Source organism: Pezoporus flaviventris, unplaced genomic scaffold (genome assembly GCF_033815535.1).
Source record: "Pezoporus flaviventris isolate CSIRO_AGI_PZ_B2104156 unplaced genomic scaffold, CSIRO_AGI_Pfla_v1 ptg000045l, whole genome shotgun sequence".
In the NCBI taxonomy this organism is placed as follows: Eukaryota; Metazoa; Chordata; class Aves; order Psittaciformes; family Psittacidae; genus Pezoporus; species Pezoporus flaviventris.
In genome coordinates this window covers 19,168,983-19,224,536 of record NW_026892593.1, presented here as the reverse complement: position 1 = coordinate 19,224,536, position 55,554 = coordinate 19,168,983, and the positions used below count along the sequence as shown (strand labels likewise).

General features: G+C 38.7%; 1 protein-coding gene and 1 long non-coding RNA gene across 2 annotated transcripts; one reads left to right on the top strand and one right to left on the bottom strand.

Moving 5' to 3' along the window:
* Window positions 1–15,822: 15,822 nt before the first annotated feature.
* SLC13A1 (solute carrier family 13 member 1) lies at window positions 15,823–42,713 on the bottom strand. The gene is made up of 15 exons (XM_061467594.1): window positions 42,558–42,713; window positions 40,472–40,600; window positions 39,638–39,774; window positions 35,570–35,757; window positions 34,939–34,996; window positions 34,784–34,850; window positions 34,140–34,303; window positions 29,559–29,678; window positions 28,296–28,394; window positions 28,105–28,206; window positions 20,400–20,503; window positions 19,315–19,424; window positions 18,506–18,667; window positions 17,222–17,359; window positions 15,823–17,124 (listed from the first exon to the last, which is right to left on the bottom strand). Exons 1-15 carry the CDS (start codon window positions 42,654–42,656, stop codon window positions 16,981–16,983), a joined length of 1,821 nt encoding a protein of 606 aa, XP_061323578.1. The 5' UTR covers window positions 42,657–42,713; the 3' UTR covers window positions 15,823–16,980.
* On the top strand, window positions 33,211–35,563 carry LOC133276613 (uncharacterized). The gene is made up of 3 exons (XR_009745930.1): window positions 33,211–33,405; window positions 34,828–34,865; window positions 34,969–35,563. It is a non-coding gene; the product is annotated as an uncharacterized LOC133276613 (long non-coding RNA).
* Window positions 42,714–55,554: the final 12,841 nt, after the last annotated feature.

Below are 55,554 nucleotides of genomic sequence, written 5' to 3'. Positions count from 1 at the left end.
TATCTGCCTTGTTTTATATCTGCACACATCAATCTGAAACGTCTGGGACTAAAAATAATTTGTGAAGTAAAAGCAAATTAATGTGATATGACAAAATTATAGCTACAGGTTCTGTGGAGAAAAGAAATGGTCAGCTAATCTCAGGCTTTCTGTCTTTCTGTCACTTTCACTTATTAAGAGGTCTTCGGCTAGCAGGTATATAATTTTCTTCTGGTTAAATAACTTGCTGGGTGAATGTTGGGAAAGAGCAATGAAGTCAGATGACAGAATCAAAAACTCTTTAAAAATTTTTTTTTTTGTTAAGCTTTTTTTTTTTTTTTTTTAGTGCCATTTGATGGGCTCATTATGGGAGAATCTACCTTGGGGTGAAACACTGATCAGTCATTAATGAGTTTCACCCTCCTTCTGCTGAACTGCCTTTGTGAGTCGGGACTGATGAGATAGTGTTAGGAACAAGCTGGGACCACAATGTGAGGTGTGTGAGGCTCTACACATCTTTGTTCTGTTTCTCAGCAGCCCCAGAGACCGTATCAAAAAGATTTTAATATCATTACTTAGGATTTTGATGTCTTGCTCATATGAACAAAATTTATAAGAGGGGTTATTTCTTTTTTCTTTTTGTCTTAAACTAACCTACAGGGAGACATTTTCTTTTCTCCTCTTTTACTGAGCAGAGGAGAAAATATCCTTGATTTTTTTCTCATAACCCTGAGAAATTGAGACAGATAGAATATCCTGAAAATTTCTGTAATTTAAACCAACTGACAATGATCACTTCAGGAGCTGTAAGTTCCCTGAAAATTGCCATAGTTTCCTGACTTCTCCTACCTGTCCTAGAAAATGCCCTAAAGGAACTGCAGAAAGGGATGAATAAAGATCCAGTAATAAGCTCTGTATCACTGCGGCATTCCCGGGAGAGTATTTGTAACCAAAAAATGGATAAGGCAATAGCAGTAACTAGGGCTGTGAAGTTTTGCTCCCAGACCACAGCCATGCCATCCATGGGTCAGGGTCTTCACAGCCCAGCCATCCTCTGCAACCTGCCCTCACCAGTGGAGAACTCTGGGTTGATGGCATTTGCCACAAGGTTTAACCATCTGATGTTTCTTGGCCTTTAGGCAGTTTTAATTTGCAACAGAAGAACCAGTTCAACTAATCACTATATTGCAGACAGCATGGTTCCTGGCTCCATGGCAGGCATAGTATTTTGATATGGATGAGCTGTTCTTTAATTTATTTGTGATAGAAAGTTCAAGTAGTCCTCTGTAGGCATCAGAGCATGGTTACATTGTGAGTGTCTAAACATGAGCCCCAAAACATGTTCATTTATTGAACTTCATGGGCAGCAGCTCACAGATGATGCTTCCTCCTGCCGAGGACTGCAGGAAGAAACCCAGGCCTTCTTGGGCCTTGGTGGGGGCAGAGAAGAGGTCCTGTACCCTCTCAGCTCCCAGGTGCTCCCTGCCTTCTCTGCTCACAGCTTGTGCTTAGAGGAGAAAAGCTGGGAAAGAGAAAAGAGCCCAGATCTTGTAATGCCAGGAAGGCAGAGAGGTGTGTGATAAAGGAAATAAAATTTGTAGGACCGGAAATGCATGAAACAAAAGCCGATCTCTCCCTCTAAGGCAAGGTTAGGAGTCTGCTGGAGCCTGGGGGTAAGAAGAGCACTCCATTAAATGCATCACTGGTGATGGACATCCAGCAGGGCTTGGAGAAGGCTTCCCAATAATCTGTGTATACTGATTTTTAACTTAAGGCATATCCACAACATTAACGAAATTATAAAGAAAATACTCCCTGACAAACATTAGTGGCCTTTTGGACTTTTCTAATGGAAAAGCGATCTAGACTTAAATTTATAAAATTTAAAGTGAATGTGCAAAAGCTATTTCTTCTTTTTCCACATCTGGTGTCACCCTTATCTCCAATTTGACGCTACTAAAATATCCCTTTCCATGGTGTTACACAAACTCCGCTGCTTATTTCAAATTGCTTTCCCAAACTCCTTACCATGAAACATACTATTTTGGGGGTATATAGCAACAAACCATATCTGCCTCTGGATCAGAGCCATTAAATACTTAAATATTGATTCAGGTTATTTTTGTTTAAGTGTATTGTTAGTACAAAGTGTGTAACCAGCCTAGAGGCTGGCCAAGAATAGAAACAAAATCAAAACACACATGAGGGACAGGGAGTAAAAAAACCATGAGAACAGGAGAATAATTGCCTCTGGCCATCATTTCACAAGTTTTAGATGAGTTTTTGAAAAAATAATTAACTAATATTCCTCCTTACTTATGTAGCTGCAGTCTTTGTGAGGAAAGCATAAACAACTGAGTGAGATGGCCTTGAAGCTTTTAAATGTCATCTCTGCTACTGAGAGTATCCCGTTTTAGAGGTACTTAGGCTTGTTTTTAAAGCATTCATCCTGTCTGGCATCTGAACCCCCTACAGGACAGGTGGAATTTAAAGAAACGAATATCTTGGGCTTCAGAGTAAATTAATAATAAATAGAAAGAGAAACACTTGGGTAGGTTCCCAAACATGTTGAACAAATTAAGATACTCTTGGGTATATCCAGTTTATGTTATCTGTAAATTTTAACTATAAAACCGCAGCATTAAAAGCAAAATTGACTTTATCTTACTTGGTATCATTGGCCACTATCCAGTGAAGCACTTACACATTGTTAATTTTAAGGACATGATGCCCTGGTTTCAAGCCAGAGTACCCAGCAGCATATTGGAACAAACCAGTGATAAGCAGTTTGACAAGCCCTGCAACAAATACTGTCCTGCTGCTTCTTAAAGACACCTACATGTAGTTGATTCAAACATATTATTTTAGCAATATGCATTGAAGAGACACCAAGTTTATTCTTCCCACACACACCTTTTTTCAGTGCTAAACACAGTTAGCAGAATTGTTGCTCTCTCTGCAGTCTAAAATCCAGACAAATAATAATTCACTTCTTCTGAATCTGTATTTGATAAAGAGAACAGAAAAAAAGGGAGTGGTAATGTGCATTTCTGTGATGTCAAATTTTTGTTGCTGCTGTTGCCAAAACATAGCCACAGCTTGTCAGATTGGGATTCCTGGAGATTCTGTTTGTGAATATATATTTAGCTCTTCCACTGTGTTATGAACATGTTATTATATTTTCACATCTGTTGTTTGCTTACCATAAGTGCCAGCAGTTGCTTTTTCTTCCCCATACCTTTTTCGAAGTAAAAGGATACTTTGGCATCAAGCTTCAACCCAAATGACCAGAATACAACAAAAATGGACCCTGCCACAGAATTTCAATTTATTTCCAGCAAAACTCACTATTTAGAATATCTTCTTTTTGAATACAGAGCAATGAAAGAACTATGCTCTTTACACCCACCATCCAGCCCATGGATGCTAAGGGTTGGTAGTGTTACATGTATTAAAGGGTAATCTTATATGTCCAGAATTTCTAAGGGCAGGCAAGACGGATTATTTGATCAGAAGTCACCTTTAGGCTTTAAGTTCTGCAAGTCATGTTAATAGTATTTCCATTCAGTGGCTGACCACATAGCACAATCTTAAATTCTTAGCAGTATTTCTTCCTATGATACAAAGACATGGGTTTGCCACAAAATGGGACTGTTTATTTAAACTATATTCTATTAATAAACTACATTTATTTACAGGACAGTGTCTTAGTCGGCAAGACCCTTTCAGATGGTTATTTCTACTATGGCCAAGTTCTCTTTGTACTACATCTTCAAGGGATGTTTCAAGAGACAGTATCTTAAATAAGTCATAACTCTTTCTTTTGAACTCCACATGCTGGCACTCCTGTCTGTGTGGAGGATTTGCCCTGATACCAGCTGGCATGCTTGCAGGGCATATCAAAGGAAAAACAATGATGACCAAACAGTTATTAGGTTACTGGAAATTTGGGATTTATTCACTATGTGGCATTTTTATACAATGAAGCATTCCTACTGTGTTGTGGGCATTTGAACAAGATTGGCCAGACCCTAATCCAGCCTCCTGAGGAATCTCTAAATAATTGCTTCCTCTTTTATGCATGCGCTTTAGCATTTCTTTCAGGATAAAAGGAGAGTGACAATACAGAGGAGAGGATTGTTTTTATAAAAGGTAGCTGGAAACTGAACTAGCTAGGAAAACCAGCCAGCCAGTAGAGAGCATACAAAATTCTTTGGTTTAAGTCCTAAAAGGAATTTGAGGTTTTCTTTACCTGCTAGCTTCCAAATGAGAGGTCATGGGGTCATGCCTAGTCCCACTAAGCTCTACTGTCTCAAGAGGAGGCTGTCTCACCTACAGGTAGTTCTCGGTCAGGGGAACTTAACCTTAGTTGACTTTGCTATTGGCATCCCCGGATAATATACAATATTACCGCATCATACTCAACATAAGCCTCATCTAAGCTACTTTAAGACAATGAAGAATGATTGATAGTCAACACACTACTCAGTTGTCAGCAGATGGTATGGTATACTATACTTCTTTACAGCCACATTCATGTCACAGTGTACATATAAGTTGGGTAAGCAGTTTCATATAAATCAGTCCTATGATCAGGTTATCTAAAGCCCATTTAAATGAATGAACAATCTGGATAAGACAGGCAAGTCTTTTTGCATTTTGCTAAAGCTGGAAAGTGATGTGTTGTACTGAACTATATTATCCCAAATGGGGAGAATTTTTATTTTACATTTAAATTTCATAAAAGAATACAGTGAAACTTTCAACACACCATGCATCTTCTTATAACCTTTACAAATCTCAATTTTCTATGGCTTTTTTCCTTGTTGCAATGGAAATATTAATTCTAGTTCAAATCACAGGGGTAAGTATCATGTTACTACATGAATATAATTTGTTATTTGGTCACAGATACATTAAACAGCTTCTGATGCCAATATATTTCTAGCTGAGTATGCAGTGTTGCATATTTGCTTCACTTAACTATGATTAGATGAGGCAATGCCAATTAAAACTAAAACTAAATAAGTGTGTGGATGATTATTTGGTTTCATCTTTCTTGTATTTCTCTAACTTCTACCTGCCGTCCAATTAGTGGCATAAGCCATTAATAAATTCAAGGCCAAATTATATTATCTTACTTAAAAATAAGAGGGAAATGAGCTAGTGGACCTGGAAATATCATCAAGGCAGAACTCAAGGACCCTAATACATTTACTGACCTTTATTCTTGAGATGGGTTAGTAGTTATTACAGTGCTGTGAATGTTTCCTTAAATAATTTAGATGCCATTTCTTCCTTCTTGGAGGCACTTCATCAGGGTTCTGTGAAGCCAGCAAAGCATGTATAAATATGACACACCTCAGAAATAAAATAAACAAAATTCTCATTCCATTACATCCTAGGTTTAAGTTTCTGCTCAGCTGTTTAAAGAGCTTCCAATACACTCCTGAATAATTACTCTAGTAATGATGTACATCCTAAACCAGAAGAACATGAAGTGAGAAAAAGACCGTTTGTCTCTTCACGCTGAGAAGGTTTCATCTATTTTCATTTTAGCAAAATTCCTTTAGTACGGGTGGCCCAATGAGAAAGAAATCAGGTAGCCATAGCTTAAATGACATGGTTGCACATGTTTTTGAAAAACAAAACCATAGAACTTCATATAAAATATTGAACTTCTAATTACATTTCAGAGAGTAATTTTTCAGAGATAAATTGAATGTGCCTAATGTCTCCCTTCATCAAAATTAGTGATGAAACACTTCCATTCCACTTCTGTGTAAATTTGAGGAGCAGACTGTCCTTTCAGTACAACATATGGGTTCCCACAGCTTTTGCAATAACAAGGTCCTGAGGTTCAGTTATCCAATAACACCTGCGCTTGTGCTGCCTAACAAGCACAAAGACACCAAGCTGAGCAGAAGCTATGAATTAGGATGCTTACTGGTAGCTACTTACTGGTTCCTGCCTTTTCAGAATCCTCCCAGCCAATATTCAAAAGGCATTACAAGTAGTAAAGAACATTAAAAATGAGACAAAAAATGTTTAACAAATGAATTAGAAGTAATTAAAGTATAGACCATAACTTAACAGGTGAAAAGGAGCAATTCATGATGTCACTAAGACAATTAAATATTCGGTCCTTTTACTTCGGTTTTAATTTTCGTACAAGAGGTTAGTTGTGACCAGATAGGAAGCAACTCAGAACAGGAAAAGAACAGGTGAAAGAACATTTGGATAGGTACGATGTACTCAGACCACCAATAGCTGATTAAATTTGCCTTCTTGAGTACTTAAGAAATTTACATGAAACAATTTCTGAATAATTGGTACTTGTTTATGAGATCTCATAGGAGAAGGTAAGGTCTTCAAGCAGTAAAGAAAGATCAAGTAAACATACAAAACTCACTCTGATATTGAGAGAACTACTGAAACAAGTAATTAAATAATCAATTTTAAATATTTAGAGGATAATAACTTGTTGAGAAACAGCCAATACTATTTCGTCAAGAGCGAGTAATGTCAAAGAAAGCAATTGTTTCTCTGACTACCCAGTGACTTTGACTGGTCTAGTAGATGAAGAAGCAATAAAAGTAATGCATCTTGGTTTTAGAAAGGCTTTTGTTCCATTACATTCTCTTAAGTAGATTAAGATGATATGACCTAAAAGAAAATTCTATTGTGTGGGCATACAGCTGTGTTCAAAATCTGCACTCACAGAACAGGGGTCACTTGCTAAAAAAGTGGAATCATATATCCAATAGGTTACCTTGGGGAACATTGTGGTTCCAGGGTTCCAGTAATGTTAATTTGATCTGTGATTTAGACCACATGTGAGGGAATAATATAATAATATCTGCACATAATAGAAATATTTAGTGGGTTGTGACCTCTTTGGAGACAGGTTTAGAATCCAAAACTGTATTGCTAAATTAGGTAAATGCTCTGAAATATTTAATTAAGTGCAGAGAGCTGTATTTAGCAAAGCAACACCAATTCTACAAATAAAAAATTGGGATTTAGAATCATAGAATAGTTTGGGTTGGAAGGGACCTTTGAAGACTGTCTAGTCCAATCTCCCTGCCATGGACAGGCACACCTTCCACTACACCAGGTTGCTCAAAGCCCCATCCAGCCCAGAAGCCACAACTCTGGGCAACCTCTTCCAGTGCCTCACTACCTTCACAGTAAAAAACTTTTTAATATCTAATCTAAATCTTCCCTCTGTCAGTTTAAAGTCGTTCCCACTTGTCCTGTCACTACATGCCCTTGTAAAAAGTCCTTCTTCTGATTTCTTGTAGGTGCCTTTTAGGTACTGGAAGGCTGCTATAAGGTCTCCCGGAGCCTTCTCTTCTGCAGACTCAACTGCCTCAGCCTTTCCTCGTAAGAGAGGTGCTCCATCCCCTGATAATTTTTTTGTGGCTCTCCTCTGGACCATCCTTTTTGTGGACCTCTGAACCCAAGAGGTCTATGACTGTCTTATACTGCAGACCCCAGAACTGAATGCAGGACTCCAGGTGAGGTCTCATGAGAGCAGAGTAAAGGGAGAGAGCCACCTCCCCTGACCTGCTGGTCATGCTCCCTTTTATGCAGCCCAGGATATAACTGGCCTTCTGGGCTGCCCTTAAAGACTGAACAGGACAGCAGTAGGATGGAAAAAGTCTGAGATCTATAGTTATTCACGGTGAGATGCTTCTCCAAAAAGGAATTAAAGACAATATATAATCTTCATGTTGGGGTGCATGAACAGACGTGGGAGGTTTAAAATACTTATTACATTACACTCAGAACTGATGTGGTATTATCTAGATTTATCAGGTATATCTGACTGTATTATTGGATCCACAGAGATTGCCATGTCTGTGGGGGGCACCTCTGTGTTCAGGAGGTCTGTGGCTATACTGCAGAATATCCAGAAGGTGAAAAAAAAAAAAAAATTTAGAAAATAATGATTACAAAGTAGAAAAGAACTTGATGTGATTTATCAATGCAAAATGGTTGAGTGTTGAAAAGCCCACCAGCCAGACATCCTACTGAAATCTTTTCTCTACCAGTTAAATACTTCCACTTTGCTTAAAACATACGTGGTTTTTTTCATGCTTTTGTATCAAATTTTCATGGGTACCCAGGGCCTTGGGCTACTAAATTTCACAGATAATGACATGAGAAGTACATCTAGTCAGACTCACACACTGAGTAAGTTTTAGATTGTCTCTTTGCACGTGTTTGATTTCTCTACCCCTGAGTGGCCACTGGCATCATCCCCAGGAACATACAGAAACATCTTAGTTGTTTATTCGAGAAAACAAAAGTCTGAATTAAGGGACCGAATGCCAGCTCTAAGTGTTGAAAACAAAGAAAAAAAGAAACCCTTATGGAGAGCAATGATCAACTGATTACCACAGCCTCTGGTGCTAGCTGAGAAGTGACTAATTTAGGCAGGAAAAGTTCAGATTGTGTATCAGGGATTAGCATCTGCATGATACAACTTTCTGTAATGTGATATCCAAAGTCTTCTGTCTTGTAAACGATTCAGTAAATGAACTTGACATTTACCTGAATACAGATCTCTTTTCTCATTAGCTATTAATTTCTAGTTGAAGTAGTAGCTCCTGCAGTTAATAGCAGCATTCTCACCTGCAAATGCTAAGAAGTTAACCAAATTCAAACCATTTAATTACTTACCACACTTTTTGCAATTACAAGTATTGTTAATACAATATCATTACTGTCTTGGCTGTAATAAAGATTACAAAGAAATATTTTCCCTTTAAATTTGTAATATTAAGTAGCTACAAAACCATTTTCTATTTCTTTGTTTTGAGACCTTAGTAGCCACAGGGAAAAAATATGAAAAAGCCTAAACCAATTCCTCATTTCAATCAATCTTCAGCTATTTTCACAATTAAGAAAGCAAGCAATATAATGCTTGCAATTAGTTCCTTGGTCCTGCTGAGATGCATCATTTTATCCTAGGGGAGCACGTATCTTGGGAAACAGTTCTATTTAATTTGCAACCATAATCAAGTGATGTGATTTTACTGATGTGGGAAAAGTATATGAAGTTTATTTACAAATGGATTTCAGCAGGATGTGGCTCGCAACCTTGGGTAATCACACTGAAAGGGTTTACAACTATTTCTGTGAGTAAAATGAGTGGGATTTTCTATAGCTCTGATCCACTGCTAAATAGCTCAAAACTTCCATTAATGTTGTTTGTCACCAGTTTCTCAAGAGGTTTTTTACTCTCATTTGCTGTGCTAACCTAAGACCCACAATTTTGCTAAGGCCCTACACAATAGAGTAGGTAGCAGTAATTACTACTATTGTTTTCTTTTAGTATTTTTTACTTTTCTGCTAACATTATCTGCTTGGCATTAAAACACCCCAATGGTTTCAGATCAGAGATAGCTTGACATTTCTCAGATGTGGACAAGGAAGAAGACCCAAGATTTGCTTAGGGGGCACTGCAAACTGCTTATAGTGGTATCTACTGTCAGAAGACCACCTCCAAAGCTCTCCCAAAAGCTGTGCTCCCATGTGTCAGAGCAAGGCAAATTCCATGGGGAAAGGCTGGGCTACAGTCCAGCTAATATTTAGTTAACTTAGGTTGTGATACATTTTGAGGGAGCATTATAGACAAGAAATCCTTTTGTCTGGACCAAGGTCAGCTGTCCACTGCTGTGCTTTCCTACCTTTGAGAAGGAATCAGAGCAGATGGGAGTTTTCAACTCCAGTTAGGTAGGAGAAGATTAAGGTTTCCTGTGATTTAGTCTCATCCTGGCTATGCAGCAGAAATAGAAAATTCCTATGCTCTTGGAAGAAACTTCATCTAATAGCCTTCATTGACCCTGTTGGTATCATGTGTAATACAATCTATTTTTATCATGTGATCTGTAAAATCATCCTGAAAGTGCAATACAAATTCAGGGTGAGGGGGTAGGTGGCTGCAGGAGGGCACTGGGAAATCAGGTCTAATTATAAGGCTTTAGTCATAATTCAATCTTCAGGTGCTTCACCTGAGAATTTGAAGAGTAATGTCCAAAACTATCACTCATGAGATATGGCCATGAATCTGATAACTACTACACTGAAGATATGCAGTGCAAACAAGAAAGTGTCAATAGCTTATTGGAATTGAGGAATTGTTCTTAATGGCTGCAAAACTCCATCTGCTTTCACAGTGTGAACAGCAGAAATTATGGTGCTATCTATGCCATCCATTTCCTTCTCCTCAGATGCATTATAATAGCATCTAAAGAAAGAACTAGCCAGCACATGGTTTTCTATATTATGCAAACTGAACTTTTCAAATCCATGAAGGATGTCAGCAAAAGTTGTCAGTCTTGTACACGGATCATTACCAGTTTTGAAAGGTGAGACTCAGAACTGAAGATTGTAGGTTCTCTCTCCCTCCATCCCTTTCCTTTTCTTCTCCCTTCTCCCCTGCCTTTCTCATTTATTTTCTTTTTTCTTTTATTCTTTCTATTTCTTTACAATAAGAGCAGAGTTTTAGAAGACAACATAAAAGTCTGATAAAGGACAATTCTTCAGAGAAATCATTTAGGAGAGAGGAAAATGCTTTTTCTATTGTTATGCATTCAAGCAAGTGCTACAGTAAACAAGAGAGTTTTATACTGTTTACTTCTGCTGAGCCAAATAGCAAAAACTAGCAAATGTTTGTGGCTTAGATATTCCAGACTTAGTCTGGAATCCTTATGTTGCGTAGCTTTAGTGCATATGCTTGCCACTTTATGTTTGTTTTCCTAGCTACACTCATGACGTGCACAGATGAAGATGGACATTATATAGCATGAATTATGATATTTGGGGTGAAGAACAATGTATCTCAGTGATGCTCTGTTTACTGTAAAGGCTGAACCTCTTTGCATGATAAATCCCAGTGAATTTTGTGTTAAATCCCACTTATAACAAAAAGATTGTTTCATTTTTAAAGAAAACCAGCTGGCCTGAAGGTCCAACTTCTGGATTTTAACACAAGGTTTGAACATTTTTTCATGCTTACTTACTCAAAGGCCTATATCCAAAGAAAAGTTTGTGAATCTGACTGCCTGCTTAGTCCTGGAAATGCTAAATTACTCAGACTCTTCAGATTGATTCCTAATTTAGCCATCTCTGAATGTCTGAATGTCATCTCTCTGGGGTGCAGAACCACTGTCCAGCTACAGCAAGACATTCTCAACCTCAGCTGCATGGGGTGAAGGTCTTTCCCTGTCTCTCCCTGTGCCTTGGGGGAGTATCAGTGGGAGAAGGCAAAAGTGTTGTAATGGTTCCAGGTGCCAGGCCCAGGCCTTTCCCTCACTGATTGCTCATGCTACGGGCTTACAGCTGTCCTTTGAAGGCTCACGGTTTTTTCTTTGTTGGCTACAGTTTGTCAGGAGAAGAATGCATCTTATATCCTGGTAACATCAACAGCTGCGGGTTCAAGTCAGTCAGTGTTTGAAGAAGCATCACAAAAGAAGTTTTCATTCTTCCTGTGTTTTCGGAGGATGATGGAGGATGGAAACAGAAATCTCTAAGTGAAAAAAAGCAGGTTGCACAAAACCAGCAATCATGAATCAATGCCTGAGAGCAGAGTTTCAGGCACATCCTTTTCATTAGCTTTTTTCTTTTTTTTTGATGGTTTGGGTGTATCAGTTTGCTGGTCCTTCAGCCCCCATGTGGTACCTATTATTCTTCACATCTTGTACAGGAGTTTCAAGAACTTAGGACAGGAATCTGAAGTTCACTCTTGAGCCTGACACCCAGGTTTCCACATTTGCCCCAGCTGGACATGGCAGAACCTGAGGACCTTCATCAAATGATGACCAACTGAAATGCTTGGAAGTGACTCTTCCAGCCACCCTCATGGGTCTGCTCCAGCACCCTGACCTAAAATGTTTCTTCCTGACTTCAAGGGGCACTGAATCAGGTACTAGGCACTCAGGAACTATTTTGCCCAGGTACATGCATTGCTTTCTGATGTTCTAAAGGAGCATCAAACTGAAAGTGTTTCTTCTGTGTTTGTAGAAGAACCTGGCAGAGAACAGAACTTTGACTGCTTTATAAAGCTAAAAGACCTTTTCTCCTCTTTTCATTATTTTAAAAGTGGACTTTTTTGATATCCAGTAAGCTTAAATTATTCTCAGCAGGTACTCTTCTCTGCCATGTATATAGTGTCTGGAGAGATTATAATAATAAAAAAAGGGTTTAAGAAATCTCAAGCACTTTTATTGAAAGAACCTTTCTTCAAAGACCACAAATTTAGCTCGTTTATTTATCAGTAAACACATGTTGGACTGTGCAGTGTTTGGGAAATATTTATTTTTAAAATACTAGGTCAGTGCTGTAAAGGAAAGTTGTACAGAAATCAAACATTGAGCAGGTAAGGTAACATGCAACACCTTCCAAAAGCACAAGCAAAAGTATTAAGGAATAACATTGACAAAGAGTTCAGTAGTTGTTAAAAACCGTCAATCTTCAAATCAACTTTGCAGGGACAAATAACCGAGCTGATAGCTGAAGTTAGAATTTATCACTAATGGTTGCAAAGCAATCTGATATCTGTGCAGACCTGACCACTGGGGGATATCCTCAGGCCAGGAGCATTGCTGCAGCTGGGTGTCACCATCAGGCCAACCAGCATCCTACTGCTGGCTGCCAGTGGCAGGGCAGGAGAGAGGGTCAGGACTAAACCCTGTCCATCTAAGGGGTCACTAGAAGCATTCCCGTCCTGCCAGCAACTGCATGTAACATAAACCAGTCTTTCGATCCTTGTAATCAGTATGCAAAGTGGTGTGGTGTCTACCCTTAATCAAAAAGTTGTAAGGGTATAAGGCATCTTTTTTTCACTACACTCTTCCTGAGCTGCTGTGCTTTTCAGCAAGCCCTCAGGCTATAGTCTGGTTGACTTTAAACAAGCAAGACCCTTGCAGTAAACAAACACAGATATTTCATTTTATAAATACATAAGGGGATTTATACAGCAAGATTGAGCTGATTATCTGATTGTAGTAACAGAACAGTCAAGAAGCTTTTTCCAGGGTTTGCTTGTTTTGTGGTTTCTGGTGATCGAAAAGCACATCTTCCAAAAGCAAAGTGAAACTATATTAAATATAGCATGGCCATAGAAAAGGAGAACAAAGACCTGGCACATCTCCCATAATGAAGTAGATGGCAAAGGTTCCATTTAATTCAGCAGGAATGGGACCACAAATAAATAGTAAGTCATAAATACTACTTGCATACTAACATGGTAGACTAATTAGATTGAGACAAAGAAAAATTCACACCATTGTATATGAAAATGATGCACAAAACAATTTACAAATAGTTAAAGTAATCATCATATATTAATCAGCTCTTAATTACAGATGCATTTCCATCATTTTTTACAATACTCACAAACTCTGGACAAAGCAATGAATACAACAGGGGCTTGTGAAGAGCATGTGTTCTGCTGGCAGTCAGCTTTTGCACTGTGCCTACTGTCAAGAGCCAAATCTGTGGGTACCCAGCCAATCATTGAGTACCCAGAGAGCCAACCGCTTTGAAATTCCCTTTTTCTTGAATTTCAGCGCTCTCAGGTAAGGAAGTTCTAGCAATATTGATCTCTGCACTGCAGAGTTGTTATTTTTTCACTTAAAAGGTTCTTAAAAGCTTTAAAAATAAGTTAGCAATAGTAACAATTCAGCTCAAAGATTGTGTCTGATCCATTCCTTAAACTTTAGGCAAAACAAGGGAAAAAAAATCCTTGCTGTACCTTACATTCCCACTACTACCAACTGATTTATTCATGACTGGTTTACTTACAGGATACAATCTCTCAAAAATATCATTTTTCATCATTTCATTTTTGTCACTAGTTTGATACATTATGACAGCTAAGATGCTGGTCACTGCATTTCATTTTGATAACTTATAAATACACATAGCCCAACAGATTACTTTCTTTACTTTACATATCCCTCCCTTCCCTCTTTACATATTATCCACTGCACACACAGATTGTAGTGAAAATAAATGACTTTTAAAAGTACATCCTTCATTAATCGATTGAGTCTTCTTTTCAGTATACTAAGATACTTCGTCGTGCTGCCTGTCATGAAAAGATACTGTAGGGAAATTCTGTGGTCTGTAGTATGTGAGAGTTCAGATGTGATGAGCCTTTCTTATCATATTATCTATCATACTATGAATAAGCCAAACAGTAAAGCAAATAAACCTCTGGAAATTATCCGGCACAAACTGAACTTCAGCTCACATTGAAAATGGTATCACTTACTACGGTTGACAACTCTTCAAGAATTCTCTTAAATGATCGGCATGATTATTTTCTCTCATGAAGATACACAACTTGGAGAGAAAATACAGGTGTCAAAGCATGATTTCACAGAACAGTGCATTCATGTAATATTCAAGGCTGAGGTTAAAACAATCAATTCCATGTTTTGAACATTAATAACACTGGGGGACTGCTCATAAGCAGTTAACAAATTTTCTCTGGCTGAACAACAGTTGCCACATGATTATAATACTGGTGATTCTTTGCACAGCAGACCAGTGGAGACTGAAAATATCATGTCCACTAGGAGTGGTAATCGTAAAGCCACAAAGAGAAATGTCTCCCTTTTGCATGTTTTATTAAAAATTAAAAAACAGTTTTACACACAGAAAAAGAACTATTACAAATTGGGGGAAGAAAAATGAGTCTGTTCCATTTAAAAAAAAAAAAAGTTTGTTCAGTGATTTAAAGCCAAAACATTTCACCACAAGGACGTAAATCACTGAAGAACATTACCCAGGGATATTGTGCCATCTATGTTGTGGAGATTTTTCAGGATGTGACTAGACAAATCCCTGAGCAGCCTGGTCTGAATTCAGTACTAACCTTGCTTACAGCAAGAGTGAGATGGCCTTCTGAGGTCCCTTCTACTTGAAATATCCTACAGTTCATTGTTTCCACTGCTCTTGAATGATCTGGGAATTACTGACAGAACCGGAATGGTGATACATGGGAACTTTAACAAGCTTTCTCTTAGTTGGATCTCCTCTCCATGACTGCAGGACCAAAGGCCTAGATAAACCATGTGCTCCTTCTTTCTGTGCTGTACATCCTTCTGGGAAGACACCATATGATATAATCCAAGACCTGTACCTGGGATTAGCTACTTGCATAAACACTTCCCTTTAGTACCTGATTAAGTTAGTCTTCATTTAGCCAGGTGTTGCATATCTGTAACCATAATCATTACCACAGGGGTTTCGTTAACATTCTTTGCACAGTGGCATCTCCTGATTGGCCTAGTCAGGGACATAGCCCTGTTTTGCAAGCACTGCATAAAAATCACCAAAGAAAGAAAAAGAAAAGGGAGGTAGCCAGTCTATATAGATAGCAAACTCAGGCTGAAAAGTGTGGTGGTGCTTACACACAGCAGTTATTTACACAAAAACTTCACTAAAAAAAGTGCTTCTTTAATAACTAATTGCAACTGAATCTGCAACTTAAAGCTAATAGAAGTAAACTACACTGTATTCTGGCATTATAGAAGTCATAACTGACATCTCTAAGTATGCACTATCAAAAATAGATGTAAACCATTTAGTCAAAAAACAAAAGATCTTTTTTTGTTGTTGTTAGGAAAAATAGATAATTTACTCTATTTGTAAAAGACAGGGAGGTTGTGAATGCTCCATCCCTGGCAGTGTTCAAGACCAGGTTGGATGAGGCCTTGGGTGATATGGTTTAGTGCAAGGTGTCCCTGCCCACGGCAGGGGGGTTGGAACTAGATGATCTTAAGGTCCTTTCCAACCCTAACTATTCTATGATTCTATGATTAAGTTTACAGCCATCATAGAGGTGCCCCAAGGGATGACCCAAGATAAATACATCCATCTTTGATTCAGGCTATTAACTGAAAGCTCTTTACAAATTGTTATGGGTCCTTCCCAACAGATGAAAAGAACAATGCTGTAGTTCTTACTGTGAAAACCATGTAATAACCATAGAAAACATGATTATTTGATGATCTTTTTGAACTCCAAGCTCCTCTTCTGTCTACACTGAGCTGTTTTGTGTTTACAACATTAACAGTCTAGTAACCTTAAACTGCCACCTGTCCTGCAGAGATCATGAGCTTCCTGGTGAAGATGCGCTATAGTCTTGATTGATGGATTGGGTGCCACATGTTCAGCATTCTGTCTTGTGCTTTCATTTATCAAGGGAATGTATCTCTACTTTTGGCAGACAGGTATGATGATAATTTGGACTCAATTCATATAGATTAACTCAAATCTATCAACATATGTTTATCCAGAAATATACCACATGACAACAGCAACAACATGTTTCAGTGATGTCCTTGAAGAAGGTAGACTACACTTATGCTAAACTATGTATTCTCCTTCCAGATGACAAGGTGCTCAACAGATAAAGTGCTGTGTAACTGGTCATGCTGCTCTTTGCCATTTTCTGTGCATTTTTGACAGGTCTGTAAACTATGTGTTCAAGAAAATCCCCTGCCTGATTTTGTGATCAACACTATTTCAAACAGAGTTTGAAGCTAGAAAACAAAAAACTAATATGATCTTTGACAAACCCCAAATATTGCCAACATAATAATAAGAAAATGTATTTGAAATAACAAAATCTAAATCTCGTTACTCCCCTACCCTGAGAATGGGTTCAAACTACCAGTGATAATGGCTATGCACATTCAGTTTTTCCTTCATAACATGAAGATATAAAAATTCAAACTAGCTGAGCTAGATTAGAAACTTGATGTAAGTTTATGTTATTTCAGAATTCTAACACTTTCCCCGATTAGACTCTCAGACTGGATGATCAGTCTCCGGGACTGGAAAATATGGCATATATAGTAATGGAGATCCCTATTGCTGTGGTGACAAAAAAGCATTTTAAATGACTCACCACATGTCTGGGGAAAAGGAAAGAAACAAACACAATTCAAACCAATCCCCAGGATTACTGTTGTCTTTTTACAGCCCAGTGCTATTTGCAGAAGGAATGTCTGGTGCCCAACTTGGATAAGTATAGAGATCGAACATAGGCACTATCCACGTCATAACTGCAAGCATAACTACAGCAACTCCGATGATGTTAATGCCCAAACCAGCCTTCACCTAAAGGAGAAGAAAAAGAAAGCAGAAACTTGAATCAAGACAACACAGATTCTAAAATGCTAAAAATGCTCTTTAGGATGTTTTGCTTAAAACTCACCATGTCCATAACAGTTAAATGACCATATGAAAATACAATGGCATTGGCTGGGTTTGCCACAGGAAGCAGGAATGCAAAGGAAGTGCACAAGGTAGCAGGTATCAAAATGAAAAGTGGGTTTACATGAATGGCTTCAGCCTATCATAAAATAAAAGAGAGGGAACAGCTGTCAAGGAACACATTTTCTGAACAACATACATAAATACAAACTTACCATATTGACACAAGTCAACTCAGAACAGAGCTGCCAGTTTAAATAGTGAGAAATAGCCTTTTCTGATAAGTTACTTTTAAGATTATATCTGGGAACATTTTAGAGGAGAAAAGGTGATTCTAATATAGAATAGCTACTGAACTTAAAATTCATAGAATCATAGAATTATAGAATAGTTAGGGTTGGAAAGGACCTTAAGATCATCTAGTTCCAACACCCCTGCCATGGGCAGGGAGCCCTCCCACTAAACCATGCCACCCAAGGCTCTGTCCAACCTGGCCTTGAACACTGCCAGGGATGGAGCATTCACAACTTCCCTGGGCAACTCATTCCAGTGCCTCACCACCCTAGTGCCTGATATTTTCTGATTGTAGTTTAGTCCATAAAATAAGACTGTTGCAGAGAGTATGCACATTGCACAAGCACTAAAAGCAAAAATGTCAACAAAAAAATGCAAGAAAGATGAGAAAGTTGAGTTTTAATATAATACTTATGAGAGATTCACTGAAGCAAGCACTAAGGTTTCTTTGTAAGAGAGTGAAAGGGCATTGGTATGTGTCTAGGCTGGCCAAGAGGAAAATCTACAGACTAGATGATCAGTAAGTTTTGAAGAAGAAAAAAGAATTGTGTGTTTTAATAAAGATTATGAGAAGACAGGCCACAATTGAGATAAGGAGAGAAGAAATGAGAATTACTTATAAAGCACTTCTATTAGCTCTCTCTTCAATTTGGTCACAGCTTGAAAGTTGCAGTGTTAACCATTTTTGCTGAAGATGTGGTCCTGAAGAAACACTAAGAGAGCTGTCCTTTTTAAGTGCTTTGACTATTCACAAATAGGAATAACAGTGTTGATTTTTGAGTGTTGAATTTCTGGCTGATTTTACTGAATTTTCAGCACCTTTTGTAAGAATGCTCCAAGCCAACCAAGTATCCAAAGCACAACACAAGACGGCAAAAATAATGCATGGCGTATTTTATGGAGACTTTTTTAAACTGCCTCTTGGAGCATCTGTATTATTACAAGGATGATAGAGCAGATTCTGTTTAAAAACAACCTGTATTATACTCACCAAAGGCGATAGTATGGGCAAAAATATTGTAATGGTAGCTGGATTGCTGGCTAATTCTGTCACTGAAGTGACAATAAGGCATGATATCAGGATAACCGACCACAAGGGGAGTGATCCTAAAGGGGTCAATTTAGATGCTACCCAGTCAGAAAGTTTTGAAACCTGCACAAGGAATATGACAACATGATTATGTTTTACAAAACACAGAAAATAAAATTTAATAAATGGTATAGAACAGGAATTTACTCATCTGCTATTTGTGAATTATTTGTGTAGAAGTGTTTTCTGTATTCTTACCGTGTTTTTAAGCATGCTTTTCTAATTCAGTGGTTTCATAGGAACCTATGCAAACTGTATTCCATTTATTTGTATTTGCATCTCTGAGATGTTTAGAGGAGTCATAATCAGAAAATTGTAATATGCATACATCAGGCTTCATAAACACAGTTTGGGTCCAAACCTGCTCGATCTACTGGAGTAGCCAGCAGGGCTCCATGTGAGGGATACCTCAATAACATGGGACATTAACTCCAAGGCTTTGGCAACACTGTGTCTGCACAACACCCACCACCATCAAGTTTAAATTAAATAACAAACAGTAGTCATCATTGTGCACAGTCTTTGAAGACAAACTCTTTTTTTGTAACCCTGTTTTCTGCATGTCTTGAATATTCATCACATTTATTACGTTCAATATTGCTACAGAATAACTTGATGGAAGAGGAGAATAACCATAATTCATTGCATGTCTGAATGGCTCTTCATGTGGGTCATGCCAACTGTTCAGTATCTTCTATAAATTACACTACCTCACAGCCATCTGCTAAAGCAAATCCGCCACCAACAAGAATAGCTATTTCCCAGGGCATGCATGACTGAAATTCCTTCCAAGTAATCAGTGGAGTGTAACCAAAAACAGCTAGAGAAAAAAAAAGAAAAAGAAAAAGTTTTTTAAAAAAGCCAAATTAACCCCACCCAACAACATTTAAAAACATATTAAAACCAACTTGAAATAAAATGCCTCTGAGGAAGTACTTGGGAAGCATTCGAAGGCAAAATTTCATCATTATAACATGAAGAAAGTCTTTGACACGCGCAACCTGCACTTCTTGGGACAGATCCTTAGCTGGTGAAAACTTTCACAGCTTGAAGACAATAAAGCTATAGCAGTTTCCACTGGTGGAGCATTTCCCTATGTGGAAGGTAGCTGTGGGATATCAATGAGTTTACTCAATGAAACTGTGCTGTTCAGACAGATTGCTGAGCAAATGCTGCTTCACTTAGGCTCATTTAGGTTCTGACCTTGCATTCTCTGTGAACCCATGGATCTCATTGATTTCAGCAGTAGAATTGAATGCATAAAGAGGACAAGCCGGAGGTGTACTTTAATCAGGGTAAATTCCATTTTGAAAGGGAAAAATTAAATGAGAATCATAGAATCATAGAACCATAGAATCATAGCATAGTGTAGGTTGGAAGGGACCTTCAATGGTCATCTAGTCCAACCTCCCTGCTATGAGCAGGGACATCTCATTTACCACATGAAATTTTACAGGGTATCTTAAATAAGCAGCAACATTTTCAACAAAATAAACCTAACCTTGCTGTATGCAGTCCTGTTTAAAGACCATCACATTCAATGGAAAGACGGTTTCCACTGGTGGCAGTGGGCTGCAGGTAGCAGATTCCCCCACAATACTAGCTGCCACTGCTCACATTAATTGTTGGTACTGAATACCAGACCAGGGATGCTTTACATCCCGGTAAGATATTATCCTCTAGTAAGATTATACTATTAGTATTTAACATTCCTCTAACAAGCGTAATAAGTTATATTTATGGTAGCGTCTTAAATGCCTTATTTTAGTACTATCCACATCAAAATATACTTAACTGTTCTCTCCATTTGAAGTCCTTGTCAATGTTTTTGCTGGAATAATAAAGAACAGGAGGCCTATCACTAAGGCAGTTGTTGAGTCCGTAGCATAGCCTTTATACCTAAGGAGACGTTAACAAGAAAAAAACCACATAAGTATATATATAGCCAGGAGGAGTAGGGGAAAAGAGTGAGGAGAATGATGGAGCAGCAGAAACCAGCTGATATGGACTGACCACAGCCCCCCATTCCTCACCTCCTGTGCTACTTGGTGCAGTGGAAAGAGGTAGAGGAGTCACAAATGAAGGAGTGAAGTTGAGCCTGGAAAGAAAGGGGCTGGAGAAAAGGTATTGTAGTTTTCATCTTTGTTTCTTGCCATCCAGTTTTATTTTTAATTGGTAATTGATTTAAATGACCCCAGATCAAGTCTGTTTTGCCTGTAAGAGGTGTCCCTGTCTTTATCTCGACTCACAATCTTTTTGACCTTATTTTCTCCTCTGTTCCATTGAGGAGGGGAGTGAGAGAGCAGTTGGGTGGGTGGGCATCTGGCAGCCAGACAAGGTTATTTCATCACATCTGTAGAAATATTAGATGCAAGCCCTCTAAAATTCATGTATAAGCATCTTGAGTAAGCATGTGTTATTTTGTCATATAGAAATAAGATGGGGGAGGGGAATACTTGGGAATAGCTGATGCTTAAACAACTAATCTTCACAGTTCAATGACAAATTTAGTAATTTTAATATCCTCTGCAATAGATTCAGTCCAACAGACTGTAAGAGCACCATGCATACCCACAAAGGATGGTGGTTTTGCAACTGACAGAACACAGCAGAGCTTTATTATCATCCTCCTATGGTTGTCCTTACTAAAGTCATAGACACAAGGTCCATGTTTATTTTGGTGATTTCTGCTGCCTGAGAACTGCTTGCACTAGCATTTCTTAAACTAATCCAATATCCTTCTAACCTGTAAAGAGTAGCCCAAAGTTCAGGTAAGGTGCAAAAGCTAAGCTCTAAGAACATGTTAACACATCCATCTGATTATGTAACACACTACTAGGAGGTGGCACATTCCAGTCTGTCTTATTTCAGCCAAGATGGTCATTCAAATAAAAAAAAAAAATTGATGAAGAAAGTTAAAACATTTTCTTAAACTTTGTTTTGATTTTATATTTCTGTTTCCTGTAAGCACTTCTGCAAGTTTTCCTGAACCAATATGTCAACATGTTTGTCTTCTCAGCCTCTTACCGTATGTTTTTCTGCATATGCAGCTACAATAGGGGCAAGCATAGCTTCCTAGCAGATTTTACCAGCAACTTAAGGTTTTATACTAAACCAGGGTGTTTCACTGAAAAAGAAAAATCATCCTCCAGTTATATGTTATGGGATCTGGTAGATCCCTTTGCTTTAACAACAGTGTTAGTGTGATTCAAAAAGCTTTAGTATGCATAGCACATTGATACCGCAACAAGCATAGCTCAGCTAACACTGTCACAAAAGCTGCACATGAAGCCATCATAGAAGTTGTAGTGGAGACATCCTGTCTCCTGCTTCCTATAGATGGCTAGTACAGAGCAGAAAACACTTTTAAAAACCAAGTTGTTATCTTGGTATGGTTTCTTAAGGCAGAGAGTTCTGCCTATACATACCTTGATGTATCACATTCAACTCAGTGTCCACCTGGGCCCTTAGGTCCTTTTCCACCAAGCTTTATTCCAACTGGGTGTCTCTAAAGTGTGCTGGTGCCAGGGGCTGTTCCTCCCCGGGTGCAGGACTTTGCACTTCCCCTTGTTGAGCTAGGGAGGTGCAAGTTTTGGCCCACAAAATGTTAGTTTTCTTGATGCAAAACACAGTTCTCAGAAAAACTGCTTGGGACACACACAATATCCTACCTTTAGTAATACTGTTCTGAAGGCACACATGGCCCCATTCCAAGCAGAAGCTTTTCAATCATTATCAGATATTGAGATAAACATTTTACAAAGTCCAATTATCCAAGCTGTAATACAATTGCTTATACAGCATCTACCTCCTTATAACACTGCAAAACTGATTGTCCTACAAGGAAGCAAAAAAGCAGTTGATTAAGGAGATCTCACGATGCTCCAACTGAAATCATTGTAGAGAATAGAGCTGTTGGCAAAAGTACACAGCGGCCTTGTACTGGAAGTAAGAGAAGGAATAAAACAGGCAGAAAAATGAAGAATATACTCAGCTAATAATCTGAGGAAGTGTGACGGAAGCCCACCTTGCATACATCAGCGGTAACCAGTTGCAGCCCAGTGCTGAACTTTCTTATGAGATTCATTAAGTCCTGGACAACGGCCTACTTGAAACTCCTCTAAACGAAGAAAATAACCCGCAGCCTGGAATCAGGCCAGGACATGGCAGGAAACTACTGTAGCAGAAATGATGTGTGATCCTGTGACGTCAACAGGCTTTTTTAATCTGTGCTGCTCTCTATAGTGTTATGATGCATTTATTAAAACACCCTGCTGTCTGCCTTCAGAGGGAGGCAATAGTGGCTCAGGGCAGGACAGTGAAGGATTAGTCTTTAATAGTTTTATAAAATTTTCTTAAGAAAAATTAATTGGTAAGGGTAACGTATGTTTGAAAGGCATCTGATAACACTGATTAAAAATGAGCTCTGCTCAATACTGATACAGTACAAATGTGGATTAAAAATTAGCTGACATTTCAAAAAGTTACACTTAAAAAGTGAGGAGGTATCATCTTCACGGTATACCAACATTTCTGCTAGGATTTTAAAAAAGTCAGGGTTCATATTTTAAAGTATTCAGTAGGTTGTGAGGATGCACACAAGGGGCTGAGAGCACAAATGTGGATGATGAGAGTGATGGGAAGTTTTTCTTGAAGCAAAACTGAGTATCCCATTCAGTTTGTTGAAAGAAAGCTTGTAATGGGATATAAATAAATCAGCTATGTATATCCTTAAAGCACCTATCACAGAAAGGTTTTTAATCCAGCAGAGAAGTCAAAAACAGATGGCTGGAAGCTATATTCAGACAGGAAACAAGATGAGAGCTTGTCTTGTTTTGTTTGGCAACAGAAATGATTATCCACCAGGACAGATTATCAAGGAAAGTGATAAATTCTAAAATCTGAAGAACCTGTGAGTTGCCACCCTGAAGTCAAGCGTGGTTGCTTTCTGGGAATTCATGTTCTAATAAAATAAAACTCTGGTGGGCTTAACACAGAGAACAACATCGCTCTTCTGATCTTCAGCAGCTTAGAATAAATGAACTGATGGCCCTGACTGATTTAGGACTCTGAGAGTAGTGTTATTCCCACCTATTAGGACCCACTCACTCGTTTGGTTGGGTCTCAAGGTCACTTACAGCTCTGACATTGTGGCTTTTGTAAGGACAAAGCTCATGTCTGCAGGTGACAGAATCTCCATGAGGCTGGCTTGAGTCTGCGGGATAAGACCCTGTGGAAAGTAAGTACTATCAGATTCCTGTTAAGAAATCTGATTTCTAAGGGCAGAGAGTGTTTCCTTACAGCTGTTTCCTGTAGCATAATCTTAAGGAAGTTGTGCACATGTCTGTCAGTATACTTAATTCAAAAACACTGAACAATTCTGTACATGGAAGTATTAGGGAATAAGTGTGTGAGAGATGTAAGCCACAGGTCATACACTGTGTTACCATTGATAGAACCACACACAGTTCCTGGGGTTTAAGTTCTTTTTACTGTTTCTTTGTTTTTTTTTACAGAAGATAACTTACTGCTACTCCTTGCCCCTATTGTGCATCTTGGCTGGAAAGTTTTCGTCGCTCAGAAAAGTAAAAAGGTCATTGTCTGGTTTTATGCCAGGCATAAAGGAAAACTATCTAGAAATAGGCCAGGTCTCAATAGTAAGAAATTCTTTCTTTCTCCTTAAAGGTTTTGTGAGGGAATGACACAAGTTTTGTTTCTATCCAGGTTGCCTTTCCAAATTATAACATGATACAGCCTAATGTGACATGACGTGTGATTGCATTCCCATCCAAGGAAATCATCCTTGGGCATGCCTTCCAAGAGGCACCAACAAAGTAACATAACTGTGCAGAACCTGTAACCACACTGATTATGGGAATATTCTGCTTTTCCCTAACAGTGAACATAATCCTCAGACAACGGTAACTAGACAGCTTCAAATAGGAAAATTGGAATCCTTGGACTGAAATAACCTATTTGAGCCATAAGTCCCATATTTGAAAGGCTGTTTACAACATCTGTGTTTCAGTATAAGTTGTATCTCATTAAATGGTGCTTGATGAGCACTGGCTGTCAATATGAAGCAGAAGGAGAAGCAAAGCCAGACTGATTGCTTAGATAGCTGATTGCTTGATTAGGTCAACACTCCAAAACCTCTTCAAGAATACAGTGTTTCATATGAAACCGCGATCATCAGCTCTGCTATTGCTATAAGGAAAAAAATCCTTTTGCATTTTTTATAAATAAATAGTAAATAACTTTAAACAATCTTAGTTTTTAAAATGCATTTCAATGCTATTTCTACACAAAATAATTTTGCTTTGTAATTTAAATTTTTAAACAGCTAAAATTATTCTTTGAAAGATCCCTGACAGACATTTTTGAAGAGCATTGGGGATTGTGTGTGAATGTATGAATGGTGGGAATATATTTAAAGAAAGAAGGCAGGATAGATGCACGTTCACATGACATTTATCATAGAATCATAGAATCACTCAGGTTGGAAAAGGCCTTTAAGATCATCGAGTCCAACCATTAACCTAGCACTGCCACATCCACCACTAAACCATGTCCTGAAGTGCCACATCTACACATCTTTTAAATATCTCCATATCTCCAGGGATGGTGACTTTACAACTTCCCAAAGAAGTCTGTTCCAATGCCTGACAACCCTTTTGGCGAAGAAATGTTTCCCAATGGCCTATCTAAACCTTTCCCTGGTGCAACGTGAGGCTGTTTCCTCTTGTCCTATAACTTGTTTCCTGGGAGAGGAGACCAACACCCACCTCTCTCCATCCTTTCAGGTGGCTGTAGAGATAATAAGGCCTCCCCTGAGCCTCCTTTTCTCCCGGCTAAACAACCACAGCTCCCTCAGACACTCCTCACAGAACTTATTCTCCAGACCCTTGATCAGCTTTTTGCCCTCCTTTAGACACACTCCAGCACCTCAACGTCCTTCTTGTAGTGAGGAGCCCAGAACTGAACACAGTATTTGAGGTGCAGTACAGTGCGAGTACAGGGAGATGATCACTGCCCTGGCCCTGCTGGCCTTACTATCTGATACAAGCCAAGATGCCATTGGCCTTCTTGGCCACCTGAGCACAAGCTGGCTTATGTCCAGCTGCTGTTAACCAACACTTCCAGATCCTTTTCTGCCCCAAGCTGTAGGGTTCCATGGGGTTGTGTGTGACCCAAGTGTATAACTCTAGCACTTTGCCTTGTTGAACCTCATAACATTGGCACAACCCCTCGATCCAGCATGACCAGATCTCTCTGTAGAGCCTTCCTACCCTTCAGCAGTTCAACACTCCTGCCAGCTTGGTGTCGTCCACAAGTTTAGTGAGGGTGCACTCGATTGCTTTTTCCATTGATAAAGATATTTAAAGGTATTGATAAAAAGTGCCCAATACTGAGCTCTACAGAACATCACTTGTGACAGGCACCAACTGGATTTAACTCCATTCACCACTACTCTTTGGTCTCTGCCATCCAGCCAGTTTTTTACCCAGCGAAGAGTACACCCCTCCAAAGCCATGGGCACCCAGGGTCTCCAGGAGAATGCTGTGAGAAACAGTGTCAAATGCTTTTACAAAAGTCTAGGTAGACAACATCCACATTCCCTCATCCACTAAGCAGATTACCTTGTCATAGTAGAAGATCAGGTCAGTCAAGTAGGTCCTGCCTTTCATAAACCCAGGCTGACTGAGCCTGATCTCCTGGTTGTCCTGTATGTGCTTTCTTAGGGCACTCAAGATGATCTGCTCCATAATCTTTCCCAGGCACGAAGGTCAGACTGATAGGCCTATAGTTCCCTTAATCCTCCTTTCAGTCCTCCTTGCAGATGGGCATCACATTTTCTAACCTCCTGTCTACTATGACCACCCCACTTAGACAGAACAGCTGATAAATGATTGAAAGTTGCTTGGTGAGCACTTCCAGCAGTCCCCTTGAGTGGCTTCCATCCAGCCCCATAGATCTGTGTGTGTTTAAATTGTGTAGCAAGTTGCTGGCCATCTCCTCTTGAATTATGGGGCTTTCATTCTGCTCCTGTTCCCTGTCTTCCAGCTTAGGAAGCTGGGCACCCAGAGAACTACTCTTGAAGAATGAGGCAAAGAATACATTAAGTACCTCAGCCTTTTCCGTATCCTTTGTCACTATGTTTCGCCCCACCTCATCCAATAAAGGACGGAGATTCTCCTTAGCCCTCCTGTTGTTGTTAATGTATTTATAGAAACATTTTTTAATCATGTTTTATGGCAGAAGCCAGATTAAGGTCAGGCTTTGGCCCTTCTATTTTTCTCCCTGTCTAACCTCATGACATTGTTGTAAGTCCTCCTGACTTTCCTGCCCCTTTTTCCAAAGGTCATAAACTTTTTTTTCTGAATTCCAGCCAAAGCTCTCTGGCGAGCCGGGCCAGACCTCTTCCCCCCAGCTCGTCTTTTGGCACATGGGACGGCCTGCTCCTTGAAGATTTCCTTCTTGAATAATATCCATCCTTGCTGGGTTCCATTTCCCTTCAGGACTGCCTCTAAAAGGACTTTGTCAACTGGGCTCCTAAACAGGCCAAAGTCTGCCCTCTGGAAGGGCAAAGTAGCACTTCCTATTGATCCCATCACGTTTCTTGGGGGAGAAGCCCTAATTTCTACATGACAATTCTCAGGTGCTTCCGTGGTTTCTAACACATTAATAACCCTTGTGTCTTTGCTGTTGCATGGATCTCCACCCCTCATGTCCATTGAGACAGCAGACTGAAGAACCTTATTAGAATACTGTCCCTCAGACACTGGTGTGCCAGCCCCAGGGTTATCTATGGCTAGCCTGGTTTTATCCATTTCCCCCTCAAATCTAGTTTAAAGTTCTTTCACTGAGTCCTGCTAACTCCTGTGCAAAGATCCTTTTCCCCCTTTGAGACAGGTGTGCCCCATCTGTTGTCAGCAGGCCTGGTGTCACATAATCATAACCATGGTCAAAACCCCAAAATTTTGCTGGTGAAATGACTGGCACGCAGGAAAACAAAATAAAATATACCATCCAAGCCCAGCACTGGCCTTTGACCCAAGCAGCAACAAATATTAAATCCAGGAGGACCTAAACAACATGAAATCCTTCTTGTCCCAAACTTTCAGCTATTTTCCAGTACTTCAGAGCACAAGTGAGACCTTTATCAAAGAAGAAAAGAACTGAAATTACAGTAATTAATCAACCATTATACTTTCTCCCACACTGGACCAAGTCTAGAACATAGTCCGATTTAGGAGGCATTTTATCCTGTAATGATTTCGGTACTTTTCAGGTGTTGCACATATACATCTATGAAAGTTGATGGAGTTTACCTATTCTGCATACATTACAAAGGTTTTTAACAACTTTAGCCTGGAATATTTCTGAAGTATTGAAAGTATTTTTGTTTGGTGTTGTTTGTTTGTTTTTAATTGAGAAGAAAAAGGTATGTAGTTAAGACACAATACAGTTCTTGTTCATGTATCAAAAAGATTACTTACTTTGGGAAAAGTGAAGACCATCCTGGGATGAAGCCAGGGTCTCTGGTGAACCACAGTAGGGTCATTAGGATGAATAGGACAAGTGTAACAATTTCTGGGTAGCTATAGCAGAAACAGAATGTGTTATAATTTTTCCTGAATTCACATTTGGATTTAGTCACTTTTGTTTGCATATGTATACTTCGACATACCTTATTGGTCCAAGTTTCTTGTACTCCTTCTGAATCACCTGTGCTGAGGCCTCTTCTCTAGTTGTTTTCTTCTTGCCACACTTGAGCATGTTTTTAAAACTAGAATGCAGATCAGCAATATTAAATTATGAATTAAAAGTGTACACAGAAAAAAAACACCAAATTCCAAACTTTCCTTTTCAAATAACATTTTACAAAAGTAAAATAGTCACTTTACAATGCATTATCTCCCATTTAATTATCACACACCAAACTGGGTGCATTGGAATTAACTGACAAAGCCCAGTGGGAGATTGACAGAGGCAGCAAAAAAATGTGTCCTGTTATTGACTAGCTTATTTGCTCAGGAAGGATGAAACTTTAATTATGGGAACTAATTGAAAGAATCAAACAAATAACCTAGCTATTTAATGAAAGTCATTTACGACTTTGCTTTACTTTTTTGTAATGAAAATGTCTGTATCACATTAGTAGCCTGCCTACTGATCAGCAGTCTATTTGCTACAAACTATGTTTTTATTCTTGAATAAGACCCTTCCACGACATTAAAAAACAAACAAGAAAAATGAAACAATAAATGTTTGCTTATACAGTGGTAAGCATGGGATGATTTTAAGTTTGCTTAAGAGCAGACAGTCTCACTCTTCATCTCTTGCACCATAAGTAGCTATGTAATTGTGAAGGATGGGTGTCCCCACTATTGTCTCTGCAGATGTTAGTGAACTCATGGAGAGCAAGACTTTGAATAATCAACCCCAAAAAAGTATTGGCCTCTACAAAACCTTAAAAGCACAAGTTCTATGGAAAAAACAAAAACAAAACCAAAACGCCACCATACCACCACATACAAAATTTGGAAAAGTGGAAGTTTTTTACTTCATATTTACAAATATAGCCATCCAGTTTATAAAGCAGATACTGCTCAAGTATTCAAGCCGATCCCTTGAACTGGCTCCAGGGAATAGCAACATCCTGGCTACAAATGTTCAAGTCTTAGATCAAAATACATAAAATTTCAGGATTCTTCTGTCTTGTTCATGTACACTGTTAATGATGATATGTGTTTATTCTAAAGGAACGTCTATCATCATTTGTGATGCAGACCTTTCACACTGGGCTGAGTAGTCAAGGATCCTTATTTTAAAAAATTCTTCTCTCATCCAGAGACTCAGCCTGTTAAACTTAGATGTAATATTTACTCCTGGTACACAGTACTTCTTGTATCATCAAGCTTCAGTTTTATTGATTACAACATTTACTTACTCAAACCCAAGGAAAATCCACTGGAGCCAGAGCCAAGAGAGCAGCAGAATAATGAGTGCGATGGGGATGGAAAGGATAAACCAGGATCCAAAATTGATGCACTGACAAGCTGGGTAACGTCTGGATGAAAACAAAAAAATGTTCAGTTGAGGTTTGCAAAGGAATGTAGAGTTATGAGAAGTGCCAGAAAGCCCTGTTGCAAGAGAATGCTTCTGGCTAGTAGTTGATTTTCAGCATGAGGTAGTTTCTGGTCTCCTCCTTCACCTTCCTGTCCTGTTTCTGATCATCAAGACCACTACAGGAGCTAGCTGTGCTAATAGTTTGAGCACTGGATCAGCAACAGGTCCAAAGACCTGATGCTGCTCTAGATGTGCCTAGCCTGAGTTCAGTAGGCGAAGAAGGGCCACTCAGTGTTAAAGACCATTAGAATGACAAAGAAACGGAACTTGAAGAAAAGCCTGTCTTTGAGAGGAGACTTTAGCACAAGAAAATATAATCAAATGGACGAGCTCCAGTGAACTTAAAAGACAATGGTGGAGACAACATCAAGACTTGTATCATTTAAAATTCCATAAGGGATTCAAAAACTGATTAAAACCAAATTATTCTTATTAATTTCCAGGAAAGGCAGGAATGCTCATTTATTAGATGGATTGTCTCTCCAGTCACCTTGTCCCTTTGAGGCTGTCTTCATCTACTGTCTACAGAGGTGAGCCATTCAACCAGAGCTCTCCCTGCAATGTGCATTTAAGTAAAGGAGGAACAGGCACTGGTTTTCTGAAAGGAATGAATTTACAGTTTAATGAGATAGATGTTGGATAGGCAAAAAGGCCAAGTAAATGAATCTTGTTTTCCTATTTACTTTACGAACTCAAGTTATTCTTCCTTTGAGCTTCTCCAGCCCTACTGAGAGAGCTTTTAATGCTAAAAGCAATTAGCATTAAAAAGTAAGAAAATTCTGGTCTCCTTGGACAGTCTTCCTCTTTGATGTAAAAATCAGATGGAAAGGAGTTCACAATGTCCAGAGGTTGTAAAAACTATTTCCAATTATTAGCCAGGTATTTCAGGTCTGTCTAGGAGAAAAGGAATTCTCATGGTGACATAGGTCTTTGAGGCAGCAAATCCTCATTATAAATGTTCTCTCAGTTGTGCAGATTTTAGTATTTATCTGTATTTATTCCAATGCTTACATATAATGCAATTGAAGTTAAAGCAGGGACTGAACCAAAACTCATGCCCACTTCTTGATGTGATGCTCTACACTGCAACTGTACATAGTGATTAGACAGTGAAACTGGAACAAGAAAAATTATTTTATTTATTTATTATGTAGCTATTTGTCTTTTATTACATGATGAACCACATCAGGTTTTGAATGTACGAATTTCAAGATAGGAAAAAACTGACACCAGCATAACAATGACTAAGCATCAATACTTGCTAAAGTGTTTATGATCTTCCCTGAATTATGCATGATAATTTCTTACTGAACAATAAAACAAGCTCTTGAAAACTTTGTACTAAAGAGTCAATTTCGTTATAAAATATTAATTTTTGTGATCAGGTTTAACAGTAAGTTTGTGCAGGGCTGAATACATATGTAAGCATTTCTAGTAATTTTAATATTAAAGTTAGGTATTCTTCATCTCCAGAATAAATACTCCTCAGGTGACTGGAAGAATTCATTTAAGCTATTTTTAAAATTATTCAGTGTATAGTGCTGTTTGGATTATATATTGTTTTTTAATTATCTATTACAGGTCTTGCTTGATTCAAGGATGGACAGGACATACTGAACTATTCTTTTCTAAGCCTTTTTCCTTTGGAAAAAGAAAAGGTGTGATTGATTTCAATAATCCTCTTTTTACAGTGATTCAGTACAATAACAATAAACTCTTTCCAGGCTAACACTACAAATGTCAACAAATTTGGTTCATAGAACAAATCCAGATAGGATAATTCCTTTTATGACTCCTATGAAATTGCTTAGGTTGAAAATAATTTGATGCTGGCAAAGTTTTACTCTTTATGTTGGAAGGTCAAAGTCAGTTACCATAATAGGAAAACTAGATAACCTATCAGTGAGCCAGGCTGAAGAACCAAAGGTTTCATCATAGGATTTACTCTTCCTCAAGCACAGGAGAGCTCAGTTTTCTCCTTGACACAGTATTACCTGGTAACCCTTTATCTCTCTAATCTCTCCACGGCCTTCCCCTCAAGCTGGAGTGCCACTGCTTAGACTGCCAGGATCCATAGTCCTACTATTATGGCCCAGCTGTGAACCTTGGCTTGCAGTCCTTGAAAAAAATGCTTTGTGTGGGAAAGAGCTCTGAGTCTCTACAGCAGAGCTACATAAAAGAGGAGAAACTGCAGACGTGAGAGAACCGATATGGGGTTCTGCAGCATCCTGAAGGATTCAAGAGGAGAAACAAACACAGAAAAGGTTAAAATATTAAAGGAAAAACATATGGAGTCAGAAGAAAGGGACCCAGCATCACCAAGGATCTGTTCCAAGGAGCAGTGAGGACCAACCCATCACATCTTTAAGTGATGCCTTCCTGGCCAGTAAAGGCATCTGTATATCTTATGGACAGTGGTGAGCAGACTAATGTTTAGCCTACTAGCTAACATTGTTTTCCCCAGTTAGATATTCTAGACAATATATTGCAGTGTCTCTTTGCATACAATTAAGAGTGAGCCTCAGAGGATCAGTAACAATTCTTTCTTGAACAGGAGCCCTTATGGAAGTTGGTCTTATTGGCAGGGATGCTTAGCATTGCATCAACATTTCCACTGTTTGCTTCTGCCCTATGGACCAGAGCATAATTGCATGTCCTAACTCAACAGCAGGCTGGGGACTCCCAGCAACAGGCTCCAGTGCTAACACAGATAGACTGTTTTCCTCGTCATGAGAGGAATGAAAAGGAGGGAATAGAGAACAGTAAATGTTAATTCCAATGTATTTAACACTGACATTGGGAAGATATGAGGAATATGCTATTTTGCAGTGCTATTTTAAGAGCTTTGTCACTGAGAGTGGGAAACTCAGAAATATGCTGTATGTGCAGCTCTCCTGCTGAATTATTCTGCTTCAGTGTTTCTGATACATGAAAGTAGACTGCAGATGTGTCCAAGCCATGCTAATAGGTCAATTCCCACTTCAGTCAGGGCATAAATACAAAAGAAGCCTCTAAGGAGAAGGGAAGCAAGATAGTTAAAGATAAAATTATTTGCACAGGTAGGTGGTAGATTCATCTTAAGTTAAGGATTAGTGTCAGTGTTTGTGGAAAGATTAAAAAAAATCCTAGTAGGGTATAAAACTAACTCGCACATGCAGTGCTCATGAACGGCACATGTTCCTAGCAGAGGGTCAAGATGCAGAGATAGAACAGCAATCTGCTTATGCATTCTTGAAGAGATTGTTAACAGCTAAGACAAACTGAAAAAACAGCTACAAGCCATTTTTCTTCAAGTTTCCTACAAATTCAGGGAAATGAACAGGAACAGTTTTTATCCCTAGTAATCAGTCTTGGATTCTTCTAGGCTCCTGCTTGAACCAGAAAAGTCTGGATGTCTAAAAGTTTAAGTCTGAAGGACTTACAATGGCATGGTTTGCCCTGTGTAGCTCTTTGGCCCCAGTAACAGGCACTCTTATAATTTCCATACTGCTTCTATTGTTGCTATTCTCTTAGCACAAGCTAATTTACAAACTGTACTAATTCAGTTCTCTTTAGCAGCATGCTGAAGCCAAGTTTCATCCATTCATGGAACACAGGCTGGAAGAAAACCTGTCAATAACTGGTCTTTCACCTTTTTGCCATGTGCAATGCAGAATAGCAGGAAGAGGGTAATAAAAGAATTGTGCTTTATTTTGTTCTGTTTTAAAATGAGTGACTTGGCAATGAGCAGTTTGCAGAAGAAAAGAAAGTTCAGCAAGAACTATTGGTTTTTCAAAGGCTTTGGAATGAAATCTACCAATTTTCTTTTCAAAGTAGTTCTACTTAGAAAAGAAAAGGAATATTAAAGAATGTTTTTAATAACCTCAAAACCAAGTGTTCCACTGAATGTAGTTTCAGACTGATTTTAATTTTTTTCTTTGACTAACATACCTAAATTCCTCATTTGAACAATGCCCCAAGCATAGCCTCCTGAAAGTCTCCTGATGTTCTTTGCTAAGCAGACCCAAACTTAGCTCTTTCTGTACTTACAGATGAATAACAGTCCTTTAAGGCCAGATAGTGTCTGTTATTCATGCAAAGTTGTGTCTTCCTTTTCAAATAAGCTCATCTTTTTCCATGCAGCTATTCAAAGAGCAGAATACTACTTAACCAAAGAATGGCCATCTTGTTGCATGTGTTGGATGATCACTTACAGCCTTTCCCACTGTAAGGCAAATACAACCCTGCAGTTTCATTTTATGTCTTTTAAAAAAAAAAACAACAAAAAGTAGTAGAATCAAATAATGTCCAATTGACAGGTAAAGTTTCTAATGCATTTTAGGGGAGCCATGTGAGAGCTCAGGAAATAACAGCTAAAATTCTCGATTAAGAAGAATACAAATAACTTAATATAGACTCTTACGTGTTGAAGTGCTCAGCAAAAATCAGATTAGTTGATGTTCCTGTGATTGTGGTCAGCCCTCCAATGGTAGCAGAATAAGCAACACATAAGCACATCACTTTGAAAATCCCATTGTATTTGTCCTCTTTGTTTTTTCTCCCTGTTTCAGCTGGTGGTAGATTCTGCTTAGAAAGAATATACACCGATTAATATATAAGGGCTCATCATCAAGCACAAAATAGGATTCAGGGATGTCCCAGAAGAGTGAGACAATTTGTTGGCAATAGAGCTGTACACAGTGTGGTTTGGTTTGCTGTTACATGGTACTACAACTTTTCATGCAAAGGAAGAGGGGAGGGAATCAAATCCCGAAGTCCTTTTCCTGAACTGCCTCAGTGTTTACACAAGAATTTCCTTGTGTATCTTGATACACACAGTTTACACTCTGGTGAGGTTAGTTTAACTTTTGTAAAATACACTGGGAGCACAAACCCAGTAATGAAATAAGTACATAAGCAAATTGTATGCATATCTACACATTTATCTCTTATTCACATGAAACTATCTTCATTGCTAACTGTGCCATGTTAGGTGTTATATAGAAAGCGATTTAGGTTAAAACTGTTACATGCATGAGCCGCATAATAAAAAGACACCTTAAATACCTGTTCCTTTTCTTTTCCATACTCTTTTTCAATTGCGCACACAGTACTAGCCACATCATTGTCATATCTGGAAAAAACAAAGGTATGTATTTTAACAAACATACTCTATTTAGATTATTTCTTATACTAGATTTTAGTAAATGAATAACTATTACCCATTAATTTGGTTTTCTTTCTCTTTACAGTCACTGCGTTCATGTTCTCCTATATTTTCTGTAAGACATTAATGCAAAGACAGGTAAGTATTTAAGGGAACAAAACTGGAAAGGCTCCATCAGCATGTCCCATTTCAGGCAATAACTTCACATCATCCTATGAATAAATTTCCAAGTGCCAATCTTAAAAACAGCTGAGCTGTGCCTTATTCCTTCATGATTCCTGTTGCCCAGGGGCTGAATCTTCTGAGAGGGAAATCTTTCTCATCTGCAATCTAACTGTGTATGTAACCAGTTTAGATTCACCTATTCTCCCCACATTACTCTAGACCTTAAAGAGCGCTTTTCTTCGGCTAATGTTTAACCTGCAGTGTATTTATAGCTTGTTATCATATTTCTTTCCAAACATTTCACTATGCTGAGCAAGCCAGCGTCTTCTCCCCTCCTCTCACATAACTGCCATATTCTGCACCATATTCAATTAATCTTTATGAACATGGGAGACCTCACACACAGTAATCCAAGACATTTTACAATGTGATTTCCCTAGCCATTCAACTGTATTTTATGTGGTGTTTACTCCACTGAAGAATGAGGGTGAGCAAAGACAAAAGTTACACTGCGTGCCTACCGTCCAGCTCCAGTGTTGGGTTGATGGAGCCGTTAGAGCAAGACATCTCCAGCGCATCAGCTTCTGTTTCAGCTTTGATGATCTGCTGAGCTACAGCCTCTACAATTGGCATCACCATGGCAGCAGCAGAGGTGTTGCTGAGCCACATTGACAAGAAAGCACAGCTAACCATGAAACCCAGCACAAGCCTGGAACAGGAGAGAAGAGTCTGTGGCTGCTACAGCAACACCTCGTATCACCACTCTATTTAGTACAAATTGAAAGCTTTTTCAATAGAAACACTGAAAATTTAAAGCTTGTAATTGACCTCTGAGGAAGATTATGAATTACAATAATCTTGATCAAAGGCATTGAAATGATCATATTTTAAAGAATCAAATATGTTATAAATTGGAAACAATAAAATTTATTTATAGAATAAAGAAAAGAAGAAAGAGCACCATGCATGCCGTAAACTTAAAAGAAATTTAAAATGGCTGTACTGCTAATGCTGTTAATCCCCTGTTGTACAAGCTAGGTCAAAACCCCAGGCTGTAAGTCTTCTAGATACCAGTCCAGCTGTTGTAGAAAGGAATATTAACAACTCAGGAAGTGGTACTTAACTTAGTTCTGAATCAGGGTTTCATGACAAGTGTACAGATTATTTGTGCTTCAATAAACATAAATATTTGATACTAAATGGAAAAAACCAAGGTCATTACAATATCTTAGTCCAGTCTTGGCACATTTTTAGCTAAGTTTACCACGAACAAGAATTGTATCTCTGCAATTCCTGATTGTACTTATGCAATGCACTGAATTGCATCAGTGATTGGAGACACTCAAGGTTTACACTAAAAATTCAAATATTCCATGTCACATCTCATAAAGTTAGACAGTAAACTTAGAATACGGGCCAAATTGTCATTTCTAATGCATCTCTTGGAGTTGTAAATGAGAGTAGTCTTCCTGACTTCCTGTCCCAAGGTGTTGGCAGTGTCATTAAACACCTGCTATGGATCACAAAACTGAGAGGGTCTGCAATGTTTCAGCGTTTTCAGAGAATTCACTCATGTAATTTGTAAAGCTCTTGGCCTAGCCTTGACAAAAGCTTCACAAAAACTGTAACGTTTAGTTCCCAGTATGGGAAGAGAAGATTGTATACAAAAATAACATAAACGATATTTAATGACATAAAAATACCATTCAAAATGCCTCTCATAGCCTTTCATTTCAGCTAATAGCAGCATTGCAAACTTGATTATTTTTCAGTAGGAGAACCTTGTCTTTTCTCTGTGCACTTTTAATTGCATAATGATGAAATGATTTACAGACCTGCAAGTGAGTAGTGGACCTGGTACAACAACAATTATCATTGGTAGTATGAAACCCATTACTTTATGCAGTTTTTGATTAGGTCCTCAGATGGAAGTTAAGGAAGATTTGTTTATGCAGAAAATACTGGTGAGGCTAACCACACTGAATATGAATATTTACATTGTAGAGAAATATAATTTTAGTACAACTTGCAAGAGGATTTAAAACCAAAGCAAATGAAGACATTTGCTAACATGTTTCAAAACTGTTCATCATAGATCTCCAGCATTTGACGGACTGATGGTCAGGTGACCATTTAGTACAGTGTGTTGTATTCTAATGAGTGACTAAGAAAATCCTAACCTGTTCAGCCCCAGGGTTTTTTTTGTATTATTCTCTTTGTGTTGCTGTTGTGGAACCTTGGATGATAACTTCATCTACATTCAACTATCAAATCACCCTTTGCTATGTAATTCACGTTCAATGTTTTGCTACTCAATCTACTGCAGGTTACATAGATGTATTCACCTTTCCCTCATACTCTGCAGACAAGACTACATAGCTCAAATGATAGGAGGTGGTTAGGGACTTATACGCTCATAGAATCATTTAGGTTGGAAAAGACCTTTAAGATCATCGAGTCCAACCATTAACCTAGCACTGCCACGTCCACCACTAAACAGTGTCCTGAAGTGCCACATCTACACATTTTTTAAATACCTCTAGGGACAGTGACTTTACAGCCTCCCTGAGAAGCCTGTTCCAATGCTTGACGACCCTACGGAAATATATCTATGGAAATGTTTCCCAATGGCCAATCTAAACCTTTCCCTGATGCAACTTGAGACTGTTTCCTCTTTTTCTATAATTTATTTCTTGGGAGAGGAGGCTGACATCCACCTCACTACAACCTCCTTTCAGGTGGCTGTAGAGATCAATAAGGTCTCCCCTGAGCCTCCTTTTCTCCAGGCTAAACTACCCCAGCTCCCTCAGCTGCTCCTCACAGGACTTATTCTCCAGACCCTTCACCAGCTTTTTGCCCTTCTTTAGACACACTCCAGCACCTCAGTGTTTTGCTTGTAGTGAGGAGTGGAAAACTGAACACAGTATTTGAAGTGCGGTATCACCAGGGCTGAGTACAGGGGGATGACCGTTTTCCTAGCTCTACTGGCCATGCTGTTCCTCAAACAAACCAGTTTCTCCAGAAGGCAGAATCCAGAAAACTCCTTCTATTCTACTTCCACTGCTACAGCTTCTATGACATTTAATGCAGAAACCTCCTACAGTGGTATCTCTACCTTGGGCTGGAAGAGGATCCAATGTGACAGGCTGCTTGGGTACTCCTGCTAGCGGAGGAGGAAGGCTCTGCACAGAGAAGAGCAAGCATCAATTTGCAGTGGGCACAGCTAACGAGCAGCAGATGCTGAGAGGTGGGAGGATCCTCTCCTTCACACATCATCTTATCATAATCTTATCATCCTTTTGTCATGGAAAAGTGATAGGAAAAAAGTGTCAGAAAAAGTGATAGAGCTGAAATAGTTATGAGGGGTGCTGCTTCCTGAAGGTTGTAAAACTCTGTGGAGTTGCTCTAGGTGTGCTCAACACTGGTTGCAGTTTTCTGTGTCCACAGCAAGTTCCCCAGTGGTGATCAGTTTAGCACAGCTCGCCATTCACTGTGTTCTCCCTTTCAAGATTTCAGCCAAAAGTTAAGGATTTAGGAATGATCAAAAAAAGAGAAGTTGAAATAACTAAAACTGCAGAGCTCAAGAATGTAGCTGAAGATAATGGGAGGCAGTTTACAAGAATGTAAGGAGTATTTTGTCAAAAAAGAAAGCTGCCAGCTATCAAAAGATGAAGGAAAAATCAAAACACATGTTATATTTAAAATTAAGACAGACAAATCACTGAGGAATAGGAATAATACAGCATTTCCATGAGGTATTATTAGTTAGATCACCTAAGAGGCTTCTCATTTTTTGGAGCTGGGGTTTTTGAAAGTTTCCCTGACTTTATACTTCATGTCACTGTCTGCTTTCTGGTGAAGAGTATTAAGCATCATGTATTCTAGGAATACAGACTTGCTCTACAGATGTTATCTGCTGCCTTACTGATGTGCTGATAGATGAATGTGTGGGCCTAAAGCATTTCTGCAAGCTTATAAAACAAGCAAAGAGTTTTCACTTCATAAGATATATGATAGTAAATAGAGAATTTGTGATTTCATCTCCCTCATTACTTCATCCACCTGAGGAAGTACGTATTCCTTTGATATTTTCTTCATAGGTAGACAAAGAAAAAAAGCATAAATACAGACACTGTTCTTAATGTCGTTTTCCTTCCTCACCACATCTTTAGTTGTATGACTTTTTTTACCTCATTGTGTATTTGTATTCTTGGGAAGTGTCCAGAATTTTGCAAAGAACATTGAAATACAAATTAATAATAGGCATAGCACAGATTTTCAGTTTTAAGGATCATATATGTAATATATTAACCACCATTTAGAAACAGGACCCATAGCTTATTCACAAAGTCATCAGGTATTTTGTTCAGAAGGATCCTTATTATGAACAGAATCACTGCAGGGAACTTTCAATTAGGATTTCAGCAAAATAATAAACTGGTAACTACTAATCAATCATATCCTTTCAAATATCTACTTTGAGTAGAAAGGATGGATTGCTGCTACAGAAAAAGCAGTAGGCAATTATTTCTGGAATATATAGCTTTCCACACGTATTATTGTCCTTCAAGACATTGTTTAACACATACCATGCTGGGTTGACACCCACCAGCATCACCATTCTTAAAGCCATTCTTTTGTGCAAATTCCATTTTTCTATTGACGTTGCCAAACAAATTACTCCAATCAGCAGCAGATGAAAATCTTTAAAATAAGCAGATGCCACCTGAAATAAAACCAAAACCCATTTTGTTAACTAAATGGCAACTTTCTTTTAGTATTTGGTTTTATCAGTTTATAAAAAAAAAAAAATCAATAAGGGTCTATTTTTGAAATAAATATTGGAAAACATTTTTGGCTTAAATTTACACAATTTAATTGAAATTTCAATTTCATTTAACCAAATGATGCAAGATTAACTGCATTAAAGGGCACAGTGTTAAAGCAAAAAGAAAAATAAGGCTTATGATCTGAACAACCAAAGGTCATCAGGCCCATCTGACAGATTTTTATTAATTTAATCATCTATACAACAGATACAAGAACATATTTAAACACAGTGTTAGAGTATGATCCCCTATGGTGTCCTCTCTTTGACATGAAAATATATACTCAGCATTTTGTACATGGCAGCTTTAGTGTGTCATCTCATTTCTGTAACATTAAGGACATTTTATATCTATCTAGCATTTTCCCAGTGACTGGCATTAAAGCATTAAATCACAATCTAGGAGAAAATATTAAAGAAATATGGGCAATTCCTGAGGACAAGGCATGTAAGCAAGTCTTGAGGCAGACCTGTTGGGACTGGCACTCAGCAAATCCATGGATTAGCCTACCAGGTTTCAACATTATGTTGTTGTCTCTTTGCAGATTTTTGTCACTGAAATCCATCATATGATAGAAAGTAAAAAATGGGTTACCTGCTTGGATTCCATTATACCGAACAATGGGAACATAACGGCAGGGAGCAAAGCTGAAACAGCCAGTGGCATAGGTTCCGTAAGCCAAAGGATGGCAACTACAAACAATGTGTATGCACATTCTGCTTCCTAGAATACAAGAGGCACCAGGAAAAATATGAGTGGATCATCCAGGGAAGAAATCACAATGTAGAAAGTCCAGCTATGCAAGAGATTACCCCCACCTGGAACAAATCAGGGACCTAAATTTGTCAAGGGACCTTGAGTCAAGGAACCTAAATTTGGGGTTCTTTTTGTCTGCTATCAGTAATCCAGCTATGAAACATTGTCTGTAAAAACAAAAATAAAAAAAAAAAAAGGTCAGTTTTAAAGAATTGTGTCTAACAGAGGACTGTAAAATTATTTCATTTCTACCACTAAGGAAACATGGGGGAAAAGTCAGCTGCCTTTTTCTTCAAGCATGATTAATCATAGAGTTCATTCCGGAGCATTCTTAGACCATGACTTAACATAAATCAAACATTCTGCAACTGCAAGCAAACCTTTAAAACTCTAAGAGGACTTGCATTCAATAACAGATCAAATTTTGCCTCTCCTGTAATCAATGAAGTGTTGTCATCAACATTAATAAGGCAAGGATATCACCTAATATAACAAATATTGTGCAGGACTGAGAAGAAACACAGTTGTTTTTAAGACTTGAAATTTTAGTGATTGTCCTCTATTTAAACTCCTTGAAAACAGGATATTTTTCTTTAATTTTTTTTCCCAGAAAAATTTACTTAACTGTTGCTCATAGAATGCAGACACAGCCAAATATAACAATATAATGACAAAGTGAGCCTTGTTTCTTCTAAAATCCTAGAAATCTATTTTGAGTAGTTTTGAATTCCTGTTCTGCTCTTGAGCAAAATGGTTTCTATCTTTTAATGCCCCTGGTTAGGGCATGAAAATGCTCAACAGCAGCAGAGATGGTTTGTATTGGGAGAGGAATAACTTAGCAAAACGGCTCTGAGAACTTCTGACACGCAAACAGATATGTTAAATCCAAGTCAGGCAACTATGGCCAGCATTTGTTTTTGGAGTGAAGCTTGTGTTACATATTAAATTATTTGATAATGCCATTTATCACTTACCAAATGCTCATCTCACTTAAGTCACATTAAAAATTTCTCAAGAATTTCCTCTCAGAGACAAAACTGCAATATCGAAACTGGGATGCAACACTGTATGAAGTATGCTGCTCTGCAACCACTATCTATCTGTGATGCAAAGACTTCTGAACTGGACTTCCATGTGCTGTTACACATGATACTTATAATGCATGTGTGAAATACATCACAGTAGAATTACATTTCATTCTGCTGACACCAGAGCCGCACCAAATACAATCACTAATAAAATTTTTATACATCTTATCACAAGAGTTATTGAATGCCAGAGGATTTTATTTCAAGTAAAATAAAAATAAGGTGTCCTGCATAACCTTTGCTCTATCTAGGAACCAGAGGGAATTTCTCAGATCATTGATTCCAGTCATTTGCTTTCAGACAACACAATAAAGGATGAATGTGACAAAATCCATCATCAAATAAAAGTGCAATTGCAGTGGTCTTCCTGACAATTCATTTTCATTGTCAATCATAAAAAGCTGTTTAAAAGTGGACAAAAAGTAACAGCAAGCACAGGATTTTCAAGGTAGTCTAGATGACATTAAATAAAAAAATCACTTCCCGAACAAGCAAACAAATACATAATTCATACAAACAGCACAGAATTTTACATTAAAGCTGTTGTCTTGTCTATATATCTATGCAAATACACTGGGTTAACAAATAAATAAATCAAATAAACAAACAGATCTCCCCCCCCCAAAAAAAAAACAAAAAAAAAAAAACAAAACCAAAATCAAAACCAAAAACCAAACAAACCAACAAAAAAGAAAATCCACAATGTGAACTTCATGAAGTTATTCAAGGCCCCTTCCAAACCAACACTTCTGTGATTTTATGATTCTGAAAAGATCTGGGAATCTTGGGCTTGACATAAAGGTGCAGAATAATTACCTTTCAAGTGGGTCACTTACTTTGGTTTTGATGATAAGAGGAAGTGGAAGTAAAAGCAGCAGGGTGAGGACAATGAGCAGGAACCTTCGGTAAGCCAGAAGGTAGTTAAGAAACTTCATGGTTGGTGGCTGGTAGATGAACTTTCCTGGAGAAACTGATAAAAAATAGGTCTGACTTTAAATAGCTGACTCCGATTAATGTTTTTCCAAGCTATCACCTTTAGCCATTGCTAAAGCAGGCCAGTAAAGCAAGTTAAAATTAAATCTTGCTCTTTATTGTTTTAGTGAATTTATTAACAGTAGGTTGATAAGATAAGTGTTCATCATAAACTAAGGCTAGATGTCAGCCTTCTAATGACTTTCTCTCCTTGCCCTTCCTTATAATGAATTTATGTAATTAGAGCAGGTTTTAGACAACTGGATAACCAATTATTTCAGGTGTTTTCCCAGTCCCTGTTGGCTTCAGTAGGAAACTAAAACAACTAACACACAAAGATATACATTCAAAACCAATTATGGCATTATGTAAAACATACACAAGATCATTTTACTGAGCAGAATTAAAAATTCTTCATCTTCATCTCCATCTGTGGAGATATTCAGAACCTGATAGGACAACGTCCCGAGCAATGTGACCTAGCTCTGAACTTTGCTCTGCTTTGAGCAAAAGCTTGGACTAGATGACCTTCAGAATTCTTTTCCAGCCTTAGTGTTTCTATTAATGATATCTGTCTAGGATTTGAAATACATGATTAAAAAAAGGCAGGTTTTTTTTCATCTTGTATGGCAGGGAGTGTATGATAATTCATTTTCTCTTCCTGGGGAGAAACAGGCTAATGTGCTCCGTTATGTGAGATGTTCCTGTACATCTCACAAAGCTTTGAGGAAGGCTGAGAGCAGGAAAGGTTTTGAGGCAAAAATGAAAGTAAATAAATATATTTTCCTGAATTTTCCTGTTTTCAGTAAAAGAAAAATTGGTACAGTCTTTGTAATACAACCCAGTAGTGTCAAATAAAGAAGAGGAAATGGTATGAAAGAGGATTGTACACTATCTGTGGGTGAAGATCAAAAAGGGGAAGAACACACTATTTCGTGATCATAAAATGCAAAATTGGCAGAAGATTCAGATGAAGGAGTCTTTGAGCTACCATCAGAAATATTGAAAGACCAAGTAATAAGCTAGACTTTTTACTCCCTATATAACTTTTTCTGACGGTAAGTATCCCATACAGACAAACCAAGTGATCAGGTTGCCGGTGTTGCGAATGTTTGGTTTCAGGAAGTCATGACTTCGGTTTTTCAAAACTGACTGACAGGAAGGGATTGATTGAAAAACCCAAAGGTGGAAAATAATCTGAGGATGGAAATAATAATGAAATAACAGCCTTTGTTACTGCACAGAAAGAATCAGAAAAAGAGTTTTTACACAATCTAGGGAACTGAGACAGACCTCCTAAGAAGATAAATGTAAGGGATAAAGAAATTCAAGTGAACTGGTAGCTCTTGAAAGGAGCTTTTTTAAAGTATATAGTGACAAACCCGGTTTAAAAAGTTCAGAGTCAGTGAGAAGGACACTATTGTGCCTGCATGGAGAAAGCTTCAAATATCCCAAAATGAAAAAGGAATTATATGAGATCTGGAAAGATTGGCATGAGCCTGAGGACTGCTATAAAAGAGCAACAAGAATATAGATGAATAAATTCAAGAGGATTCTGATGTGAAATATATTTCAGTTGGAGATGTCAAAGAAAATTTCTGTCGAAATGTCAGCAGTAAGAAGAAAACAGAGAATAGAGAGATTTAGTAAAGAGAAGGGAAGAAAAACTGTGGATAGTCATGGAGTACTCAACACTTCCTTTGTCTGAATCTTCACAGAGGTAAATGGCAGTCAATTCTCTAATGAAATTAATTTTAACATGGAAAAGGGAATGCACTACGGGTATAAATATTCAGCTGGTGGGAGTGTTGAATATTTAGATTTAATATATGTATTCAAGTCAACAGTTCCAGATGAAATTCACCCATAATTCATGGGTGAGAATTCATGCAGTAGTCTGAGAACTATTTTAGAATATATTTGAATATATTCTGATATGCCATATATGTGAAAAACTGTGGAGGATTACAAGTTCCTAGAAAATTGGTCAGGCATACATGGAAATAAAATATGGCCAATATGTCATGTGAATTCAATCTAATTTTCTTCTTTTATGAGGCAACTAGCTTAGTGATCAAAGACATGATATATATGCATTTTATTTGATTTTAATGCACTTTTTATATGTGAACTAAGAGGAATTCAGAAGCAAGTACAGAAGAAATGCTCGAGGGAAAACTACTTTTGGGTGCATAACTGGTAAAAAAGTTGTTGTTAAAGAGCAGTTACAAATGTTTCACATTCCAATTTTGATGACATTTCAAATCAGGTCCTTAAAGGGTCTGCTCTGATTAGTTTTCTAGCCTATATTTTCATTAACAGTTTACATCTTAAACTAGCAATCAGCAGGACAAAGGTAATACTTTCTAGCTGATACTAGATCCTAAGGGCTGTTTTTCTAGCATTCTCAGATCATCATGGCTATAGCAAAATGCCATGTGTCGATAGACATACACATTTCAGAACACAAGAGAAAACAGGAAGACTTCCAGAACTAATCCAAGTGAATTATTGCTGATGAGACATAGAAATTATCCTGCAGAAACTGCCACTGAAATCCTTAAGCCTGTTTGCAGGGCCCTGGTAAGAGACCTACAGTCAGTTAGCAGTGACGGCTAGGGCAAAACTAGGAGTTAAAAGGAAGATGTTTACGTCCAAAATTATGCTGAGATGTTTCTGGAGCAGTCAAACTTTACAGGTAAACTGAGAATGGATCCACAGATTGATGATCAGCTAGATAAAAAATCTGCAGTGAAACAAGTTTAGTGGAAGAAGGCTGAAAGTGGTCTGAGGCTATGGAATTTGACACAAAACTTTCCTTATAGTCAGGAATCAGATACAAGCAGGGGCATGGAAAGCTGCTTCCAAGTGCATTAAACGTACAGCTCTGCATGTGAAAAGGGAAGAGGTCCTAATATGATTTAAGGTATTACTGAATGATTAGGTAAAAAAACCCAATAAATTCAATTTGAAAAGTAAGGATGTGTTTGCAACAATGGAAAAAATAGAACGGAGATGAAGTTTGTAGGAAGAAAGAGTATTTCTTTTTATACCAGCCACTGTTAGCCAGTCTGGGTCAGTACTGATCCCTCACTCGCTAGCCTTCCTGGAATGCTTTACTTACTTTTGTCATGTCTTGAGTTAACTGTGGACAACTCCTGTGTGTTTTCTCAGTAGCTGAATTGACTTCTGTGGTTCATCTTGCCAGACCTCTGGAAAGCCTGTGGGATTGATGCTTTTATGCTGAACCTTTGTCCAGATAGCTGTATTTGCAACCTGGCAGAGGATTCTGCACAGGATTCTGCACAAGTCCATGGGTCCTAATGAGATCCATCTGCGGGTCCTGAAGGAGCTGGCAAAAGAAGTTGCGAAGCCGCTGGCCATCACATTTGAGAAATCATGGCAGTCAGGTGAAGTTCCCAATTACTGGAAAAAGGGAAATATAACCCCCATTCTCAAGAAGGGGAAAATGGATGACCCGGGGAATTACAGACCACTCAGTCTCACCTCTGTGCCTGGCAAAATCTTGGAGCAGATTCTCCTGGAAGGCATGCTAAGGCACATGAAAAACAACAAGGTGCTTGGTGACAGCCAGCATGGCTTCACTAAGGGGAAATCCTGCCTGACCAATTTGGTGGCCTTCTATGATGGGGCTACAGAACTGATGGACAGGGGTAGAGCAGTTGATGTCATCTACCTGGACTTGTGCAAAGCATTCGACACTGTCCCACACAACATCCTTGTCTCTAAATTGAAGAGACATCAACTTGATGGATGGACCACTTGGTGGATAAAGAACTGGCTGGGTGGCCGCACACAAAGAGTTGTGGTCAATGGCTCAATGTCCAGCTGGAGACCAGTAATGAGTGGTGTCCCTCAGGGATTGGTGTTGGGACCGGTCTTGTTTAACATCTTTGTTGGTGACATGGACAGTGGGATTGAGTGTGCCCTCAGCAAGTTTGCCAGTGACACCAAGCTGTGTGGTTCGGTTGATATGCCGGAGGGAAGGAATGCCATCCAGAGGGACCTTGACACACTTGTGAGGTGGGCTGATGCCAACCTCATGAAGTTTAACCATGCCAAGTGCAAGGTCCTCCACCTGGGTCGGAGCAATCCCAGGCACAGCTACAGGTTGGGCAGAGAAGAGATTCAGAGCAGCCCTGCAGAGGACTTGGGAGTGTTGGTCAATGAGAAAATGAACATGAGCCGGCTTCAGTGTGCGCTCACAGCCCAGAAAGCCAACTGTATCCTGGGCTGCATCAAAAGGATCGTGACCAGCAGGTCGAAGGAGGTGATCCTGCCCCTCTGCTCTGCTCTTGTGAGACCTCACTTGGAGTATTGTGTGCAGTTCTGGTGTCCTCAACGTAAAAAGGACATGGAACTGTTGGAACAAGTCCAGAGAAGGGCCACGAGGATGATCAGGGGACTGGAGCACCTCCCATATGAAGACAGGCTGAGGAAGTTGGAGCTGTTCAGCCTGGAGAAGAGAAGGCTGTGTGGAGACCTCATAGCAGCCTTCCAGTATCTGAAGGGGGCCTATAGGGATGCTGGGGAGGGACTATTCATTAGGGACTGTAGTGACAGGACAAGGGGTAACGGGTTAAAACTTAAACAGGGGAAGTTTAGATTGGATATAAGAAGGAAATTCTTACCTGTTAGGGTGGTGAGGCACTGGAATAGATTGCCCAGGGAGGTTGTGAATGCTCCATCCGTGGCAGTGTTCAAGTCGAGGTTGGACGAGGCCTTGGGTGATATGATTTAGTGTAAGGTGTCCCTCCCCACGGTAGGGGGGTTGGAACTAGACGATCTTAAGGTCCTTTCCAACCCTAATGATTCTATGATTTTATGATTACTACTTCTCTTTCATATTTGAAAAAGAACTTGTGTGCTCAGAAACTCATCATTTGTGTGGGGCAATACAGAAGAGGGAGTGTTTGAGAAGGAGGAGAGAAAATGAGCCTTTGGATCCTTCCAAAAGCTGACTTTGCCATAAAACAAAGCAAGATCAAAGGACTTGCATGAAAGATCTAGTTATGGGGAACAATGGTAGAGATGGACATTGTCACAGCTCAATAAATATGATCAATAAGTTATTAGTCATGTCCCCACTGGTTAGCAAAAAAGAAACCCAATCTTTCCTAGGCATTATGGGATTTTGGAGAATGCATATTCCAGGTTACAATCAGCTTGGGAGTCCTCTCTGTTGAATAACCTGAAAGAACTATTTTGGCTGAGGTCCTGAGTAACAAGCTGTTGAACAGATCAAACAACAGATACTTCATACAGGAGCCCATGAGCCAGTCCAGACAGGACCAAATTTGAGAAACGCTCTCTATGCTACTACTGGGGACCATGGCCTCAACTGGAGCTTCTGGCAGAAAGCACCTGGAGACACCCAAAGTCAGCCTCTAGGGTTTTGGAGCTAGGGGTATAGAGCATTTTCCCCAAAGTCCTGACTACATTTGGAGAGTAATGTGGAAGAACGGGGAAATCTAGTGCATGCTCCAAGGAGATTAAAACTTGTTGGAAAATAATGTGATTCAGTTGCTTATAATAGGAAGTACTACATGAAGAATCAGATGAACTAATGGAGAATGAGCCTCGCAAGAAGCCAGGCAAGTACAGCAGTGACCAAGCTTGAGCCAATAATTTAAAACAATGTGCAATCTCCTGTCCTAAGTGACCATCGTAATAGATAAACCCAAGTCATGGATTAAACAATCCAATGGACATTTTATGAACATTTTACAGGGGTGGCCCATAGCCTAAGGAAATGGTATCTGTATGTATATATATATATGTATATATTTATCACACGAGAGGAAGGAGAGTGTGCTTAATGGGGATGTATTGGATACTGTGAGAGCTGAGCATGACATAAATGGTATGGAATAAAGGGTGAAGACTGAACTAGGTCTGACTAGGATGGATGGACTTTGTTCACAGCAGCCCGTATGGTGCTGGTTTGGATCTTGTAATGGTTTGAATTTGCGACTAAAATAAGGTAATACACCAGGTTTTGGTTATTGCTATGTAGTTCTTCCACAGCATCAAGACGTTTCTACTCTGCCCTCCCAGTGAGTAGCTTGAGAGTGTGCAAGTTGGGAGGGGACATAACAAAGGCAGTTGATCCAAACTGACCAAAGGGATATTTCATGTCATATAAATTCATGTTCAGCAATAAAAACTATCTTGACCCATAGTTTAAATCAGTTTTATTCTTCCTGTTCTCCCCCACTGGGGACAGAGCAGGTGAGCAGCTGGGTGGTGCTTAGCTGCTGAACTGGGTCAACCCACCACACCTTATCAGTGGCCTTGTAAATTTCATTCCCACTCTTTACCTTGCCATGCATTAATCTTTTGGCTCTCATAGATATAATGATGATACTACTCTACAAAACTGAGAGGAACACTTCAGTTAAGTGATACTTCCACAGAATTTCAAGAGCATTCAAAATCTTAATGCACTGCTCAGCAGGGCAGGATCTTCGGAAATGTGGAAGGGAAAAAAAATAAACCAGTATTTCCTTGTCAAAGGTTGATCGTATTGATTAGCAGGACACGTTTACCGAATGAGATAAACATTTCAGAGCAGCACATCTGATCTAGCAGCAAAGTATTTGTTATACTAATATATGACTATTTACAGCAACAGAAAGGCTGTATATCACTACAAGGGCTGTAAGATGGATAAGGTACTGGCCAAAGGGAAGACATCAGTGGAAGAACAATCAGGGCAAAGGAATGCTCTAAAAACAGATTTTCAAAGATACTTCAGAGATTTGTATTTTAGAAAGTATTTTTAATTATTCTCAAGATGATAGTTAATGATAGCAAAACTGAGAGGCGTTCTCAACAAAGTTAGGTATTTTATGTAAGAAGAACTTCAGAGTATGAATTATGAAGTTGCTGTGTTATAAAACATGTACTGGGCAGAGAAGAAAGCTCCACAAATCGCCTAAGTACTGTGGTGGAATTCATTTCTGATTCTACACCTCTATATCTAAACTGGTAATCATAACTATTCTTCACCCTTAAAAAGAGATGTAAGTACTTCTACCCTGCTTAACTGAGGTGCTTATACCAGGCTGAGGTGAATTATGCTCTAATAAAGATGAGTGTTTCTCTTCACTGATTACAAAAAAGCTCTAGGCAAATGGGTTGGAGCAAGTTATCTAACTTTAAGATGTCTCTGCTAAGACAGATGTGTTTTATCTTCTGCCTCTCTGAGAAAAAATCTCAAGAAGGTATCTGAAGTCAAGAATGGCTGCAAGAGACCTGGAGCACTGAACAAAGAAACAACTCCTTCCCTTGGGTCTTAAGAGTTTAAGCAAACAGGATATAGTATGTACCCATCAATGAACAAGAATGCACTGGACTGATAAACTTCATTATTATTATGGAGTAATTAGCTTACAATTCCTCCTCATCCTGGCAGGAAGTGGAAAACATCTTTAATTTTTTGATATTAACTTACCAGTGTCTGGGATCATGTGATTTCCTTATTACTAAAGAAAAATTAAGTATCTTTATTACGACCCAACCTTGATTGCCGCCTTTCGAAACATGCCATCAGGAATAAATATTTACTAAACCAAAAGTGTGGAAATTAAACCACAATCACTAATTCCCCAAGATCTTGAATATTTTCAAGGTTTTTAACCAGGTTGGGAAATTTTGCCTGGCTGCTTCTCATTGTTACTGCCCATTGTTGTTCCACAAAAGTGTAACAGCTTTTGGGAAAAATTGAAAATCCTATTTACAATCCCAGAAAACACATTTGAAGAGAAGGAAACTCTCCTTCCCCTTTCCTTTCTCCCTCTTACAGATGTGAACACTAACTTTGAAACAAAACTTCACTTTGAAAATTTGAAAGACCAAAAAGTTCACTATTCATTGTACTCACATTATATCATTCCTTTTTGTTTTGAATAGAAACCCACTGTTCCTGGAAGACATTAGTGCCATGATTTTTCAAGATGACCTGTACTTACAGCTTTTTTAGTTGAATCAGTTCAAGTGCTTTATCAATTACTGTATAATTTTCCATTTTTCTGAAGCAGAGTCCTCTCTTCTGATGACATTAGATAGCAAAGAGCTCTCCAATGTACTCATTATTCATCGTGGGTACTCTATTCCTGTGAGTCTTTCCACTGGAATCACCAGCTAGTGATACAAGGTAGTATTTCTAAGATGTAAACTACATATAATCTTCTGGTAGAAATATAAAATATCAATGAATAATGGGACTTTTATAAAATAAAAAGTCGAGATACTGGCCCAAGTCTGGTTAACTTCAGAACTGGAAGCAATTTTGTTTCATCAATGCAATATTGTGCCTATAGGAAATAAGTTCTGCTGACAGTGTTACCTGGATGGAACATGACTTAAGCAGGTGAGTCCAATTCCACACACTGGAATTCAGACTGGAAAACTGCCTGGGGAACCTGCCACTCAACTTCCACAATGTAAATTACTTACTTGGCCAGGACCCCTGTGCTGAGTTCAGCACAATCCTCGTAGTGAGGGAACTGCCATGCTTCTACTTTGGCTAATCTTTTGCTCCACCCTCATTCCAGATGCTTCACTAAATGCCTCAGCCTTGTGTAGATGGTTGTCCAATGTCTCCTTTTAAGATCAGCAGTCATTTTGCCTTTGGGCAACTGATAACCTGTGCTCTGAAATCCTAGCAGAGTTCACTTGCCAGTTATCAGTACGTGATAAAAAAAAAATATGAGCACTTAAGGACATGGATTAGCAGTGGACTTGGCAGTGTTAGGTTAACAGTTGTGCCTAATGATCTTAAAGGTCTCTTCCAACCTAAGTGGTTGTCATGGTTTAAACCCTGTGGGCAAGTCAGTCTCTCTCTCACCCTCCCCCCGCCCTTGCCCTCCCCCTGCTTTTAAATTAGTTGACTCCCAGATCAGGGTTTTAATTTCTTGGAAGATTACATGTGCAAGGTCAGATTGGATGGGGCTTTGATCAACCTGATTTACTGAAAGATGTCTCTGCCCACAGGTGAACTAGGTGATATTTAAAGCTGCCTTCCAACCTAAACCAGACTAAGTTTAGACTCATACAGAATGCAAAAGCAGCAGGAAAAAAAGTCTGCCTCGAATAGCACTACAAAATGTGGCTTTATTTACAGAGGGATTTCCTTCATGAGAGCAAAACCTCTTTTATGTGGTCTTCTGTCAACTGAAATTTAAGCCAATAGTACCAAAATTATGTCTGTTGAGAAGCAACATAACAAGGGAAAATATTTAAATAATCTTATTGATTGTTTGCTAACTTAAGAGCTTTTAGTTGTTTAATTATTTCAAGTGATGACAGCTAATTGGAAGTGCTACAATTATACTCTTTGCAATTGATATTTTCTGTGTGTTGATGACAAGCTAACATCATCAACCATGCTGGCTTTTGTCTGGCAGTTGTGTTATTGTTGAGGGAAGATGGTAATCAGCCAAAATCATTAACAATTACCTTTGATTTACACTCAGAACAAAGTTCAGCTTCCACTTCCTCGGAAGCCAAAGATACTAAATGATTGCAGAGAGTTTGAAGTATAACCTGCTGAAACACAAAATTGGATAAAGATAGATAGCTTGACAAAAATATGTAGGAAGTTTTAACTGATCCATGTCACTATATGAAATTTCTCAGGAGCATAATTATTCTAAACTGATCATTCCTAAACTTAATTTTTTTTTCTCTTTTTTTTTTTTTTTTTTTTCCCCTCATAGTTACTAATAACTTTAAGCCAACTGTATCCTGGGCTGTATAAAAAGAAGCATGACCAGCAGGTCTCCTCCTCTACTCCACTCTCATGAGACCCCACCTAAATATGGCATTTGTCTCTGGGGTTCCCAGTGTAAGACAGACATTAATGACTTGGAGTGAGTCCAGAGGAGTCCACAAAGATGGCCATCTTGGCCCAAACCTTCACACTAGTACTTTATCCCCCAAAATTGTACTTGTTTTACATAAATGTCCACATTTAAAAACAAATGAAAAAATACATCTTCTAGTGTGTAAAGGTTGGCCTTCATAATACTTTTGAGCTTGGAGGTATACCTTCTCTGTCAATATTCTGATGTGCTTTTTGGCATTATAAAGCTAACCAAACAGCTAGAGGGCTCATCCAGGGCCTCCTCATTTTTTAGCCACATATTTTAGCTAATCTTCCTTCCCATTTTCCTTGTTCCTTCCTGCAATTTTCTGTCATCCTTTCAGTAACAATAAAATCATACCAGGCAAGATAGCACAGAAGTACTCCCATCTCCCCCATGCTGTAGCAAACATGTTTAACTTGAATAAAATTGGTTTGTGAAATCTTGGAGCTAGCTGAACATATGCCTCTTTTTACTCATTCAGTGGGCATTCTGTCAACACCTAGTAAACACTGTACAAGCTTGTGCTGCCAAGAGGCTGAGTGCCTTGCTGGTAGTAAAGGTGGGCTTGTAGCATGCCTCAAGTCAAGCAGTCTCCATGAAATGGGCCAGGCGTATGGAGCAAGACACTGCTCAAGCAAGAGAGTAAGGTACTAGTATGCATGTCATATCATTAGCTCTATTCAGCACGGCAGAGGAGTTTCCCTGTTAATGAAGTTAAATTTCAGGCCAAAACTGCAGTGATAGAAGAGGCTGCAGCCACACAGCTTGCGCCGAGGTGCAGTAGAAGTGGGTGCAGATAGTCTCTGTTCCCATCTTCATGCCCATGTCCACTTACTTTACTACTGACTGAAATTAATCATAAAAAAGTAAGGTATGTATGTCATTAATAACATGTCTTAAGAACAGTCCAAAATGCAATTGAAGTGCTCAGATGTCTGCATCTATATCTACATTGTCCCAGTGTTTACACTGTTCACGTCAAGAGCACCCTGGTTTGCAGCCACAACAAGACCTGATGCTGTTACGTTAAAGAAAGACAGCTCAGCTTTGAAGAGTAAATTCTGCAAGGTAAGAATATATTTTCATGGATTATTTTTTCAGCATTATCACAAGGATTCTCTGAAGGAGTAATGGAGAGGCAGGAAAAAAAACACTTGAGAAGCTGTTTTGAAAGTTTAATGTTTCTGAGATTAAAACTGACCAAATGTAAATTCTCTCATACTCACAGAATTATTCTCATGAATTAGCAAGGGTCTACCTTAACTTAGACAAAGTGTTTGCAACTTACTACCTTATAGGAAGTTCAACTGTGCTTGGGAGCAGTCCTTTAATGTGTCACAAGATGGGTAACATGACACTTCGTGTGCCATGCTGCAAATGTTTTTGCATTCAAGAAAACCTGTTTCTTGTGGGATACAAGTACAGTCTCATAACAAGAGATGATATTTATATCAATGCTATCTAATCAGCAGTGAATGAAAACATGTATTTTAATGAAAACATATATTTCAAGGAAAACATATTTCAGTGATTGCAGACTAAAATTCAGATTTGAAATGACACAATCTCCCTTTGAATCCTCAAATGTGTTTACTAAACTAGTACAGAAAACATAAAGAACATGAAAATATTAATTAGTAATTGCTTAACCATTAATTTTATTTTTTTTTTTTAAATAGACCAAGTTTAGAGATCAGAGTTGCACTGAGCAACATTTTAAAGCTCTTCCAATTTGCCTCATTTGAATTTGAATTGATATTGAGCCTGGAAGATCAGGGAGCACTAATCAGGAGGTTTGGCTAGCACCCATCCCCTTTTCCCTTATTCTGAAGTAATTACTTATTTCAGGTTCAAAGCAAGCTGTAAACTAATATTGTAGGGCCGTGCTATTTTTGTGGAAAGATTCATATTTCTTCCTAATTGTACCTAAGAGGATATATAAAAAGTGCAAAAAGATGCTATTGCTTTGTCATTAGAAATAATTCTGAGCCTGTACTTAGGATCTTAAGATATTTTAAAAGGATTTTTTGCCCTGTGTGTGCATTCCAGGTCTTCAGTAAATATTCATTTAAAGCCTATATGTGTCATCCTTTGAAGCTAACAGGACTTGTCGGTACACAGTGGGCACTTAATAAATAACAAATCTGTTCAGTTATGCTGCAGTCTGGGGGTATATTCACATTCCCTCAGGAGATGACCATGATGGAAGAAAGAACAGAAGCAATGGTGATTCCTCACAGAAATGGCTACATGTAAGGAAAAGAACAGGGCTAGGACTTCTGAAGCATGCTGTGGATGGACAACCCCCATCCAACGCTTGGAAACATTCTGCAGAAGCCTCTCCCTCCTGATGACGAGTTTTCATTGAGCATCCAGCAGAATTATGCTCCCTGGCTCCCTGCCAGCTCCATCACACGAGGCTGGACTTCCAACCTCCAGGGTCAATGGGCTCCACCAGTGCCAAGTTTTCATCAGTGATGCTAGGTTTTTCCAACAAGTGATTTCCACAGAATTTAGGAGGCGGATTTAAAGCATTTCAGTTATTACCTTTGTGCAACAGTCACGAAGCAGGAGTGAAAGGCTGCATGCTCTAGATCTTGCCATATCAGTAACAGTGATGCATAGAAACTTGTTCACGTAGCCAGGCTGTGTTTCCAGCATCATCTACTAACGCCAGTGCCAGCTGGACAATTTGATTTTGGAAACACCTCATGCCTTAGAAGGATGTGCTCCCCCTCTCTTAAATTTCTGTCAAGATGTTTTTGATTTTAATCAAGTTTCAATCTGATTCAAAAGAAAGTTATTTTATTAATATCTCATATGAACTGGAAACACCCTGCGTTTGCCAACTCTACTGACCCACTGCAACAATTTGCTTCAGAGGATCTGCTTAGGTCAAGGAAGATCACCAGATCCAGTGGGTTCAAATCAGGAAGAAAGCAACACATAACATACTTTACAGGTCAGA

Excerpts from the sequence above, each read along its gene's own strand:
- SLC13A1 (XM_061467594.1), bottom strand. The coding sequence starts at position 42,656 with ATGAAGTTTCTTAACTACCTTCTGGCTTACCGAAGGTTCCTGCTCATT. Across the intron at positions 34,304-34,783 it reads ATGGAAAAGAAAAGGAACAG|CAGAATCTACCACCAGCTGA; the intron begins GTATTTAAGGTG and ends ATTCTTTCTAAG. Across the intron at positions 17,125-17,221 it reads ATTTAACTGTTATGGACATG|GTGAAGGCTGGTTTGGGCAT; the intron begins GTGAGTTTTAAG and ends CTTCTCCTTTAG.